At 40.4% G+C, this 72089-nt stretch overlaps 1 protein-coding gene across 6 annotated transcripts; it reads right to left on the bottom strand.

Moving 5' to 3' along the window:
* Positions 1–15501: 15501 nt before the first annotated feature.
* BACH1 (BTB domain and CNC homolog 1) lies at positions 15502–61863 on the bottom strand. 6 transcript variants are annotated; one of them, XM_057545346.1, is made up of 6 exons: positions 61729–61830; positions 41082–41141; positions 37515–37808; positions 32878–34215; positions 30367–30573; positions 15502–19351 (listed from the first exon to the last, which is right to left on the bottom strand). In XM_057545346.1, exons 3-6 carry the CDS (start codon positions 37746–37748, stop codon positions 18896–18898), a joined length of 2235 nt encoding a protein of 744 aa, XP_057401329.1. In that variant the 5' UTR covers positions 37749–37808; positions 41082–41141; positions 61729–61830; the 3' UTR covers positions 15502–18895. The 6 variants fall into 6 exon arrangements, with proteins under 6 accessions (XP_057401329.1, XP_057401327.1, XP_057401330.1 ...); XM_057545344.1 differs by having other exon boundaries at positions 41086–41141; XM_057545347.1 differs by lacking the exon at positions 41082–41141 and having other exon boundaries at positions 15502–18718; positions 19144–19351; positions 61689–61825.
* Positions 61864–72089: the final 10226 nt, after the last annotated feature.

The following is a 72089-nucleotide window of genomic DNA, read 5'->3' as shown; positions in this document are numbered from 1 at the left end:
GGGGGTAGGGTGCAATCTTAACTAGAGGAGCCTCACTGAGAAGGTGACACTGGGTAAGTGTCACCTGGAAAGGTGTTAGAGGTAGCTGCAAGAAGAGCATTCTGGGAAGAGGGACCCCTTGGACCAAGGCCCCATGGAGTGACAGTGTCTGGTGTGATGAGAAAGAAGAGGCCTGTGGAGCTGGGGACACAAAAGAGGAGGAGAGCTGAGAGATGAAGCCAGAGAGGAGGGGAGGGAGACCATCACAGCAGGCCTTGGGGACCACCATCAAGATCTCAGCTTTTAGCTGAGTGAAATATAACTTCCTGACATTTTTACATTTCTGGCTGACCTACCCTTACATTTTTCTCTTTCTGGTTTTTGTTTTTAAAATCATGTTTGATAGTTTTATAGTTGTGGTTGTAGTTATTGTCTCAAGATTCATATATACCCATGAAAGCAAATTGGAATAAATAAGAATGTGTTCACCTTTCACGGACTTCTTTTCATTATTTTCTATTCTATTCATTATTTTTCTATTCACATTATTTTTCTATTCATATTTCATATGCATGGTTATAATCATTCTCGATACATGTGTCTTGCTTTTATGTTTAGTATGTCACAAGCACTTTTCATGTTATTCTATGTTTATTATAAACAGCTTATTAGCTTAGTAAAACTCTTAAAAGAGGATAATATCTACCTTTTGAAGTTATTGTGAAGATTAAGTGAAAAAATCATGAAAAGAGCTGAATGTAGTGTCTGGCACAGAATAAACCCTCAATAAACTTAGCTTTGAGTAGATGTACAGGGATTCACTTTTTTTCCATTTCTAAAGGTTTATTCACTACTATTTACTAGGCTAAATAATGCTTTGATGAACTACTTGGTACATAGAGGAATTTGTAGGATTAGTTTATGGCTAAAGTCTATTAGATCGCAAACTGCTTTCCCAAGCCTTCAGAACTTTGAGAAAATAAATTTCTGTTATGTAAACCACCTACTCTGTGGTCTTTTGTTATGGTAGCCCAAGCTGACTAATACACACTTCTTCCCAATCAGGAATGTGGTACAGTGCTCCATTTATTTAAATTTTCCTTTACAACTCTCAAAAACAGGTTTTCAATTTATTTTGAGTAAGTTCCAGCCATTTCTCACCAGAATTTTATTTCTAGAAATACTTATTTTGCTTTTATCATTATGTATTGGAAATCCTTTTTATCAGGATATTTTCTAGCCAATTATTGGAGATAAATAGAAAACCTTCTCATTTTATATATCTCATATCTAGCCAGACACCTTATTGAACTATTATATGTAATAAGTTCCTGTAAAAGCTAACAAGGAATTGGAGAATAAATTATTTAACAGAAATTATATTAAAAGCACATTGCTCTCTACAGTTCTATGTAGTCAGAAGTAGGCCTCAAATTTTCTCTTACAAGCAAAAAAAATTAAAGGAGGAAACAAAATCCATTCTAAGTTAGTATAACTAGTTGTAGTTAATTCTTCCTACTTCTAAAATCTTCCTTACTACTGAAAAGCAATTTCTCTAATAGAGCTTCAATAAGAGGACACAGCTTTCTCATAAAAGAAACTGTTTTTTTTGTTTGTTTGGTTGGTTGGTTTTTTAGGTGTTCACTGTGGCATTGTTTAAAATAGAGAAAAAACTGGACACGATTTATATATCCATCCACACAACCGCATAATTTAAATACAAAATACAACGTAATATTATGAAGTAGTTGTTTAAATTAGATCTCTCTATGTAATATGTATATATCTTTAAAATATACTGTAGGGACTTCCCCGGTGGCATAGTGGTCAAGAACCCGCCTGCCAATGCAGGGGACACGGGTTCGATCCCTGATCCGGGAAGATCCCACATGCCGCGGAGCAACCAAGCCCGTGCGCCACAACTTCTGAGCCTGCGCTCTAGAGCCCATGAGCCACAACCACTGAGCCCAAGCATCACAACTACTGAAGCCCGCATGCCTAGAGCCCGTGCTCTGCAACAAGAGAAGCCACCACAATGAGAAGCCCGTGCACTGCGATGAAGAGTAGCCCCCGCTCGCCACAACTAGAGAAAAGCCTGCACGCAGCAACGAAGACCCAACGCAGCCAAAAATAAATAAACAAATTAATTAATTAATTAAAAATATATATATATATATACATAATGTAGAATGAAAAAAAGTAACAAGCAGCACAATAAGAAAGAAACTGTTTTTTAAGAGCCCATGACCTAACTCCTTCAAACCAAAGGACTGCAGTATTTCTTCTTGAAGTTTCTAGTTATCTTGGAGTTTCTGGTGAAAAGCTAAATTCAGAATCTTAATTCAAAACAAAGTTATGGTATACGTATACATCACCCAATTTTTCTGTAACAGGAGGTTTTTCTGTAACTTGGGCTCAAAATATTCAACTTACTCAGCTCCTACATAAAGAAATGCCTAGAAATTTTAGCTAATTCCTCTACCAAACCAACTAACCCATATTTCAGTTGCTTTCTCCTGTGATGATGCAGTTAGTAGACATTCCATCAGCTCCCTAAAACTACACCCACACTCCCTCATTCCCCCAAAATGGAAAGCCCAGTCTTACAAACATCGTGGTGGTTTCCTGGAGTCATTCAGCTGTCTTCCTCCTTCCAATGTCATGAGTCTATGGGATGGAGAAGCACATCCATACAGGAGTCTTCCTACAGAGACTTGTCTATGTTTGCAGCAGTTGCAGTGCCTAAAAGTGGACACAAATCCCCTCTCCTGAAAGGATGCAGGAGTTAGTGGATAAGAATACATAGCAATACAGAAGTCAATGGAGAAACACACATAACTCCTTTTCTCCTTATTTTAAACCCAATAACTCACTCTGTATATTCATTAAATTTACTCATCTGCATCCCACATCCCCCCCTAAAAACTATATTAATTTGGATTTTATTTATACTTCCCTAGGAAAGACATACTGATGTTTTTGTTTTGTTATCTATACTTGTAACAGTAAATATATCATAATTTTTTAAGTAATTAATACTAGAACCACCCTTATTTTAAAACCCTATTGAAATAGGAGAGAAATAGGTGAGGGAGATTAAGAGGTGCACACTTCCAGCTACAAAATAAATGTCATGAGTATGAAATGTACAGTGTGGGAAATACAATCAATAATAATGTAATACCTTTGTGTGATGACAGATGGTAACTAGACTTTTCATGGTGATCATTTTGTAGTGTAGGGGAGTATTGAATCACTGCTGTACACCAGGAACTGTGTAGTGTTTTAGGTCAATTATACTTCAAAAACAAACAAACTCGTAGAAAAAGAGATCAGATTTGTGGTTACCAGAGGCAGGGGGCTGGGGGTGGGGGAATTGAATGAAGGTAGTCAAAGGTATACATTTCCAGTTATAAGATAAATAAGTACTAGGTATGTAATGTACATCATGATAAATGTAATTAACACTGCTGTATGTTATATATGAAAGTTGTTAAGAAAGTAAATTCTAAAATTTCTCATCACAAGGAAATTTTTTTCTTTTTATTTTATTTTCTATCTCTATGAGATGATGGATGTTCGCTCGACTTATTGTGGTGATCATCCCATGGTGTATGTGGGTCAGGTCATTATGCTGTGTACCTTAAACTTACACGGTGCTGTATGTCAATTATATCTCAATGAAACTGGAAGGAGAAGGAAGGAAAGAAAGAAAAGAAAGAAAGAAAGAAAGAAAGAAGGAAAGAAAGAAAGAAAGAAAGAAAGAAAGAAAGAAAGAAAGAGAGAGAGAAAAGAAGGAGAAGGAAGGAAGGAAGGAAGGGAGAAGGAAGGAAGGAAGGAAAGAGGGAGGAAGGAAAGAAGGAAGAGAGAAAGAAAGAAAGAAAGAAAGAGAGAGAGAGGAAGGAAGGAAGGAAGGAAAGAAGGAAGGAAGGAAAGGAAAAACTCCTTCACTGAAACAAATGAATGGATAAACAAAATGTAATATATACATACAGTGGAATATTATTCAGTCTTAAAAAAGGAATGAAGTTCTGAGACATGCTACAGCATGGATGAACCTTGAAAACTTTATGCTAAGTGAAATAAGCCAGATACAAAAGGACAATTACATGATTCCACTTATATGAGGTACCTAGAGTAGGTAGTCAAATTCATAGACAGAAAGTAGTCAGATTCATAGACAGAAAGTAGAATGATGGTTACCAGGGCCTGGGAGGAAGGGAGATTGGGGAATTACTGTTTAATGAGAAGATGGTTTTAGTTTGGATGATGAAAAATTCTGGAAATGGATAGTGATAACAGTTATACAACATTGTAAATGTACTTAATGCCACCGAGTTGTACACCTGAAAATGGTTAAAATGGTAAATGTTATGTATATTTTACCACAATAAGAAAAATGAATTTAAAAAGTGAACTCATTGTAATATACAGGGAGTCCCCTATGCTAAGCCCTTTGGCATCCTACCATGATACCACCATCAAGTACATTTTTAGCCAAGTGTTTCTAACTAGACCATAACATCTTGAAAAATGTTGTGAATAAATCTTTAGATGTTATCGAAACACCACTAGGAAGTTTGTACCAATTTACCTCTCAACTGGTAGTGTTCATTTCTTCACTTACTTGTTGACATTCAGCTTTGATTGGCAGTCATTTAAATCTTTGGCTGTAAGACTATAGTTTTATTTCAACTTCCCTTGTTATTAGTTGAGTTGGAAGATGTTTTCACAGGTTTGTTGGCCATGGCAGAACAAGCATTCTCTACACAAGCTGTTTTTGCTTTTCCACCTCTCACTTACCAGGTCACCTAGTCTCCCTAGACTTGGTCATGGTCAGACTCACCCTGAGCACCTCATCACCAGTGGAGATGTTCGGTCCTTATCTGACAGAAGGAGTGCATCTCCTTCCCAACACCACTCTTCCATGTTATTCTTGTCTTTCGATTTTCCTTCTCCTCTGGTGTTCCTTCTTGTCCCCTTGGTAGATTCTTCTTTCTTAAACATCATTATTCCTTTGGGGTCTGTCCAGGACTATCTTCTCTGCTCACTGTACACACTCCACTCACATGGCTTCAAAAGTAGATCATATGTTAATGCATAAATGTAAAGCTTGGGTGCAAATCTTCCTCCTGGGCACAAGTCTTATATATCAAGTACCAAATCGACCTCTCCACACAGAAGCACACGTTGTGTCTCACATGCTGTACATTCATCACAGAAGTCAGCATCTGTTCCTCAAACCTGCTTTGATCTTGTGTTCACCACCTCATTGAATAGCAACGTCTTCTACTCTGTTATTCAAGAAAGAAATCTGGGAATAGTCCATGATTCTTCTGCCCTTTTTTTTACCAATCCTTCTCCCCACCTCAAGTCAGTCACCTTTTTCCTACCTGTTTCATGAATCTGGCTACTGTCTTGTTTTCCCACTAGCACGTCCTTAGTCCAGCCCACCATGATCCCTTGTCTGACTACAGCCATGGTCTTTTATTTAGCTCCCCAATTCCACTCTTTGACTCCACCATCTACTCTCTTCGCTACAGCCAAAGCAAACTTCTTAAAACACAAGACTGATCATATCACATCTTTCAGAAGGTTCCCATTGTCTTTAAGATAAATTCCAAATCCCATAATATACCTAAGGAGGGCTGGACTCTTCTCACCCATCTCCATCTCATGCCACTCCAACAACCTGCAGTCATCATCACCCTGACCACGCACACAGAGCATTCAATCATGCTAGACACACTTCAGGTCTACAAATAAATCAGGCCCTCTCTTATCCCTCAGCTTTTGCAAATGCAATCATCTAGACTCAGGACACTCCTCCCCAACCCTTTTTACCCAACTTCCTGCTCATCTTTCAGACGTCTGTTGGTTGGCTACTTGCAATCCCTCATCAGCTCCTGTACCTGAGGGTAAATCTCAGTTTCTTCCTTTTAAAGCTGCCTCACCACCTGGCAGAAGCCCTCTTGCATAGGATCCCTTTGGAAATGACCCCAGACAAATAGCCCTCCCTTGGATTCCACATCTAGCGGCTAGAACCCTACAACTCTGACCCATACCAAAGCAAATCCCACTTCTTCCCAAATGCAGCCCTCTAGTCTGCCGCCACAGGTGTTCCATCCATCTCCCACCCCAAGGTTATTTTTGCTTTTTGCTTTCATGAGTCAGGTACCAGTCCTTTGCATCCCTCAAACTCCAGGTGACTTATATCAAGGTTTACCTAGGGGGTCCCTCATAGCCCCTCTCACTAAGCTAAAGAGGGTTAGATTCCCAACACAATAATAACATTTTCTAAAGAAATTCTCTATCTTCTCCAACAAATTCCTGTCCGTCTTCTGAACCACCTTTTTAGGCTGGAGGTGGGTGGTCAGCTAAGGATACTTAAACCAGTTCTTGGCCAGCTCCTTTCAGATGCTGCAGAGGAGAAGGAGGAAAACTTTGGCAAGTTGAAAAAACAGAGAGAGGACCTCTCACTGAAAGGTAATGACAAGAGAGGGGAGTGATATGAAAGGTAATCGGTGGGATAGAAAGGATGCAAGACCATGGTAGAGAGTTTTATATTTATATATATATATATATATATATATATATATATATATATATATATATATTTTTTTTTTTTTTTTTTTTTTTTTTTAAAGGGAAACCACTGAAGCATTTTGAGCAGAGGAGAGACATGACCTACTCACATGTCATAAAAGCCACTCTCTTTCCTTTGTGTAGAATGGAATGTAAAGGAACAAGAGGGAAACTAGGAGACCAGTTAGAAGGCATCTCAGTGCTCAGTGGCTCAGTGGAGAGATGGGAATGGCTCAGGTGAGATTGTTGACATCAGGTAAGAAGACCACTCAATCAGATTAAAGCTACGTTTTGTGGGAGAACCAACAGGTATTGCTGGTGGATTGGATATGAGAAATGAAGTAAAAGGAGAAAAGAAGGATGGTTCTAAGGATTTTGCCTCAAGCAAATGGGATAATTTACTGAGGTGGAAATGACTGAAAAGGGAGCAGGATGCCGGTCACAAAAGAGTATGTATTCAAAAGTCTATCTTGGGGGCTTCCCTGGTGGCGCAGTGGTTGAGAGTCTGCCTGCTAATGCAGGGGACACGGGTTCGAGCCCTGGTCTGGGAGGATCCCACGTGCCGCGGAGCAGCTGGGCCCGTGAGCCACAACTACTGAGCCTGCGCGTCTGGAGCCTGTGCTCCGCAACAAGAGAGGTCGCGATAGTGAGAGGCCCGCGCACCGCGATGAAGAGTGGCCCCCGCTTGCCGCAACTAGAGAAAGCCCTCGCACGAACCGAAGACCCAACACAGCCAAAAATAAATAAATAAATAAATAAAGTAGCTATAAAATTAAAAAAAAAAAAAGTCTATCTTGGTTATGTTAAGTTTGAGATGATGATTAGATATCCAAGTGGAGAGGTCAGGAGGGCAGCTGGAGTCTAGCGTCCAGATGTTCTACCATTCCAGTTATCTATTGCTATGTAACCACCCGCAAAACTTCGTGGCATAACTATAATTTTTCTTTATGCTCATGGAATCTGTGAGTCATGGACCAAGATGGTTTGTCTCTATTCCTTGATATCTGAGACCTCAGCTGGGGAGACTCAGACAGCTGGACATGGTTTGAATGACTGGGGATTAGGATCATCTGGAGGCTTCTTTACTCACATATCTGGCACCGAGCCTGGGATGACTTGAGGGCTGGGCTCAGCTGGTACCGTCAATGGGCGTGCCTACACAGGGCCTTTCCATGTGACTTGGGCCTCCAAAAGCAACGGTTCCAAAAAGCAAGTATTCTGGTAAAAGACAAACAAGCAAAAAACCAAAACCAAACAAACAAACAAAAAACAGCCACAAGGCCTTTTGAGACCTAGGTTCAGAAATCTCAGAGAAAGAGTTCTACAGTGTTTTTCTATTGGTGGTGAATGCAGTCACAAGTCCACCCAGATTCAAGAAGAGAGGACATAACATAGATCACACTTTTCAATGGAGGAGTGTCAAAGAATCTGTGGCCATCCCCAGGATACTCTCAGAGTCCCTGCTCAATGGTGGAGACCTTGAAGAACAGGGAAGAACAGATAATTGTAGTGTGAATCTGAGAAACCAGTTTCACGAGAGGGAGATGGAGAGAAAAGTCAGACCACAAGGGCTTCCCTGGTGGCGCAGTGGTTAAGAATCCACCTGCCAATGCAGGGGACACGGGTTCGAGCCCTGGTCTGGGAAGATCCCACATGCCTCGGAGCAACTAAGCCCATGTGCCACAACTACTGAACCTGTGTTCTAGAGCCCGTGTGCCACAACTACTGAAGCCTGCATGCCTAGAGCCCGTGTTCCTCAACAAGAGAAGCCACTGCAATGAGAAGCCCGCACACCGCAAGGAAGAGTAGCCCCCGCTCGCCGCAACTAGAGAAAGCCCACGCGCAGGAAAGACCCAACACAGCCAAAAGTAAATAAATTAAAAAAAAAAAAAAGTCAGACCACAAGACTATAATTAGGGAAGAGAGAAAAACAATCTGCACATTTTACTAGCAAATGCCTCTGTGCAACAGTATATACTGGACCTTGAAATCGAAGCTAAACCTTTCAGTTATATATTGTACATACCTAGTGTATTAAATGGGCCAAATCCCATAATGGTTTGGTTTTTCTTCCATCGCTTCTGATATTCTGTGATGTCTCTATCCTACCCTCTGGTGGTAGCTCGGGCAAATCTCAAAACTTTACCATTGTTTTTGACTAAGAGAATAGTTTTATTTTCAGGTGTTCAAAAACCCAGAACAGAATCTGTTCAAAATATGTACTATATTTTGAAAATCGCATAGTTGCACACAAAAATCCAGCAGTCTGGCTTCTTTTGAAAACCTGAAGATCTGGTAACACCGGACCTGCACTGCAACAAATGGTAGAAGCTGAGTAGCACCTGTCGCTTTTTGGACAAGCTGAGTGCCTCTGGCCCACAGCCCTGCTCGTCCTGTTTGTGAATTGCATTAACCTCACCTGCTTGGTCTCATGGCTCTGGGACCCGCCCCAGGGACTGGTCACGTGGTCTGCTCTTTCACTCCCTGGCTCTGCTTCCTCCTCATTGGCCCCTGATTTAATTTTCTCTTTACTGTTGATCCCTTTCAAGGCAGGCAACCAGATGTCAGCCTTCCCTTGGGAGGGATCTCTGTGGTCGCCTCAGAGATCTTCCACAGCGACATGGGTGAGGCACCTTCCAACTGACATCTGACAGCTACTGCTGCACCCAGACGCCTGCCTTCACCACACAAAGACTTTGTCCCTTGTTATGAAGGCAGGTCCTTACGTGGCTTTAGCCTACCTACCCACTGTGGCACGTACTCGGCACCAACGTGGGCTCCTCTGCTTGTGGTGGCCACAAGCAGCGGGGCAGGCTGTTCTGCTATCTCTCCCCAACCCATTCTCACAGGCAACTCAGCCAGCCTCCCCATCATTAGACCTCTCCACTGGGGAGCAGTTACCTCTCCATTCACACAGACCCCCCTCAAATTCTCAAGAACACAAACCCGGTTCACCCAAGAACCCTTTCCTACTTGCCTCTGAGAGCAGCCAAGGGGGCGGGGGTCACACACGTTTCTGCAGCTCAGACACATCCAGCCGGGAGTGGATGTCAGACTCCCCTTCCACCAGACACCATATCTCTGTGTGAGGTTCTCCTGGCAGCGCCTTCACTTGACTTGTAGGATCAGAAGCTCCCCTTCCACACTCCACAGCACTCTCTACTCTGATGAATTCACTGGAAAGAATCTAGTCTCTCAGTGAACCCTGAGGCTTCTCTTATCCAGGCTGGAGACCAGAGATTGTCTGGCCAAAAGCCTCATTTGGCCTCCACTAGTAAGCCCTGCACAAATGTGTCTATGCTAATATCTCTCTTTAATATGTGGGAGCACTTGTCTCCCACTGTCCTCAGCTATGAGGCTTGAGCTGAAATTCTAAGACAGCAGAGTCCCACGACACTCCTGTTATATATAAAACTGTATTTTCTTTGACTTATCAACATTAGATAGTCTCTTTAGCACTTCGCCATAGAGCTTTCTACAATGATAGAAATGTGCCACGTCTGCACTGTGCAAAACGTCAGCCACCAGCCACATGTGGCTATTGAGAATTTGAAATGTGACTAGTGAGACTGAGAAATTGAATTTTTAATACTACTTAATTTGAATTAATGTAAGTTAAAATAGCCCCTTGTGGCTAGCAGGTTCTGTATTGGAGGGCACCAGTCTACATAATAAGAAGACTAAAACTTATTACATGCTAGCTACGTACTAACTGGCCTTCTGAAAGGAATTATTCCATACATTGTTTCATTGGATTTTTACTATAGCCATACTAGATTGGTATTTTCTCTATTTTTTCTTTATAACTGAAGCCACAAATAATCTTCAATGTATAACCAACTAAAACTCACTTAATGCCCTTCAGTTCTTTTTTCGAATGTCATCTTCTCGGATGACTTTCCGTCGTCACCCTGTGCACATCTGCCACCCCGCTCTTCCTTCTGTGCTTATTTTTCTCAGGCCCCTTTTCATCATCTAATACACTCTGTGCTTTATAATGCTGTTTATTGTCCATTTATCTGGACTAGAATGTAAACTCAGTGAGGACAGAGGCTTTCATCTCTTTCTCTAATGGATCCCTGGAGCCCAGAACAGTGTTCAGTCGTTCCTCCTGGAGCTTACTAGGTTTTTGTCGAATGAATGAATGAGCTGCCTTCTAGACGAGACTGCGCCACGAAATGCCCTCTGTTCTGCGGAGCCCTTGTGTGGCTTTGTAAGTGGAGATGGTCCAAAGCCATCCTCAGAGGCTGAGACTGGAGAGAGCTGAATGGGGGCTCCCCAGGGCAATCAGGAGGGGAAGGAAAGAGAGGGGAGCCAGGGGTGGCATGAGGCTGAGACCCAACATGAGGCTGGGCAGGCTGTGAAAATCCCCCAGTGGCGGGGAAGACCTCAAGACAGAGCTATCTCACAGCGTTCACATTGAAGCCGTCTGTATTGTTGTGAAATAAATATATTTCCCACATTTTCAATAAAGCCTACTCTACCCATACAAGTCTAGTGCTAGAGGTAATTTTTTTATTGAAGTATAGTTGGTGTGCAATATTATATGCTATAGGTGTACAATAGAGTGATTCACAATTTTTAAAGGTTATACTCCATTTACAGTTATAAAATATTGGCTATAGTCCCTGTATTGTACAATATATCCTTGTAGCTTATTTGATACATAATAGTTTGTACCTCTTAATCCCCTAGCCAAGAGGTATTTTATTTGTTTGTTTGCTTACTTACTTTACTTACCTGCTTACTTATTCATTTGGGTGAAATTAAAGGAAGTTATTGAGTTTAATGGCTCCATCAACAATGTGTAAAATGCAGCACAAGAAAAGATAAGCTGAACTATTTGGATGGAAGCAGGTGCCTAAGACAGGGTGACCATGAGGCTCTAAGCCAATTCAACCACAAATACCCACACTCACTCTCCAGAAATCCACCCCTCCTTCCCAATTTAGGGAGAGCAATTAATAAATATGTGTTGAATAGCTGATTAGGACTTCCATAGGGTGTGAATGAGTTGGAGTCAATCTGACTTTGATCTCAAGGGCCAGAAGACGCACAGATAAGGAAACTATGGGAGAAATTAAGCGCAATTTCCTATGGCTGTTCAGTGATGAAGTGTCAAAACCAGGCTTCAAAACTATGTGCCTTAACTCCAGGTCCATAATCTTTCTATTCGTCCCCATTGTCCTCTTTCTGAAAAGGCCTGGATTTGTGCCTGAGTCATTGCCTAAACTTGTGCAATTCCTTTAGTCCTTAAGTGCATACTTCATTTTTTAGCCTATTTAAAGTATGTTTGCAGCTGTCGGCTCTCCCAGACCCTAGTGAACACAAGGCCAGGCTATGAAGTGCTTGGACTAGCCAAATTCTCTTGCTTATCTTAGCAGCTTGATCTCCTTAACTTATATGTGCTCCACTCCTCATTCTTGTAAGTTTCAAACCCCATCCTTGATTCCACATCAAGCTTCCCTCGCAGAGGTCACTCATTTATCTGGTTGGCTGAAACAGGGCTGTCTGAGCAGATACCCAGATTTCTAGGAGGTATGGAAGACTTCTTGGCCGGTTAAATTTTCCACAATTTCCCACAACAGACACCTCAAATATCAGGTGTTGAGCACAGTAGGTGAGGTCTTCTAAAAACACAGATAAAAATCTCTGACAAGCCCAAAACACGGTGTTTAAAAAGTTATTTTTTTTAGAAAAATTTATTTTAAAGGTACTCGTAGTGGTCCTGTTCATTTAAGGTTACCATTTAAATCAAAGCAAGCAAAACAGAGTATACCTATTTCACAGAGGAAAATTCTTTGAAATTAATAGTCCAAAGCAAAAAGACTCTAAGTTTCTGAGATGGATCAAAGAGGTATTACTTTAGGAAGATTAAATTATAGTGGATATTTCCATATCTAATAGTGTTCTGGGTGTTATTCACAGGATTTCCTTGCAAGAGATTAATATCACACCAGAAACCTGCTTAACAAGATGGTATCTAGAAAATTATTTAGGTCTAGTCTCCTGAAAGAAGGAAATTAACTGTTTAGAAAACAGTTGGCTTTCCGGACAGTGAGTAAATGTAAACTAAGCGGGGAGAAGGAAACAGTGTCTTCTGAAGAGACAGTTATTTTTAAATGAAAAAGAAATATGCGATCATCAATTTTTAAAATCTTTTCCATTCTCTTTTCTTTTAAACTTCTAGAACTGTGCAAATAACAGCAGTGAAGGAGAGGAAAAAGAAGTGTTTGGGCGTAAGCACAAGGTAATACTTTGTTTTTATTTTTTAATTTTTTAACATCTTTATTGGAGTATAACTGCTTTACAATGGTGTGTTAGTTTCTGCTGTATAACAGAGTGAATCAGCTATACATATACATATATCCCCATATAATACTTTGTTTTTAAACCTGAACCTATGTTCCCACTAGGGGCGGAGTGGGAGGCTAAGGAGGCTGGGAGGCTGGGAGGCTGGGAGGGTGAGTTCATGACCTTCATCACGGCCTGGTTCTCTTTTGAATACCTTACTGTTTCTCTTCTTGTAAGCTTTCCAAAGCCCAGGCTCACTGCCTCCATGTAATTCCTCTCCACATTTTCCCCTTAACCTCCTACGCTCTGGCTTCTGGAAGATCCTCCCTTAACCTCTTTACTCACTCTGTCCCTGGAGAGGTGGGAGCTGATTGATGAATTTGGGAAAAAATAACTGGCTGTTCTCCACTCTGCATGGCCCTTCTCCCTCTTGGGATACACCTGTAGCACCACTTGTACTCATTCCTGCCGCCATGCTGATAAGAGTAGAAGCAGTATAGGTGGTGTGGTGCTGCTTAGAGGAAAATCTCTCTTCACGGAAACCAGGAGTAGGGAAACATTAATTTCCTCCAACAGGAAACAAACTGGTAACATAAACGTGCCTCATTCTGGAGTTCACATCAGGCTCTCTAAGCTACTCCTTCGACTACTCTTTACTGAGGTTTTATTTTGGTTTTCCACCCACCATTCCTTCATTTTATTTCTCTAATTGCTCATAACCCAGGAAGGGAATATGAAATGCTCCTCTGGAAACTCAGAGGAGCAGGGCAGGGGGTTGGAGGGGGGGCAGTGTTTAGAGATACTGAGAAATCAAAATCAGAAGAACAGAATTTGGTAGTGAGGTATACATGTGATCTGGAACCTCGGGGCCCCATGGTACACAGTGGAAGCCAGGGAATTTTTTCAGTGTTGCCTGGAGGCTTGGACTAGGCCCAGTGGGTTTTCACAGTAGCACAGGTGGCCTGGGCGAGGGGTTTTAAACCAGCCCGTGAGCCTTTTGAATCTGGAGGGTCATTGTGGCTTATGGTATTTTACTCATAAAATGTGACTTTCTGTGGAGTCCCAACTGCCCTCCTTGGGCTTTTGAAAAGGCTGAGTGGGTATCTTTAAGCCACAGGCGCTAAGGCCTCAGCAGAGGTGTGGGTTGCCCCTCACAGGGTCAACGTCATTCCTTCAGGGACTCAGAAGTTGTAATGGCTCCAGGCCAAGAATCTAAAGTGACTCAGTTAATACGGATACACACAATATTATCACAGTACTTGTGCCACCTGGTTTGAAAACGAGCCAACATCCAACCATCAGAGCAGTTATCCCAGGAAAAGTCACATGCCCAGAACACAGAACCCAGTGTACCCAAAGGCCGTGGTAGACACTCAGCGGCCCGCAGAGATTCCTTGCAGCAGTTTTCCCGATTCCAGTCAATGCCCACTTGCCAGAATCTACTGCCTATGAACTTAAATTCAGTTGGCAGAAACACCCTCGCACACACACTCTGGCGGACTGCAAGAGGCCTTGGGAAATGGGTGCAATGTGGCATAAACTAACTTGCAGGCAGCAGGCCTGTGGGTTCCTCTCCAAACAGCAGCAGCACTGCAGCCTTACAAGCAAAAGCCCAGCAGCAGCCAGCCTTCAGCCCAGGCAGGTAGCCTCAAGGCACCACTGCTGAGTTTCCAGGAAAAAGGACCTCACAGCGCTGTTAGGCAGAACTGGGAAGAATATGTGTTGCTTTCCTGCTTTTTTCAAGGCATCTGGGTCCCAGTGCCCTAGAGAGTACTGGTAAGGTTCTAGCTTTTAACTGGTAGTGCCAGGCCAGTGTCACCAACACTGCACTTACTGACCCAAATTCCATTCTGCATGCAGGCCCAAGGAGGGAACGCAGAGGGACCAGCTTTGGATCGACGTGGCTTGTCTTCAGTTGCCTCTGGATCGCTTAAGTCCACGTAAAGGAAAAAATATCCCTGGGAGGCGACTTTCTTAGGTCTGAACATTGCTTTGCAAGGGGCAGCCTCCACATCACTGAGGCTCAGGCCTGAAAATGCTTGTTCACACAGGAGTGCGGCCCTGGAGCCCCTAGAGGGAGCCCTCACTCAATCCGTCCTGGGTGCCAGAAATACCACTGGAAGGGGAAATGTAAATGAAGGCGTTATGCAATGGTTAAGGCTCTCCCCCAGAAACGATCAATGCATAAAGCCAAAATTAAGCCTCCACACAGGATGCAATATCACCCCCAGTTGAGACTCACAATTATTGGATCAGAAGACCCTGATCTGAATGCAGATAGCTCTGGGCAGCTGCTCGAAGCTTGATTACAAGGGCCTGGTTAGAAGTTGAATGTAACATGGTAGAATTGACTCTACAGATAAATTTTTTAAAACTGAGGACTGAAAGAGATACTACCCCTTAAAAAACCCTACAGCTCTAGCCAAAGACTAAAATTAAATCAGAAGCAAGGCTAAAATCTGTGCTTCCTTGAACACCCGACTGCTGGGAACTTTCTTTTCAGGCATGATAATCAACTAATGAAAGACTCTCTCATACAAATGCCAGAGTCATACTGTTTATTGATCAAAAGACCAAAATTAGTAAACTCATATGAGAGATGAAAAAATGGAAATGGAATGTACAACTCTAGTCAATCAGAAGCAATTTTAGAGAATTTTATTGAACTGTCATTTTATTACCAACATCTAACATTTCTAGCTTTGCTACATTTGGATAAGCACATTAGGAAGAAAATGTCAATTAAATACTATGAAAGTTCACTTTTAATGAAACATGATCTTAACAGATATGGATATATTAATTTAGTGGTTTTATTGCATTGTTAGAAAATTATATTATGAAAGATACAAAAAAATCAATAGCCGTTATTATTTCTGTTTATTTTACAATCAGTATGCCATCTTTACCATTACGGCTTTAAAATTTCATTCTGCCCAACAAGTTTCAAAGAATAGTTTATTACATGCCTTAATAAAACAGTTAAAATATTTACAAATTCAAAATAGATGTTTCATAACTGAAAAAAGTTCACCTGAGAATTCATTATAACATTGCCATTTTTTGATTTTTTTCCAAGTTGTTAATGTGGCTGAGTGTCCACATGCAACCTGTATCGTCTACTGCACCAAATATATTTGATTCCTTATTTTAAATTAGTTAAGCATTAAGCTGCAGTAAATTATGTTATAAAATGTACAGACGGAGAACTTAGATTTATATCCATATTTGTTTTGAATTTAACAATTTAATGACAAATTATTTGCTATAGCTGCAGGATTCAAATAATAAAAAAAATTTTAAGGTATGGTTATTTTATCAAGTTAGACCTAACAGCTTTTTAAAAATCATCAAGCAGTGAGAAGGCTAACTCATAAAATAAGGAACAATGATCATGTAAATATGCAATATACAAACTGAAAAACACCTTGCCAAAATTCTGCATGAAGGAAAAGATATACACTGTATACACATAATCCTGTCATTTGTCTTCGGCAGCCTCAAAAAAAAAAAAAAAAGAATCAACTTAAAACAAATTTTCTTAGAAAAACTTCTTTAGAAGTTAATGTTAAAATAGGCATAAATGTGTAATGCTATGCAATATATAAAAACTTCCCCACTTTATGGCCAAAAAACAAAGATAAAAAAATTTTTTATCTATCTGTCCCTCTGGATTACAACTTGAAAATCATATAGGTATGAGGTAGTGTAGTTACTTGTATTACATGCTGGCTATTACAAGTAATGCTATATTTTACGAAACATTACACTTGGCCAATAATCAGAATATCATTAAAATAAACCCTTAATGCTAAACTGTTTATATGTAGAGAGAAATTTAAACCAAGTGCCTTAAAGATCGTATTTAAACGCTGGAGACAACTAGGTTTATCATAAAATAGAAAGTAATCTTTCAAAGCAGTTATTTACAGTAGCAATTAAAGCAAAAGATTGACATTTGCACATACACAAACTGATGTGACAAACAGTTGAGTGTACACTGAGGTAGGAAATCAAGGAGTCCATTGGCTTGTATAAGATTTTGCATTTTGTAAACCAGAAAAGGTTTTATATTATTGTATATTTTGAAGTTAAAATTTAAAATTACAAGTATCAAAGAAATAGCTACATGGGGGTATATATATATATATACACACAAACACGTACACATATCATTCTTTTGTAGTACGGGATACATTACCATTGAATTATCATTCTCCCTGACAAACTGAGTGTACTTATAAAAGCCTCTAGAAAATAAACAAGCCCAACCAGTTTTCTCTTACAACTAAGCTGATAACAGAGATAACACACAAACCAATGAAGATACTAGCAGTATCTTCTCAACGCCACCCGCCCCCATGAAAAAGGGTAACATTTGACAAATTGCTCTGAAATATGAAGTCTGGTCCCCACATCCCCTCACAGCAGAGGCCTACTGGCTTGCGACCCATTCCTACACGGCACATGGCCGTCTCCCACATCAGCTACACAAGCCCTTCACTAGACTCAGGATGCAATCTACAAAAGTCTCCTCTCAGGTGTCTCATCTTGGTGAAATGAAGTACTTTCTAATCCAAACACTAAAAATCACTCTCTGTACCCTTTCAAACTGGATTCTGCAAATGTTTCTGTGACTGTGAATATGAAATTTTGTTTTCGTCATTGAGAGGTCCATAGCTTTCATTTGACTCCCAAACAAGCCTAACAACAGCAGAATGGCTAAGAACCACAGTAAAATGTTATGGGGTAGGGGCTCAGATTATGAAAACACTATTGTAAAACAGGATTGAATAAACACAAAGACTGATTTTAAAATGCCCAAGTCCAAAATGATTTGTGTGCCCTTATATACTAGATTTGGGGAAGAGAACAAGATTAAATCTGGCTTCCAAATTCAAACCCACCATGGAACAAGATCAAGTTTCATCCTATTTCACAAACCTGCACGGCTGTTGCAGATACATTTTTATCTACCATAATGCTTTTTACAAAGAAACCACAGGGCTTCAAAAAATAGGATGGAAAATGAACTGCCACTCCTGATCAATGTAGGCCATCTTCTTACCCCACGATATCTGGTTTCCTTGCATGGGTGACTTATGGTGGGCAGGCCGACAGCCTTGTATCTGGGGAGCTCTCCAAGATTCTAGGGAGGCTAAGACAATGTTCCCAACACGTGAGCTCATGCCACTGTATCCTGAGTCTCATTTCTTCTTCCAAAGTGACAAGAACGTCAGGAAACAGAAAGATCATGATGGACTCAGATGTGGAAGAGACTGAAGAGAAAAAAGAAAAGAGGGAAATGACGCTTATCTACCGCTGACGCAGCCAGAACTCTTTGAGCGTCGACACGGAGGAGGAGCAGAAGCCTCTGCCTTAGCCCGCCGCTTGCCCGCTTCCTAACTATTCAGGACTCACAGTGCAGGCCAGCCAATCCCCGGTTTTACCAGGAGCTGAAGAGCAAAGTGCCAGGATTCAGGCAAGACGATTACATCATGTTTTCACACTGCAGTTCTACACCAATATTCCCAAGGAGCTGACACCCTACTTCTCAGTAGAACTGAACCCTATCAGCATACTTGGGGAGAAATTTTCTTTTAAACCAGTATGTTGTAAGAAGGTCAGATTATTAAACTTTTGCAGGCTACTTCTTGATAGTAAGAACTATCTGCCGACGTTTCAAGGTGTTTAAATGTTGTTTGATATGCTACAGTTTTCATTTTCTTATTCACTTTTAATACTGGGAAGAGTCATTACTAATAGTTATTATTCTTTAAAACATGTGAGTTTTCAAAGCCTTACTACATTTCCACATATGATTTTTCGGTATCCAGGAGACAAGTCATTTCTGCATTTCCTGTGGAAATCAAGGAAAAGTCAAGGGTTGACTTCAGAGGAATTCCCTTAACGGCAAACTACAAGGGGAGAAAAACGATATTGTTAAGAGACAGATGGCTACGGCTATGTCAGGCTTTCAAGACCATGTCAGAACTTCAGTAGAAAATGAGACGGTCTGAAGGAAGTGGAAGCAAGTTTACTCATCAGTAGTACATTTGTCGGTCATCTGCTGACAGAAATCCGAGATGCCACCACTCTGGCGACACTGCTCCCCGGGCCCGGCCTGCTCCGAGGGGGCGCTGGCAGCTGCCCGGGACTCCGGGCCCCAGGCACCACCCGCCTCACCACCCTCGGCACTGGGATAGCGAGGGCTCTGCTCCCCAGCAGGCGGCCCAGCTGCAGGCCCTTCACGCAAACTCAAAATCGATGGTAACGTGAGCTCACCATCAGCAGTACTCTTTCCTTTCTCAGAAATTAAAAAGGAAAGTGGGCAATCGGAGGCCGAGTACTTGGCGAGTATCTGTATTTGTTCTTGACTTAGAGCTGCTTCTTTACAGACTTGCTGGCAAAGTCCAGTTAGGTTCTGCTTTGTCTCGCCCAGAGTGGACAAAATGTGATCCCTTTCCTTCAACAAGCTCTCCTTTTCGTTTTGCTGTGAGGGTGAGAAAGAGAATACAGTGAATTGTGTTTATGAGCTCAATCAACATTCCTAAGGTGAGCAAACATTCATACCCACAGTGTCTTCTCATTATATAAGGTCATGTGGAATTTTTCCTGTCAATTCAATTCAAAAATATATTTAATACCTCAGGTCCATAAGCCCCCATCCCAAACTCTTAGGCCTACATGTATCTTGGGATTCAGAATTTTTCAGATTTTAGAAAGAAAATACAGATGCACACATAATTCCTCCAGCAGGGTCTGAGGTAGCACCCCACTATCAAACGTCTTCACATTTCTAAATAAAACACATGAAAGTATCCATGTGCAAAGTAGGTTAAATAAAGACTCTACCTACCCTGTCAGCTTGTGTCAGTTTTGTGGCCAAAATAGTTTGTGACGAACTTACATGATTTTCAGAGCTTTTTGGATTTGTGGATTGCAAGTAAATGAGCGTGAACTTTTTGGATGGAATGCAACCAAAAAAAAAGTACAAGCACAGTGATCAGAACTCCTGCAAGATTCTAGTCATGACTGACATCAGTTGGGCATTTACTTTGTGCCAGATATTGTGCTAAATGTTTTGAAATATGTAACCTCAGCTACGTAATCCTCACGATGACTCTGTTGATTTCAGTAATATCAAACCCATTTTACAGATGGGATTCAGAGTTTAATATGCCCAGAGTCAGAAAGCTAGTGGGTGAGTTACTAAAGTGTGAAGAAGGGAGAAGGGGAGGGGGACTTGTGTTTGTTAATTATCATTACTACTGGTGCTGTTATTATTTTCATTTAAATGTTTATCCCTACAGGAAAGTCTACCATGGAACCCTGTTCAAGTTTTCCTGGTTCCGGCCTTTCTGTCCGCCATCACTAGCTGCTGCTGACGGTGTGTCTTTTTTCTATCATTGCCCCACCTCATCCTTCCTACTCTACCACTGCATTGCTCCTAATCTAGTATGAGCTAGAAAACCAAATAATCAAGCTGTTTATAGGGTAAGAGTAAATAAATATTGATAGAGGGTCAAAGAGTTCTCTTGTGAAATTTATGACAACTCTCTTGGCCTCCTGCTCATTGGCAGCTTCAAGAGAGCTGAGCTGTTAAATGTTGCCAGTTAACATTTAGACAGGTTATTTCATAGTAATCATCCACAACGGCCAACCTTTAAATAGATGCTTTTCTGGGACAAAAATGGCTAAAAGGCTTGCACAAAAGTACTGTTGCGGTTTTATGTAAAAGTTTTTCTACAAAACTGTGTGTGACTCCAACTATTGGTAGTTAGTTTTTAAATATTTCAAGGCCATCTAATATTTTGAGAAAATCTGCAATGAATACAAAACACTAAATTTTTATATTGCAAGGTATTCTCCAATTTGTTGTGGTTTGAAAAAATAGGTAGACGCCAAGAATAAATAAATATATATATATATATATAAAATAATTAAAAGCAAGATCAATGTTCAGGAAGTACATTTTTTCTTACAGAAGGTTTGTCAGTTGTAGCCTTCTGATAAAACGAGTCTGCTGGTGCCTACAGGGAGAGAACAGTGCCTACCACCTGACCAGAGAAAGAAAGCAATCAGCACCCACTTCTCTTTATGGCCCTTCAGAAGCCAATCCAAATGAGGATGGAAACAAAGCTTCCAGAAGAAAATAAGAAACCTTTTTACTTAGTCATAACAATATCAGCCATTGACTCCTCTATCAAAGTTAAGATAAATCTCTGTTCTAAATAACAACAGACAAAATTTCAACTGTTCGCTGGTTTTTTAAATTAAATATAGTTAAGGAAAATAACGAATATTTGACCTTCCTCCCAGAAATTAGAACTACTACTTGACCTACAGATACTATGAAGATGACAAATATTTTATAACTTCCATATCTTTTGATAAATATCAATACAACCTTAAATATTCTCACTACTACCTCACTAAATAAAGGATGACAGGACTATAAGTATGTCCCATACAAGACGGCTTGCTTCTTTACAACAATTAAAACCAATAGGTACAACCCTGAAACTCTACGATGATTATTTCTAGAAATTAAATGTTCCCTTTCTGTTCCTCTATACTTTAAGCTAACTCCTACATGGGTAAGTTTCCAGACAGTTAGCTGATTTTTCCATTCCACTCTCATTTTAAAACACAAATTTACTTCAATAGCACTCAGTTTAACTAAAGCAATTCAACTTAAGAACTTCATGATATCATTATTAAAGATACTTCCCAAACATACTACCAGTGTCCTGCTACCTATTTCTACAATATACTTTAATTTTCTTATAATGTAACTCTATAACTCATAGTGTGAAGTGCTATGGCTTTAATCACAGATCTATTTTTTAAAAATGAATCCTGGTATTATTCTGCATTTTATGGGAAGAAAACAAATTTACATCCAAATCCACATTTTCAACAGCTAGTGTACAATATTCATTCAATATAAGAAGTTTAAAAAAAATCAAAATATAACTCACCCAGTAAAGATAAGGAGTGGAAGAATTTGGCACCAAAAGAGCCAGGTGACAGTGACAATTTACTTTAGATTAAAGGGTACTCACTGCTAGAAAATGGTGACTAATAGTCCCTTATGATGCAAAACCTCTGAATAGACAGTTCATAGAAATATAAAAATGAGCCTTAAAAATATGAATACAAGTGCTCAGTTTCACTCATAAGAGAGAGAAAAATAAAAGCTACCGTGAGATATCAATTCTCACAATCAGATTGGGAAAAAAACAAAAGCTGACAACAAACTCTCCGCTGAGGTTGTGGGCAGACAGACACACACATTACTGCTGGTGGGAAAGCAAAATGCCATAACCGCTACTGAAGGGAATTCAATAATATCTAACAAAATTACATATGTATTTACTCTTGATCCAACAATCCTACTTCTAGGAATCTATCCTGAAGACACATCTTCTCAAACATTAGAGAAAACAATGTTCAAAGTTCTTAACTATGGCATCCCAAATGTCCACTAATAAGAAACTGGTTTGGATTAACTGTGTGTGCTACAGACAGCCACAACTGAGTACTATGGAGCTATAAAGCAGAATGACAACCACTGTGAACTAAGAAAAATATGTCCTGGAAATCACTTCTTGAGCGAAAACAGAATACAGAATGGTATATATAGAATACTTCTCTGTAGCAGAAAGGGTAATAAAAATACATACAAAACATTAACCTGTTTTTAGAAAAGAAACACAAGGGAAAAAATCTAGAGATTAATGATAATAGTTACCTACAGGAAATAGCTATGAATAGGGTATAGGGAGAAAATGGGATCAAGACTTTGGAGTAGCTTTTTTAAAATATAGTTTTAACTTTTAAACCATACAGATGTTTTACATATTCAAAAATTAAACTTAAAAAATGTGAAGAGTAAATCCTAGAAACAGAAATAGAAACAAATTAATTGTATATCAAATTGCTAACATAAAGAACTACTTTGAATAATTTTTAAATTTTAAACTTCAGTACTATGATATATATTTAAGGGCAAAGAAAAAGCAAAGAAATTTTAAATTTTACTCAATCTCTTTATTATTGATAGTAATATTGACATTATAATTTTATGACATATATTTTAATGTATGTATTTATCAAATAGTAAATATATTAATATAATTGGAAGCCAAGATTTTCCCTATAATGAAAAGAGATAAAATATAAATACAGGGACTGCCCTGGTGGTGCAGTGGTTAAGAATCCGCCTGCCAATGCAGGGGACACAGGTTCGAGCCCTGGTCCGTGAAGATCCCACACGCCGCGGAGCAACTAAGCCCATGTGCCACAACTACTGAGCCTGCGCTCTAGAGCCCGCGAGCCACAACTACTGAGCCTGCGTGCCACAACTACTGAAGCCCGCATGCCTAGAGCCCGTGCTCCACAACAAGAGAAGCCACTGAAATGAGAAGCCCACGCACCGCAACTAGAGAAAGACCTCGTGCGGCAATGAAGACCCAATGCAGCCAAAAATAAATAAATAAATATATTTTTTTAAATATATATATACAGGGGCTTCCCTGGTGGCACAGTGGTTGAGAATCTGCCTGCTAATGCAGGGGACACGGGTTCAAGCCCTGGTCTGGGAAGATCCCACATGCCACGGAGCAACTGGGCCCGTGAGCCACAACTGCTGAGCCTGCGCGTCTGGAGCCTGTGCCCCGCAACGGGAGGGGCCGCGATAGTGAGAGGCCCACGCACCGCGATGAAGAGTGGCCCCCGCTTGCCGCAACTGGAGCAAGCCCTCGCACGAAACGAAGACCCGACACAGCAAAAAATAAATAAATAAAGTAGCTATTTAAAAAAAAAAAAATATATATATATATACACATATAATCGAAGCAAAAAGACAAAAGTTCTAAACTACTAAATTTTGACTAGAAATATCTGCATGAATTCATGATTTCTAACATACTTTTATTTACTGAAGCATAATATACATCCTGAATGCACTCATGATTTTACATACGCGCACACACACACACACACACACATTTCCCAGAAGAAGCAACACTCCAGCAGCAAGCATGCTTTCTACAGTCTAATACCTGCTATAAGAAACCAGGGATTTTTAGAGAAAGGGGTGATTCCCAAATGTTCAAACAAGAGAGGTACAAGGTGAGCCTATGACATGCTGTTCTAAATGGCACAGAAGCACTAATGGGGTCATGTCAAAAGCACACAGCACCTGGCAGAGGAGGCTGGCTCTCCCCGGGAAAGTCTGAAAAAATGTCAACATCAAGAAGATCGATGACTACTATGGGTTCTAAGAAATTAAATTTGAAAAAAATTAATCCATGAGTCCACAGTGATACTAAAGAGGTGTGGTGGGAGGAAGGGAAACAGGAGGGAAGGAAAGTTCTTTTTATAGAGGAATACCAATAAATGTAAGTGGAATGACAGAATTAGAAAAATCATGATTTTGCAACCCCCATTGTAAAGGCCATCAAAGTATGCTTAAAACCAAAGGACACAGGAGTGTTGGGGAACTGGATATTCATAAAGTGCCTAATAAATACTCTACAGGTTACTAAACAATTACAAAGGCAAAAAAAAAAAATTTTGGAAATGATCTGGCAATTCCCATGCACTCAGGTGGGACACCCTGACATTGTGCCTCCCCACGTGACACAGTATGAAGGACACAAGGATGAACGCTTAATCTCAACCTAAGAACTCACACTTCCACAGTTTACGTGAAATACAAGGAGTGAAGGAAAGTGTTAAATAAAACCAAGGGGAAACAATCAGACAAACTTTAAGAGTGGGAAACTTTATGAGAACACTGGCGTAGACTCTTCAAAAAGTTACTGTCATTAAAAAAATAAAGGAGGGGGCGAGAAGGAGTATTTGTTCTAGATGAAGAGACTAAAAAGACAGAACCAAACGCATCATGTGAGGATAGGATCCTAGGTTGAAAAGGAAAAAAAAAGCATATAGATGAAGTATGTTTGGGGAACAATTAGGGTAATCTGAATAGGAACTATATATATTATTTAAGATTTATGAATTTTCTCAGGTGTGACAAAGATATTGGTAAATATATGTGATAAAGATATATAAAAATGTTTATTTCTAGAAGATTCATGTTTAAGCATTTACGGGTAAAATGTCATAATGCGGTAGGTTTCAAATGGTTCAGAAAATAAAAGTAGAGCAATAGAGACAGAAAGATGCTGAGACCAAGATCACCCAACTGCGGTTAGAAAGAGTCCAAAACTGACTAAGAGGGACAGAGAGAGAGAGAAAGACCCATAGACCAACCAAGCGGAGCAGGGGGACACATACCTGGCCAGAGAGACAGAGACTAAGACCCACAGAAACAAGGAGACAGCAAAGGTGGCAAAATGTCAGTAACTGTTGAATCTACCCAGGGAGTATATGGTTGCTGATTGTGCCATTCATTTAACTTTTCTGAAAGCTTGAAATTTTTAGAATGGGGAGGAGGAAAGTGAATCTCAAGAAAAAAATGAAAACACGTGAACCTGGCTCCCTATGACACGACAAGCATTTTACTGACAAGGACTATGTCTCATTGATCTTTGATTTCCTGGTACCCAGTACATTTAATATGGAGTGATCAGCAGATGCTTACAGAAAACACAACTACTACTATTTCTGGAGCCCTGAACACATGCTGGGCAGTACAAAGAGCTTTCCATCCTTGAAGGTATCAGATCCTCGCACCACACCTGAGGGAGGTACTATCCTTACCTCCATGTTATCAATGAGGGAATTCGGTATTGGAGGTGAAGTTATTTCTCCAGGCCACAAAGCTACCAGTGGCCAGGCAGAGTTTCCAGCTGTTTGACTCCAAAGCCTCCAACTGACTTTTGCGTGCCAGTGCAGTAGGTTCTCAAAATTTAATGTGCATAATAAATATTTACCCGGGAAACTTTTATAAAATGCATGTTCCTGGGCCCCTCCCACAGGTCTGGGAGGGAGCTAAGGCAGGTGCATTTTGAGGAGGCACCCCCGGGTAACTCTGATGCCAATGGTAAACAGACCACATTTCAAGACAGGCTGCTAAAGGGCCTCACAGAGTGGCAAGAGGGCAGGTTCCAGAAACCCATGGGAGGGTTTGGAGACAACAGTGCACACGTGACTAGAGCAGCCAGTAAAATGTGACTAGAAAAGGTTTATTTTTAATAAAATAATACAATCTTCACAACAAAATTCAAAACACTAAAGACAGATGAGGTCATTTTACTCCTACACCATCATAATGGACAAGGGCAATGAAACAAAATGGTGTGTGAACACCTCAACCCTGAGTTACAGAGCTTTGTGAATATTGTGATTTCTAATCACTTATAAGTTGATATCAATCAATATTTGATATCTTCTAAGAGAAATTACATTTTGGTAATTTAATTTTTTTTCTTTAAAAAGCAAGTTTCATTTCAAGGTTACCTTTGTTTCAGGACAAAATGGTATCAGAGACACACATTTTCTAACTTCTGAATTAATCTTACAGAAAAGAATAAACATGGACCTTGTAAAGAATCCTATAGAGACAAGAGACTTGTAAGTCAAACACATAACAGAAGTTGAATGATTCCTGAACTTTGTTTCAAGATCTTATATTTATTGGTAAAAAGAAAAGTTATGTTTTTGGTTTATAGATTATGCATATTCAATTCTTATAGTCAAAGCAATACTGAATTAATGCCTAACCTCTAACATATTATCAAATTTAAAATAAACATTAAAAGTCAATGCCATCGATTTATCAACCAAATAAATACACACCTTTCCTTTTCTTCAAAGGTTTTGTTTGACTCTGACAGAACTTCTTGTTGAGAAATACAACTCATTAATTTATTGAATTCGAACTAACGTCTCCCTTTGGCTTTCCCAGCACATAAAGACTATAAAAGCACCCTTTACACATGATAATTATCCTACTGACCCACCCTAAAGACATTTATTTTCGAATCCCTATTCTTATTGTAATCAAGTACTTTTTTTCATGTGCTGATCCATCCACAGTCTATTAGGCTATTACTTTTAGGACCAACTACAAAAAGTTCACAGTCAATAGCCAAAGACCAAAGCTTACAAAAATAGGGGACCCTTCACCTGAATATTAATACCAAATGGGCATACTGTGAATTTATTAATATTTAATTCAATCAATCATTGGCTATATTAAAATGGATGTTTCATTATGAAACATGTAATTTCCCTTAAATAGGTCTGCTAATTCCACCCAGACCATAAAGACTGGGAAACACTGCTTGTCTACTGCTTCCAAAAAGTGACATCCCGATAAAAAAAAAAAAGAAATCTGTCCCACTCCATATTCTTAACTCTCCATACTACTAAACAGGAACGTGTGATGGACGCGTGGGGGTAACTTCTCTCTCTACAAAAGACAACAAGGTCCACAGTATCACCCAAAAACCAGGGTCTAAGTTCTAAGTAAACTTCTTAATGTAATAAGTATCTTAAGCATCAAACTCTTTTACTTCTGGAAAAGGGCCAGCCAGCTTGTAATTCTAATTAGCTAAGAAGTAGCATACTTTCTGCTTATTTTCATCTGAGACAAACATCTGCGGCAGGACCGAAATTTATAACATGCCTCTTATAATTTGCAACTGGAGTTTGCCTGTATAAATCACTAGAACCAAGAGCAGTATGAAGGACGGAGCAGAATTCAAGGAAGCCGAAACACAACGTAAATCATTCAGATTAAAAAAAAAAAAAAATTTACCGTATCTCCCCTGGGGATATTCTAGAAGAGGAAAGAGACCGAGTTCAGCCTGGCGCACATCTAGGTAATGAGACCCCTGTCGGGCTGTCTGCTCTACCTGCCCAGATGTGAGCTCTTGGCAGCCACGTTTTCTGTTTCTGCTGTTTGTCCCTGCTCTCTAGTCACAGAAGAAGACACCCGAACCCGAAACAGGCCAACAGGCTAACTCCTTGAGAATTTAGAACTGACTAGAACTGTAGTCTCTGCCTGGACTGGTCTCTGGAGGAGAGGGAAACTACTCCTGAGCTGCGCTGTGGCCACTCTTCCCGTACACACTTGGTGGCACACACAGCCAGAGAGAAGGTTCTCTGGGTTCTTGGCAATTGTCTACTTTCTTGTTCTACACTATTTACGAGGCCTGGCTCCATTCTTTGGCTTCTAATTGAGACACACGTAAATTCTTACAACAAATTCAGTAATTCGTGTTTCAGATGGTTTCTGTCTCTTGCAACCAAACAGTCCAAATTAATACAATAGGTAAATAGGGTACTAACCACTCTGGTTTCTTATTTCATAAGAACTGCAGGAAAACCAAATATTCCCTTCTATTGGAAATTAACCAAGAGTTATTCCACTGACCATATGAAAGGAACCTTTCTATAATGAGAGAGGCAATATAAAGGTGAGGTCCAAACCCAGAATTTACAGTTTAGGCAGAGACATTAGGAAAGGAGCAATTAAGGGAGAGAAAACTGAAAATTGATAAATAATAGTATAGCAATAAGAAGAAGAAAAAGGTAATATTTATTGAGTGCTTACTATGTCCAGGCACTCTTCTAAGTGCTTAGATGTATTAACTCATTTAATCTTCAAAAATGAATAACCACTCTATAAAGTAAGAATTAGTATTATCCCATCGTAAAGAGGAGAAACCTGAGGGACAGAGAAATTGAACGGCCTGCCCAGAGTTACAAAGTGCCACAGACAGGCACAGAATCCCACACTTTTAACCACTGCATCTCCCACTGCTCTCTGTTGAAGCAAAGGCAGAGGGAGCAGAAAGTCCAAAGAAAGTCGCAAGACCTCTTCATCCTAGATACCTGAAATTCAGTAAAAACATCAACTGTCCAGCAATCCAACGTCTGACTGCAATGAAAAAATATAAATATGACCTATGAGTCATGAAATAGACTAATTCTAAGGGGTAATAGTTACTCTCCAACATATTTGCATAGTACATGTCTAAAATAAAGTTACTGATGAAACAAACTCAATCGATACGAAGGGTTTTTTTGTTTTGTTTTCATTTTTGTTTGTTTTTAGGAGGAAGAAAACCAGATAAATTCTACTGGCAGCTAAAAATCATCACTAGCTGAGGGGGAAGACAGAACTAAAAGAAGCAGGTATAGTAGTACTCCAGTAGTGCAAGTTTATTCAACGTTGATTTCAAATAGCACTATACAACCCAACAGTCTAGAAAGCATCTCTGTATTACAGTACAGAATAAAAACTAAGGCTAAAATGCTGTACTCTGTCTAAAGGCAGGTAAGTGTTTAATCCAAAGCTGGATAATAAGAAAGGACACTAGTGCTTACAGGTATGGACGGATACACACCCTAAGAGTACTGGGTAAATGTTACTGAATTTGTCACTTTTCTTCTTTGGTCTTAACTCTAATCATTCAGCAATATCATATAGGTTTTTTAATATCTCTCATGCCTCTATGTGTAAAACATATGGTTTCTTTTCCATCTTCTTATACAGTTTGCTTCATCTTTTTATACAGTTAAACATCTTCATCTTTTTGCCGAAAGTGTATCACAATACTATATAAATAACAAATTTTTATTTTTCCACTTTTCTGAAGGCATATAAATGCAGTGTCTTTTTTCTAAATTACTGCTGTTTACTTACTATTCATAGCTAGGAACATTCATGTTTAAAGATTTGCTACAATCGCAATTTTAAACTTTTACCACGAATTAACAAAGACCCAAAACCGAACATTCAATGAATGTTTTTACTACTTCTAGGCACTTTTTCCCTGATGTCTCTAACCTTATTTTTAGCTTTAGCTGGCCTGCACTATCAGTTATCTTTTTTCATACAATGTTTCCTTCTATCAACCACTAGGGTGTAGAAAAACATGGGTGGAAATTAATCTACTTTTTGGGTTAATTTGTGTTTTGATGCTGGAATAGAAAATAAGATTCAATAAAGTAAGCATTCTTCTCACTTAGGATCTCATTAGATCTTAAAATTTTCTATTTATACCAGCATGTGAATTCTTTCCCTTAGACAAAAGATCCAAGTTGGCTGGTTTGTTTTGGTATCAACCAAAACAAGTTACTAGTTATTAAAACTAACAACTGGAACATCAGCTTTTATAGACACCAAACACAACACAAAGAGATTAAAGTGCTTTATTAATATCTTTAACCCTTACTCAACCACAAGAATTCGGTAGACAGTAGAATTAGCCTTAATCTATAAATCATTTTTTTAAAAGCACACAGAAATAGTCCTCAACTTACATATGGTTGTATATCATGCTAAATATGTAGACCACTTACTCAAGTAAAATAGTCTATGAAAACACTCATTGTTTTTTATTTCCTAAGCTTTCTGAAAATGTCATATAATTTTCTTAAAATGATAATTGGTAAATTTTAAAATTAATGTATAATTGAGCATTATATCTGACTTAGGAATTGAAATAGCTATTTCCCGTCTGAAAAAAAAAGAAAGAATGAATTGTTGGAATTAGAATAAGAAGAAACTTGCATACTTACCAGCTTCTCAATTTCTGACTCAAGATTCTGTATACAATCAAGTTTTCTCTTGCGACAGCGCTGTGCGGCAATTCTGTTTTTACTTCTTCTCCGAATATCATGGATGCAATCCAGTTGTTCTGGAGTCAACTTGTGCATTTTCAACAAGGATTGAAAATCATTTCGAGAGAGCGAAATTATTCGTTGTGCATTAAATGGCAGTTTTACCTAGAAGGTGAAATAAACGTTAGTAGTTGCTGTATTTTGTAGTTTCTACTTAAAGCTAGGAAGAGAAAGATTGCACCTATGTTTTCCAGAGAACTTCATTTAGACATTAAAAAAAAAAAAAGACCCCTATTTCCAATTTCTATACAGTCCTTTAAAGACTGATCATTTAATTGATATTCCGATTCTATTTTAGAGAGGGTTCAGAAGACAAACAAATTGAGAAGCAAATTTTTTTCAGCAAATCAAACATTATCAACACAAATATTAATGTATTTAAGATGAAAAAACAGAATTTAAATTATTTTACTAGGGCATGTTAATAACCCATAGTGGGCTTCCCTGGTGGCGCAGCGGTTGAGAATCTGCCTGCCAATGCAGGGGACACGGGTTCGAGCCCTGGTCTGGGAAGATCCCACATGCCACGGAGCAACTGGGCCCGTGAGCCACAATTACTGAGCCTGCGCGTCTGGAGCCTGTGCTCCACAGCAAGAGAGGCCGCGATAGTGAGAGGCCCGCGCACCACGATGAGGAAAGGCCCCCGCTTGGCACAACTAGAGAAAGCCCTCGCACAGAAACGAAGACCCAACACAGCAAAATAAATAAATAAATAAATAAATAAATAAATAAATAATTAAGAAGTGTTGTAAGAAACGTTTAAAAAAATAATAATAATAACCCATAGATATCTTTAAGGCTCTTTCTAAAGTATTTTTAATGTATTTTTACCCAAACCAAAAAAAAAAATCTATTTTATTCTTTGATTTATATTACTGTGTAGCACTGATTTAATACTGGTATATTAACACTAGTAATTTCTAAAGCATTTCAGAAAATGTATTTTTCTGTCAGGAAAATGGCAGTTTCACATAACTCATTTCACTTGCCAATGTAGAAATGGTTAGAAAAACCTTATGAATATTTTAAAGTCATTTTCAACATACTTAAATTTGAAAAAAATAAGAAGATAATTTAAAAACATAACAAAACTGTGGGACAGTTTAATTGTATTAATTATCAAAAACACAAATGAAACATTGGTCAGTTTCTGTGGTAACTTAGTCTTTCAAGCTGACAGAAATTAGTTACACAAAATACTCTAAAATTTCTTAAAAGTTTTATTTTTAGCATTCTTTTCACAGTTTCAAACACTGGATTTGTAAATATCATATAAAAATCTATAGATGTAACTCATGCATACATATTACTTCTTAAATTAAACCACCAATCACCTCCTTCCACAGCCAAGGGAAAAAAAAAAACCTCTTTCAAACTATGTCATCCAACAGCTATCAAACCAAAGAACATGATAAAGAACTAACATGCCCTTATTATTACTGGAACTATAGTAATGTTTTACAAAAAAGCATCTATCAAATACAAACATTTGTACACAAAGTATACAGATCAAGCTTAGTATGATTAATACCATACCATCTACACGTAATTCATGGTAAATTATTAAGACATTCTTTAAATTAATAGATGAAATAACTAAGGGAAAATAAGAAAAAAATTCATAGCTCTGAGAAAATAGTGTAAAGAAAACTCTGTGGGGGGAGAAAGACTGCGATTGACATATACACACTACTATATAAAAAATAGATAACTAATAAGAACCTATTGTATAGCACAGGGAACTCTACTCAATACTCTGTAATGACCTATATGGGAAAAGAATCTAAAACAGAGTGGATATATGTATACGTATAACTGATTCACTTTGCTGTACAGAAATTAACACATCATTGTAAATCAACTATACTACAACAAAAATTAATTTAAAAATTATTAACTAGTTCTGTACTCAAATAAAAAAGAGGGGTGATAAAAAAGAAAGAAAGAAAGAAAGAAAACTCTGGATCAGAAGCCACATTCTTACAACCAGTCACTGCTAAGTCATTGCCAAGTGACTAGTCCCACGTCTAGACATCCACGTGGCAATGAGTAAGACTGAATATATGCTGTATTTAACCAAAAGTTATCACATAATGCTATAGAGTCATTTTTCTTTTTCCTCTCGGGACCTGGCATTTGATTTAAACAGTTAAAACAGCCAATGTGTGAATCCATAACCTGGTTAACAAAATAAATACACCTACTTGAAATAAATGAACACAGAAGTCCTTCAAACGTCATCACACACTCCTGGTATTTATCATATGGTTGTATAATTAACTGTGTATGGGTTTCCTCCTCCCTCTCTGAGCCGGCTCACATCCCCAGTGATGCGACAGGAGCTGACACATTAATCCCAATTAACAGTGGTAAAACAATGACTTAACAACACACTCATTTTCCGCTCACCTCACATTCTTGTTCTCTGGCTGAACAGGGTTCACTGTCTCCTTCGGTATCCGTCTCAGAGTCGTCTCCCAAGCTAATCACACAAGCGTAGGGACAAGGTTCCTGTTGGGGCTCTGAAACGTAGTCATCGTTTCCAATTTCCAAATTGCTAGAACAGCCTTCGGTACTCAGAGTACTTATGAAAGGGCAGTTGACAGAACTCAATGTTGTGAAAGTCCTCTGACCCGGTTCTGGGCTGTCACTAATCCTGATACCTAACCAGGGACATTCAGACCGTTTCTGGGAGTAGATCTGTTCTGAGCCATCTTTGGCCACGGCAGGTGATAACTGCATTTGGCAAGGAGAGTCCGTGCTGCAAATGTCACTCCAGAAGCCTTTCGCTAGGTGTTCTGCCACTTCTCGTTCCACGCTACTCAGATCACTCGAGGCGAGGTTACTATCTTCCCTGGGGCCAGAGTCAGATTTCAAATCTTGACTCTCACTGAAAGTTTTCTCTTCTCGAACATCTGAAGCTGACAAAGGCTTTTCTGTTAACACTGTCGTGTTTTGCATACCAGCAAAATTCAAGTCACCATACTGGTCATACGTGTGTAAAAGAGACAGAGAATAGAGCCCATGGGGATCTGTAGAACTGGGGGGAAAAGGAGTCGCTTCTGTTTTTCCTGATGGGCACTGAGAAGCAGGATCTTTCTTCTTGGTTTCTTCATGTTCCATTGCTAATTTTCTTTCTTCACATTTTAAAATCACCTGCAAATCTGCACAGTCCTGGATTCCTCCTAGACACTCGTTTTCGGACGTCTCATTTGGCTGAACAGAAGAAGTGTGAATGTCTTTGACACTGGATTCCACAGTACGGACTCTGTCAGTTCCAAACGCTTTTTGGAATTTTCGGTATTTGGGGCATAAAGATGGCAGAGCCAGAGCAGCACCCTTTTCTAAGCACATGGATTCACATGTTTGACTGGCACTGTCTTGTAGAGGAGGAGATACTTTTGCACTGCCTTGATACCTACGGAGTTTACAGTGAGGAGTCTGAACATTTTTATTTTCCAAAATTTCTTCCACCTCATCAATTTCTAAATCCCTCTGGTCCAAAAGTGAAAATTTAAAATCTGGTTTCTGACAGGGTGATGAGAAGCATTTTTTTCTTGGACATTCTTGCTGGTCTGCAGTGGAGTCCAAAAACTTGTATTTGAGAAACTGAAAGCAGGATTCCTCAATATCAGGTACACCTAAAAATTCCACACACTTGTACACTTCATCCACATTGTCCTTACTTAGTATCAGTTTAGCAGTGTAGGCAAACTGAATTAAAGGTTCAAATCCTTTAACTGTCACCTGTTAATATACAAAACAAAAACAAATGCATCACATGAAAGCTGTCTAGTAGATAAGTACAAGTAGGAGGGTGGCAAGAGAGTAACCTCTCTGCAATATTTACAAAACGGGTATTTTAATTTGGTAAGAAAACATATTCTTCTAGGAAATGTAAAGCTAAGGGAATCTTGAAAAGCATGCTTCTCACATCTTGTTCATTGGGACCACACCCTTCACTTTATAGACTCCACCCTTTATGACCCATGGAGTATGATTTACTCATATGAGGTAAATACATAAACATTACCACAATTTTCCACATAGCTGAAAGAAATCATCTATGGAATAAAGCAACATGGATACAATTTGCAACACATAGTCAAGTGCCAGGTGTCTGTTGCCATCCCAGCCCCATGTGGTCACTATAATCCAAACAACTATAAACTACAACTGCTATAAACTACAAAAGCGAAATTTTCAAGGATGGAAAACAATATATCCAAGGCACTTAAAGTAGTCCTGGTCCACGGTGAATGCACAGTAAATGCTAATTATTATCTTTATTTCATGCCAAAAATTTCTAATAAAATTTTTAAAGACTCAGATTTTAAAAATGATCGAAGTGAAGGTCTAAAACTCGTGCCCAGTACTGTTTTAGCAAAGACTCATGGACTCTAGGTAATAAAACTTTTCAGCAGAAACTTGCACATTTACACTGAACCTGCCTCTGCAAAGTGAGGGGCAAATGAAACCTACTGTAGGGCAGGGAAAGCCTCATTCTGGGCTCAAAATACAAAATTAATTTTAAAACACTGAATTCCTATAAGAGTGATCAATATATAATTTTTTGTGATCTTCTTAAAATACTGCTAAACTGGGAGTACTTAATTAGCTTTTACATGGCTAAAATAAAAAATAGCAACAATACTGGTGAAGATGTGGAGAAATTGGATCACTCATGTGTTGCTGGTGGGAATGTAAAATGGTGCAGCCACTTTGAAAACCAGTTTGGTAGTTTCTTAAAAAACTAAACATGCAACCACCCTACGTCCCAGCAACTGCACTCCTGTTCTTTTGTGTCAGAAAAATGAAAACTCATGTTTGTACAAGTGCTCACAGCAACTTTATTTGTAACAGCCAAAAACTGGAATCGGCCTGATTTCCTTCAATAGGCGTATAGCTAAATAAAAACTGGTACAGCCACCCTATGGAATACAGCAAAAAGGAACACACTACTGATGCATACAAGTGTGATAAATCTCAAAGGAATTATGCTAAGCGGAAAAAGGCCAATCCCAAAAGGCCACATACTATTATGATTCCATTTATGTAACATTTTTGAAATGACAAGACTTTAGAAAAGGACAGATTAGTAGTTGCCAGGGATTAGGAATGGAGCAAGGGGGTAAGGGAGTGCAGACAGAGGGCAGGAAGGAAGTGGGTGTGATTATAAGAGGGCAACACAAGGGGTCCTTGGGTGGGTGCTGAAACTGTTCAGACTGTGGTGGTGGATACATGGACCCACCCAGAAAATTAAACTGTATAGAACTTCATACACACACACAATTTAGTACAAGTAAAACCAGGGAGGTCTGAATAAGATGGGTGAACTGTATTACTGTCAGAATCCTGGTTGTGATATTGTACTATAATTTTGCAAAATGTTACTATTAGAAGAAACTGGACAAAGTGCAACAAGGGATCTCTCTGCATTGTCTTACAGCTACATGTGAATTTATAATTATCTCAATAAATATTTCAATTAAAAAATTTTCAAGTAAGTTAAAATAATCAAAAGAGGCTTTTAAGACAGTTACACAATGACCTTTTCAATCTGCCACTATGATGAAACACTTCAAATATTTGAAAATTTATGATTTACACTCAAATTAGAAGGAACGAATGCATATACACACACATGCATGCATATACCTTCCCTTCCATGCACATGAATCAAATTTTTCTCTACTTGGAAAGTCATAGTAAGTAATTTGAAACTACAGACCATAATAAGGATATCTCCATTATGATACGTGATGCTACTTTTTAAAAAATAATGGCTAACCTATAGTTGGCCCTTCCTGTCGTTGTCTTGGTTATCATATTATTTGCTCTGACCTCTGCCACAGAACTGACCTTTTTATTCCCCAAACTGTAGCTACAATCTCATGTATGTACGCACGGCCAGCGATAAGCTCAACTGCAGACTTAGTGTCATCACAGAGCAGCCCACACACACCTGTCGTACACAGAGAAGTTCTACATACTTTGTCCTAATTCCTTTTAACAACTTCTAATGTGTGCCCCAATGCCGCAAGGCTCAGCATTCTTCTAGCTGTAGTTACTAATGAAATCAAGCAAGCTCTTGTAAGAGTCAGTGTATACCCAGCACTCCTGCCCAGAGAGAGGTCTCTTGGAGGCAGGATGGTAACAAGGACTTAAATATCTAGGTGCGTGAGCTCCACAACAGGCTGGTGGGCGAAAGGTGTGTAAGAACAAGGCTCTATAAGTATGACACAAAATCACCTTTCTTCTACCAACGCATAGCCACAATCTCAAGAAGAAAGGGAGAGAAAGAACACTTCTAGAGTACCTAACAGCCACATGTAGACAAAACGAGGAGGCTGGAATGCATAATCTTCTGGTTTCCTCCAAATTCTAAAATCCTTAGCTAACAGCTGCTTGAAAAACTAATAGACCTGACAACTCTGACTCATAGTGAAAACAATAAAACTAAACATCACAGGCAGGCTGTCACGTGCAACTCACTCCCTACCCATATCCATGAGGGCGGGTCCTAGAGAAATGGATGTTTTAGAGAACCCTAATCCCTGTCAGTTTCCCGTCACAGGAAAAGGTCCGAAGGGAGAGAAGAGCACACGGTATGGCCTCTCCCAGCACGACCTCTCTGAATGTCTGTAATCCACTGGCTGGGTCCTTTCATTAAAAATAACAATGGGTTGGGAACTCCCTGGCAGTCCAGTGGTTAGGACTCTGTGCTCTGCCGAGGGCCTGGGTTCTTTCCCTGGCAGGGGAACTAACATCCCACAAGCAGCACAGCACAGTCAAACAAACAAACAAACAAAATTACAGGGGGTCAAGTTATTCAACTGCTCAACAAACATTCACGCACATCCAAAGTTAATCGTTTTACGTGTAAAACGGCATCATCTCTATGAAGAAAGTTAAAGCCATGTGCTGTGGCACAAGCCGGGAACTGCTCCTCGGCCTGAGGACGGGGGAGACTGGGTCTTCTTTTAACTTTATAAACCAGGAGAGATTTAATTAAGTTAAACTGCAATCAGGACGACCTCTCCTACCTCTTCGGGCAGAGTGATGCGCAGCTCGGCGTCGGCCTGGCCCGCGAGCCTGGAGCGGAAGTAGGCGCTGCAGGCGGCCAGCAGGGCGCGGTGGGCGCGGAAGGGCCGGCCCTCCACCAGCACCGTCACGTCGCACAGCACGTCCTTCCGGCGCTGCTCGTCCAGGCTGCGCAGCACGTGGCCGCTGTGCACCGACGACTCGTAGGCGAACACCGCGTTCTCACCCAGCGACATTCTGCGTCACAGGTGGCGTCGGGAGGGTCCGAGAGAGCATGCTTCTGACGGTCATTAATCCTGCCAAGACACAGGCCAGGTGTCACTCACACAAAACCTTGGTAAAGAGGTTTGTTAAAGTGACACTAGCAAATAACGATTAAAATACTCATCACTAAAACCCAACTGAAAACAACAGCCTCTCGAGAGCCTGGAAGCATTTATTCACTTTACCTCATTTAAAATGGGTTCTTGATAAGCAGTTTTTCTAACTAATTTTAGGAAAAATGTTCTTAGGGTGAGGGAGGGAAGGCCTTTTTGAAGCAAGGATTTCAGGGCTCTCTGAAAATGAGACATCTTGTACGGAGAAAACAGCTCCGAAGAGCACACAGGGCGGCCGAGAAATTTCTGGGTGGCATCCCAATCCTGCTGCTTTAAGACGTTAATGGGCGTGTGTACAGAGCACCTGAGGTCACACTGTGGGCTGGGACTGAACAGGGGAGGAAGCACATGGCACTCCCCGTTCTCCATGCCCCATTCCCCAACATCTGACAGCAGGTAGGAGGGCTTGGTGCTTCAGAACAAGGGGCACGTCCTACGAAAGGCCAAGTCCCTCCAACATGAAGAAGAAAAGGACTTCCCTTGATTGAAAGCCTCAAATCTGTCAGGCCAGATCTTAGTAATGAGTCTTTTCCACATAACAAGCCTTACTTGACACGACAAAATGTAGGCAACAGATAGGACTACTCCACCGTTAAGAACATGGTTTACCACACACAGAAACTCTTGGTTTTCTCAAAATGCTAAAACATAAGAGAAAGTTATCAAAAACGTATATTTTAAAAAATACATAATAACATACAGTAGCCTCCAAACTTTTTTTGATCCATACATACTACTGGCAAAAAAAAAAAAGGGCAGCCCCAATATATGTATGTTTGTCCATATATTTCAGACGTGTACCATTCTTATATATTACATATGTTATAAAACACACAGAGGCTGAACGTAAGAGGTTGAAAGAGAAGCTGTAATATTTTCTTCCGGCCCCCAATGGCCAGCAGAGAGCACCCCGAGGTGTGTGTACACACCCCACCACAGTGGAGGCTGAAAAGCTCCTCACGGGTCATCCCTGTGTCGTTCACTTTTGCTCTTCTGACACCTTATTCACTGCCTGAAACGTGAAGGTCCACAAATGTTCAGTGACTGAATAAATGTTACTGTTTTCAGTTGCTATACTCCAAACAGAAATGAAAGGAGAAGTAAGAACTACTAAAGTTCATACAGACCAGGCCCAAATCATGGGTGAATTCCACCTCAAAGACAGGGTGTCTTAGTAACAAACACATGAAGTGCGTCCATGCATTCCACTTATGTGTTTATTTTTAAGGTGCTCATTATAGCTGAAATGTTAGGTTCCTCAGAAGTAGTCAACTACAGTAAAATCTCTCACTATGTGGTTAAACTCTACCGAAGGTCAAGGAATCACAACCTATCATTTACTGATTCAGCATACCACATGAAATCATAGCAACTCCAAAATCATGTCCTAGGACTAACTCGACTTTTGGGTTGTGCCCATAGGAAAGGGTAGTAAATTCCCTTTAGCAATGGGTCTTAATATTTCATCTATCAACACAAGGAATTAGTGTTAGGAGTAGGGGGGAGGAACCATCATTCAAAGAAATTATGTATCTTGTGTGTGTGGTACCACACAGACCACTGCCCTCCACTTTATCTGAAACTGTATACCCTCCCCAGACAAGCCCGATTCAACAGCTGACCACATGCCTTGCTATGTCTCTGCACAAGTCTCCAGCCTCCTTATTTTTTCCTATCCTCTGCCTTGCAAACCCTTAAAACTATACAAATCTTACCCTCCTACTCTGTTGGTGGTAATGTAAATTGGTGAAGCCACTATGGAAAACAGTGGGGAAATTACTCAGAAAATTAAGAATAGAAGTACCATATAATCCAACCATTCCACTTCTGGGTATTTATCCAAAAAATATGAAAACACTAATTGGAAAACATATACACACCCCCATGTTCAATGCAGCATTATTTACAATAGCCAACATACGGAAACAACATAAATGTCCATCAATGGATGAATGGATAAAGATGTGGTATATATATACAATGGAATACTACTCGGCCATAAAAAATGAAATCTTGCCATTTGCAACAATACAAATGAACCTTGAGGGTATAATGTTAAGTGTAAATAGTCAGATGGAGAAAGATAAATACTGTATGATCCCACTCATATATGGAGTCTAAAAGAAAACATAACAAACAAAAACAAAATAAAATTTGTATATACAGAGAATAGACTGCTGGTTACCAGAAGGGAACAGGGTTAGGGGTGAGCAAAATAGATGAAGTGGTCAGCTGTATGGCTGGTGATGGATGGTAACTAGAGATTTGGTGGTAAGCACTTTGTAATGTACATAGATGTGGAATTATAATGGTAAACACCTCAAGGTTATATAATGTTTATATACCAATTTTACCTCAATTAAAAAAAACTATATTGAAAGACACTGAGGAGCACCTAAATAAATGGAGAGATGTGTTCACATAAAACAGAGACCAATGCCTATACCTTCACTCTAGAGCTGCAGTTAGCCCACATGTGTTTGTGTGGCCCACTGCCACCAATTTGCTCACTACTCGCCTCAAATTCAAGAGAGAATTTACTCTTGGCTCAACCCCCCTGTTGAGCCGTTTTGTGTGACGGGTTACCTCTTAAGTTCATGGTCAGCTTGCAGATTTGGGCCATATGCCAACACCAAGTTCCATCAGCTGCAGCTGAGAATCAGGCAGTAAAAGCCACCCGGGACGACCCCTCTAAGAAGGGTCAGTCTCCCTTAAAGCGGACTGATCTTGCTCCCACCAGAAACCTGGGACTCATCGCTGACACCTCCCACACTAGACCCCAGTGTCCAATCTCTTACCGAGACCTGGTGCCTCGACCTCTTACAGCTGAGACCCATTTGTCTCCGTCTACACCGCCACAACTCCAGTCCAAGCCATCACACTGGCTCTTGCCTAGACAAACGCTGTTTATCCTCTTGCAATGTCTTACAAGCTCACACATGTACAAATATAGTTACATAAAATGAAAAGTGGCACAAAGTTTCATATATCAATATTTTATCCTTACTAGTGCAAAGTAGTCTAATTTCTACTCTGTTCTATTAAAAAAAAATTCCAGTTGTGATCCACTCAAATTTCAAGAACCAATAATGGACCATGACCTCATACACTGAAAACACAAGCCCACTGGCTAACAGAACAGGGTCTAGAATCATATGCTGTCTGGGTTCAAATCCCAGCTCTGCCACTTACTTACTATATGGCCTTGGACAACCTGCTTAACCTTGCTGGGTTGGGTCTTGTTTTCCTCACCTGTAAAACAAGGATAACAGCAGCACTTCACTGGGTTGTTGTGAGGTTTACATGAAGAAAATGAGGGTAAAGGGTTGAACACAGTGTCTGGTCCAAAGCAAACAAATCATAAATATTAGCTATTAATTATGATGATAATACAAATAACAAAAGCCTCAGCCCCCTCAAGCCCCTCTTGATCCTCTCCAATTTATTCCCCTATATCAATGTCTCCCTTGCTGAAAACCCCACGTCTTCCAAATTTCTTATGATCAATTCTAAATCCTTAGCATGTCCTCCAGACCTGCCTGGTCGGGTTTTCTATTAATCCAGCCTTGCCTCAAAGCCTTTGTCTCCCTCTCTCGCTATTCTCCAGCCTGACCTTCCTTCCTTCTCACCCAAAGGCATCAAGCTCCTTCTGACCCCAGGACCTCTGCACATGCTCTCCCCACTCCCTGGACTTCTACTCTTCAGCTGGCTAACTCCTCACCTTTAGGTCTCAGCGTAAATGTCAAAACCTTGCCTGACTTGTTCTCTACCACAACTCAAGCATATAACAGAGTACCTGGCCCAATGCAGGTACTTGCTTCTGAACAAATGACTTGGCATTTTTAGTATAAACCCAGAACCCCAATCATCTACATCTTCTTCCAAACACAGCGCAGTCAGCTATTCCAATACATAAGGGAATAATGCCGCTGAGCCAAGTACTCAGAGAAGATTCCTTGGATAGGTTTTCCAGAGTCAGGAGGAGCAAAAGGGAGGCCCAGCTCTGGGAGCAACTGGCCAAAGGAGAGCAAAGGTTGGCAACTATAAATACAGCCAATACAACTACCCAAACTTGGCTTCATTAGCATGGAGCACTACAAAAAGTTGTTCTGAAAGTCCATTTTCCTAATTCTGAAAGCCATCAAGTGGCCAATAATCCAATTTTACCAAATAACAATAACTAAGTAATGACTAAACCAGGTAAGAATGACACACATCCTTCTAACGTCTGTCACCTTCTATCATTTTTCAAACCTAAACAGTAAGATATAATACCCCCCCAGAGCCTGCCAGACCTAAAATTCTGTTAATTTCTTAACACCAAATTCAGATTCCTGTTCCACGTGAATTTTTCTATATTCTTGGAAATAGAAACTATTGTTACAGTTCACAATAAGGTTCACTGACCTGAGCAAATTGCTGATTCATTCAGTAATGCTGATAAAGGATGAACAGGCATTTTAAAGCTTCCTGCATCTCAATTTGGAAATAACTTCTACTCTCTGCTCAATATACACAATATAAATTTAAGTTTTAATAGTTACTTCTTAATGTTTTTGCTTTCAAAAGCATTTTTTAAAAGAAACAAGATGATGTTGCTTTATCACATTTCAATAACTTTAAAGATAATGTACTTAAAAAAAACTTTTAAAATCCTGAGGTGAATATTGGATCATGGAGCCAGATCCACAATACTTCACAACAGAAATTCAGAATGAAGATGAAGTTCCACGTGTACAGAAGAGCTGGACACAGGGCACAGGGAGTAACCTAACACCAAGGATTCATATAAAAAAGACTATCATCCGAACATCCTTCATCTTCACTGAACAATGACAAACGTTCTTTCTACAAGTGCCTACCTGTGCCACGTAATAAACTAGGTGCCGTAAAAACACAAACAAAAGACAGTCCCTACGTTCAAGGAGAACACAACCCGGAGATGTTCAAAATGAAAATGGTACTTTGGGGTGAAAGAGATGACAATGATCTCTATAAACAACTTCCACAGGAATGCGGGCATTCCTGAAGGTATTTGCAGTAAGCCTTCAAACAAAAACTACTTTCTGGTTAATTCTCATTTAACCATAATATTCAATTACTAAGAACGACTATTTTCAAAATAGTTGTTAGCCAAGGGGGTGCGTGTGTATGGCTGGGCATGAGAGACTGGTGACCCTGGACGTCAGAAATGGCACAACAGGCAAATGTCTTGGCCTTTATATAAAGGCAGTGCCCTTCATCTGCAGCCTGGGTGAGCTCCTCCCAACTCTCCTTCTCCTTCTTTCTTGTGGCCATTTGGAATTTCTGCCTTTTTCTCCTTACTGCTTCTGCCTGCCACCACCCATCATCCTGTCAATTACTTTTGCCTCACTCAATTTCAGGGCAGGGTCTTTGGAAGACAGGCAAATTCTTCCTACCACGCCACCCTTCTTGGTTCCCTCTTTAGCTTCAAAATCTGCTAAGCCGGTACCTGTTACAATATACCCAAGATACCAACAGTTTAAGTGTTCTTAAATTAGGTGAGTCTTATCTTCTATTTTTCAAGAGGATGGCAAAGACCAAACAGTATCGTGTGTTTGCACCTTCAGTCCTTTATCTTTTCTTTAAAGGCCTTTAAAAAACATTTTTTTTATTTTAATTTAAGGTGGAGATGCTCATAGGAAAGAATCTTTTTAAAGATAAGGGATCTCCTTGTTATCATCCCCAAGTTTGAAAGAACCTTAACATCAAAAATTCTATGGGAGCTGAAATCACAGACAATAACTTAAATCTGCATTCTTCCAATGTTCTAAGACCTGACTTAACAGCCAGAAAGAGCCAGTAGGAATAAATCAGAACCAAGATTTGCTATTTTCTTTAATCATCTGCAGATCCTAAATATCACGCTTGTTTAAACACTGTATCCGATAATCACATTTTCTAAATCCACTTCTCTCAGCCTTATGAAGAAAAATCTTAAATATGACTGGATAAAGTACATGGATGCATATACCAAAAAAAGCTAAAGGAAAACAGAAAACATAAGTTTGAATTAAGGTAAGTAGCACAGGTGCTTATAGCAGCACCAAAAACAATGACATTGTGTTTTAAGGACTTCTACGGTGACATATGGGAAAACAACCTGACAATCTATGTTAAAATTATGTAACAAAAGATGCTATAGCTTTTTAAAAATGGAGGTGGTGGGGTGAGGGAATCACTACAATTTTTGCAGCTCATGGTTATTACAACAAATGTGAGGTTCCATAGAGAGAAAGTTGGATTTTTTTCCATTTACTTTTCCTATTATTGAGAATTATATATTTAATCATGGATCTTGTTATACTTACTTGGTCTAATTCCATATGTGAAATTAAGCTAAAATTATACTTAGAAGGGAGAAGTCTGAATGGTTACAGAAGTTTACAGTTGTTTATGGACTCACCTGGTAACAGATCAGAAACAAAAGGTTTTTTTCCTTCCCAAATCAACAAATTCAAATTTGTTAAATTCTGGGTAAAAGTTTAAAATAGCTTGGAAGGGAATAAAGGCAGAAAAAAGGAACACAGGAAATCCAAGTACCAGAACTAAAACAAGAGTAACAGATTCTTCTGTTATACCTTCTTACTACAAAAAATTTAAGAAACAATGAAGTCTTTTATTTGTTTAACAGATCCGGCAGCTATGTGATCCTTAATAGGACTGTTACACCTCAATGGAATACCACTGTGTTGAAAACATGAACTAGCAACTAGAATTGGCTTATCCCGGTACAGCTTATTTACTGAATTATATATTTTCTAACATGCACTTGTCAGTCACTATTTTATTTATCAACTTAGAGGTATGATTTTCCTTGAATGAACTGCACTGTTTAAAGCAGAGCATTTAATGAGTTTTGACACTTGTATATGTGAACGAAACCACCACCACAATCGAGATAAATTTCCATCACTTCTCAAAATTCCACATGCCTCTTTGAGGTCTCTCCCTCCCTGTTCCCCTGGCTCCAGGTAACCAATGATTTGCTTTATGTCACTGTCGACCAGCGTGCATTTTCTATGATTTTTATATAAATGGAATCACACATTATGTACTTTGGCTTCAGGTTTCTTTCACTCGGCTTAATGACGATCAGGTTGTGGACATTAGATGTTTGGGTTTTTTATTGCTGAATACTATTCCATTATATGTATGTACCACCATTTGTTTATCCATTTAATGGTAAATGGACTTTTTATTGGAAGAAAGATGGACAACTACATTGTTTCCAGTTTGGGATTATTGTAATAAAGCTTCAGTGAACATCTGCATGGACATTACTTCATTTCTCTTGGGTAACTAAATACCTAGAAGTGGAGAAGCCGAGTGATATGGTGGGTTTCTGTTTAACTTCTTAGAAACTGCTAAACACTTTTCCAAAGTAACTGTATCATTTTCATTGCTACCAGCAGTGTATGACCACTCCAGCTCCTCCACATTCTCACCAACCTTGGTATTGCCAGTCTTTTTAATCTCAGCTATCCTAATAAATATACAGTGGTACAGAGCTGTGGTTTTAGTTTGCATTTCTTGATGGCTAATGATGTTCGGCATCCCTATAAATGCTTACTGGCCATTTGTGTATCTTCTTTTGTGAAATGTCTGTTCAATTCTTCTGCCCATTTTTAACTGGGCTGTCTTCTTCTCGAGTTGTAAGAGCCAGTGTAATTTTGATTAGAACTGCAGTGAATCTACACAGCAATTTTAGGAGAACCAACATCTAACAAACTGAGTCTTCTGATGCATGAACATGGCATATCTCCCCATTTACTTAGGTCTTCTTTAATTTCTCTCAGCATTATTCTGATGTTTTTTAGTAAAGAGGGCTTGCATATCTTTTGTTAGATTTATTCCTAAGTATTTTACGGTATTTTGTAGATACTATAAATAGATTTGTTTGTTAAACTTCATTTTCTGGTTTTCTGCTGCTACTATGTAAACATAAAATTGGTTTTTTAAATATTAACCTTAAATTCTCTGCAACCTTACTTAATTCTTATTAGTTCTGACAGTTTCTTTGTAGATTCCTTAGGATTTCTATGTACACAATCATGTCATCTGCAAATAGAGACAGTTTTACTTCTTTCCCATCTTTACACTTACTTCTTTTTTCCCCTTATTGCAACGACTGAATAGTGAGAGTGGTGAGAAAGGGCATCCTTGCCTTCCTGTAAGGAAAGTGTTCAATGTTTCACCATGAAATATGATGTTAACTGTAGGTTTTCTAAGCTGAGCAACTGATGGGCAGAAAGGGGGGTGTACTAGTTACTATCCCAGTTAACTTAGAACTCCTATAAGAAACTCAAAGGGGAAAAAAAAAAGCAGAGTGAAAACTTCCAACAATTCCCCTGAAGAGTAAAATTCCCCAACTCACTCAGCACCCTCATTCCCACACCACTTTCAAAGTATTCACCCCAGACATCTATAAGATCCCACAATAAGGGGCTAGAGATAAGAAGGACAGAGATTAATCATCAGAGAGCACACCTAAGACTGACTCTTTCAGAACCTCACAAACATGGCAGCTGGCTGCTCTAGAGAGCACCAGAGGTGGACAGCGCAGAATATTATTTTATAGCTTGATGGCAACCCTGCCAGTTGGGCAAATTACTTTACATCTCTCTGACAATTCCCTTTTTCGGGGGGGGTGGGGAGGAGTAAGGGACAAGAATAGTACTTTTTGTTGGGAGGATCAAATGAAAGAATATACATAATGTCCTTAAGACAGTGCCTGACACATACAAGTGCTCTGTAATTGTTAACTATTATTTGAATTTGATGTTAGAAATGTTTCTGGAAACACAAAAGATCCCAAATAGCCAAAGCAATCTTGAGAAAGAAAAACAGAGCTACAGGAATCAGGCTCCCTGACTTCAGACTATACTACAAAGCTACAGTAATCAATACAGTATGGTACTGGCACAAAAACAGAAATATAGATCAATGGAACAGGACAGAAACCCAGAAACAAACCCACGCACCTATGGTCAATTAATCTATGACAAAGGAGAAAAAAATATACAATGGAGAAAAGACAGCCTCTTCAATAAGTGGTGCTGGGAAAATTGGACAGCTATATGTAAAAGAATGAAATTACAACATTCTCTTACACCACACACAAAAATAAACTCAAAATGGATTCAAGACTTAAGTGTAAGAACAGATACTATAAAACTAGAGGAAAACACAGGCAGAACAGTCTTAGATATATACTGCAGCAATATCTTTTTGGATCCATCTCCTAGAGTAATGGAAATAAAAACAAAAACAAACAAACAGAACCTAATAAAACTTAAAAGCTTTTGCACAGCAAAGGAAACCATAAATAAAACAAAACAAAATGACAACCTACAGAATGGGAGAAAATATTTGCAAATAATGCAACCAACAAGGGATTAATCTCCAAAACATACAAATAGTTCATACAGCTCAATATCAAAAACACAAATAACCCAATCAAAGAATGGACAGAAGATCTAAACAGACATTTCTCCAAAGACACACAGATGGCCAAAAGGCACATGAAAAGATGCTCAACATCGCTAATAATTAGGGAAATGCAAATCAGAATTATAACGAGGTATCACCTCACACCGGTCAGAATGGCCATCATCAAAAACTCTACAAATAATAAATGCTGGAGGGAGTGTAGAGAAAATGGAACCTTCCTTCACTGTTGGTGAGAATGTAAATTGGTACAGCCACTATGGAGAACAGTATGGAGGTTCCTTAAAAAACTAAAAATAGAGCTACCATATGACCCTGCAATCCCACTCCTGGGCATATATCCAGAGAAAACCACAATTTGAAAAGATAAATACACCCCAATGCTCACGGCAGCACTATTCACAATAGCCAAGACATGAAAGCAACCTAAATGTCCACTGACAGAGGAATGGATAAAGAAGATGTGATACATACATACACACACACACACACACACACACACACACACACACACCATGGAGTATTATTCAGCCATAAAAAAAGAATGAAATAATGCCATTTGCAGCAACAAGGATGAACCTAGAGATTATCATACTAAGTGAAGTAAGCCAGAGAAAGGCAAACATTATATGATATCACTTATATGTGGAATCTAAAAAAAAGAAAAGATACAAATTAATTTATATACAAAACAGAAAGAGACCCACAGACATAGAAAACAAACTTATGGTTACCAAAGGGGAAAGTTGGGTGGGAGACATAGAAAACAAACTTATGGTTACCAAAGGGGAAAGTTGGGTGGGGGAGAGGGATAAATTAGGAGTTTGGGATTAATAGTGTGTAGATACACACTATTACATATAAAACAGATAACCGACAAGGACCTACTGTATAGCACAGGGAACTATACTCAATATTCTCTAATAACCTATACGGAAAAAGAATCTGAAAAGGAATAGATACATAGATATAGATGTATAACTGAATCACTGTGCTGTACACCTAAAACTAACACAACATTGTAAATCAACTATACTTCAATTTAAAAAAACAAAATGTTTTTGAGTGGCACAGGGTGACAGTGAAACCACAAAGAAAAAAGTGTAATAGCATGTTACTTAGCTTTCCAGTGCCCAATATGGACACAGATATAATAACATGAACACTGTTAACTGGTTTTCAACTTTCAGAACAAATAATGGAAGACTTAATTATGGTTATTAAATGAAATGTAATTATTAACCTTAGTAAAATAAAAGTGGCCAGCTGAGAGATGGAATCAGACAGAACTGAAAGGAAAGGTAGTATTTCTATATAACTTATAATGTACAGAGTCAAAAGATACTGCCTTAGATTGAGACCAAATTTTAAAAAGGGGGGGGGGGGCCTCCCTGGTGGCGCAGTGGTTGAGAATCTGCCTGCCAATGCAGAGGACACGGGTTCGAGCCCTGGTCTGGGAGGATCCCACATACCGCGGAGCAGCTGGGCCCGTGAGCCACAACTACTGAGCTTGCGCGTCTGGAGCCTGTGCTCTGCAACAAGAGAGGCCGTGACAGTGAGAGGCCCGCGCACCGCGATGAAGAGTGGCCCCCGCTCGCAGCAACTAGAGAAAGCCCTCACACAGAAACGAAGACCCAACACAGCCAAAAATAAATAAATAAATAAATAAATTTATTAAAAAAAAAAAAAAAGGTGGAGGGGGGATTGTAGAGGTGACTAAGAACAGAAATAGAATGATTATAAATACAGCTGATGGGATGGCAGAAGCAAACAAATTCAACATCTATGGTAACAGAAAGTAAACAGATAACATCTTAGGTTCATAAATAAAAGGAGGTACAAACATCTTAGAGACACAGAGGTCTGTGTCTCTAAAAAATTAAATAGCAGAAATGGGTAAAGATGAATATTATCTTTGAAGCAGAATTAGGTGTGTAACAGATGAAGTTGCTTTATGATAAATTTATTGTTTTTAAATCAAAAATATGTAATACTTTGTAAAAACATAAACTTAAAAGATGCTTAAATAGACAGTAGACAAAAAATAGTCAAACTCAGTTAAGTCTAAACTGTTGATAACTTGGCTGTAAGTCTTAATGCAACTTTTCAAAGATTCTTCAAATAGAAAAGGAATTTGATAAAGAGAAAAATCAATCTTTAACCAAAATCTTAGATTATTTTAACAAAACTAGGCGATAGGAAGGGTAGAAAAATATAGTAAGATTTCTTCTTGTTTGGGAACAATGTTATACATACTATTTAACATTTCATATTGACAAAGATATCAATTCAAATAGAATCTTTAAAAATGTAAGGGTATCTTTTAGGGAAACAAGCTGTTAAAACTTCCAAACTGGAGCACTGGTTCTCCGACTTACAGAATCTAATGAAATCGACTGTATTTCCACCAAGAAAACCACTCACATAATAAAATTTTGCAGCTACTTTTGATAGAACTGATGACAAACCATGAGCTGATTTTTTTTAAATTAATTTTTATTGGAGTATAGTTGCTGTACAATGTTGTGTTACTTTCTGCTGTACAGCAAAGTGAATCAGCTATATATATATACATATATCCCCTCTTTCTTGGATTTCCTTCCCATTTAGGTCACCGCAGAGCACTGAGTAGAGTTCCCTGTGCTATACAGTAGGTTCTCATTAGTTAGTTATTTTATACATAGTTTCTATAGTGTATATATGTCAATCCCAATCCCTTCCATCCCCCTTTTCCCCCCAGGAGCTGATTCTTTAAGGAAACCAATAAAATTGACAAACTTCTGCAAAGTCTCACCAAGCAAAATATGAGAAAAAAATGAATACACTACATTCCCACTGGCATACAAAAATACTGTAATGGCTCTTTTCTTAAAATAAAATTTCTTGACCCTCCCCACATCCTTCTAACTACAGTAAAGTTCACTGCTCTTCTTTATAGTAGAACTCCCCCAAAAAGCCGTTTATATTCACACCGTCTCCACTTCCCTCTCTCCCAATTTCATTTGAGCCCGCTAAAATCAGACCTTTTCCCCTCAACTCCATGGGAATTACTTTGTGAGGATCAGCGGCCTTCACATTGCCAAATGGCAAATTTTGAGTCTTCTTAGACAGCATCTCAGCAACATTCAACAGGTTGATCATTCCCTCCCTGAAATCCTTTCTTCACTTGGCTTCTGATTCACCACCTCACTAGCAGCCCCTTGTCAATTCGGTGGATCCTCCTTCTCCTCCAAACCTCTAAATGCTGGAGAGCCAGGGCTTGGTGCTCAGATCTCTCCTCCTCTTTGTAACATTCCCTACGAGAACTCATCCAGACTCACAGCGTGGACACGATCACTCATGGACTTACTGTACACTCTCATATTTATATTTGGTCTAATCTCGACTATTCTCTTGAACTTCGTACTCATGTATCCAACTGCATACTCAAATTACTACTTGTATGTCTAACAGACATCTCACATTTAACATGTCCAGAAACCTTGGTTCCTCCACCTCTAGTTAGGGTATGTATCAAAATATTAACAATGGTTACATCCAGGTAATTTTTGTTTGCTTGTTTCTGCATTCAAATTCTTAACCATAAACATATTACTTTATAATCAGAAAAATGTTCAAAGAGACAACAAACCATAAACAAAAACATATGCCTTCGGAAAAAATGCAATTCACATTTCTTTCCGCTGTCTTGAAGGCTCCCAAAGGATGTCAATTACTTTTTTCCCCCTTGATAATAGATTATTTCCTCCACTCATCAGGATATTGGTTTGTCACTATCTAGAAAATTCATGGGCAACTCTAAAACACAGCAGCCTCCACTGGTATCTTCACAGTAAACACAAAAGAATAAATTAAATTTTATAGAAATTTAAAATAAAAAGATGCTTTGATGTGGAAAAAGAGAACCCTGTTACAGGAAAATAAGGAGAAAAAACCCATCAAGTCAGGTCTAGCTCTGTGAACACGGGCAAATGTGTACCCTTGAGACTTAAGGAGGGAGCCCCTGCCCTACTTATGTCACAAAGCCCTTTGAAAAGGATAAAGTGCTAAACACCAAATATACAGAATTATGAAATGCAAAAGAAAATCAATTTTAGGTATTTTAAAACAACCAGCAGCATGATATTGGAAAGAACGGGAAGTACTGGGATATAATTAAGGTTCTGCAGACATTACCAACGGTGTGATCTATAAGATACCTGACCTCACCCTTTAGGTTCCGCATAAGGAAAACAACATCAACACTTACTCTAAGGATTGAATGGTTGGGCGCATTTAATAGCACAGCGCCTGGCATGAGATCATTAACATTTTATTATTATTATTGCCATGTTTATCCAAAAGATGACCAAAAGAATACTGCATTTTCAAAGGTTCTACAAACCCAAGAGTTAAACTACAAAATACAGAGATTCCTGAACCTTTAAGAATGAAATGTCAATAAGCCTAATAAAGATCTCAACAAGATAAAAAGAAAATATTAAAATTATACAAGTCTGCTCAAGAAAATTGATAATTTCACAGACCCAAAGAATTCCCAACTGAAAGAGCACATTCACCCAATACAACCCACTTCCACACTTCGGTTACAGATGAGGAAACTGAAGCCCTTAGAGGGTCAGTCACTTAGAGGTTAAAAAGTTCTTCTGCCCCAGGTCCAAATATTACATTTCAATTCATATGACATGGCCTGAAGAGCAAGGTTGTTTTGAGGGTGGGGATAAAAGTGAGGAGGATAAAAAAAACAAGACTAGAGGGAAATGTCTCAAGTATCCTGTGTGTGTGATGAGAACAATGTTAGACAAACAAATTAAAAGGGCATTTATGGAATAGAAATTTTTCCTTATTATTCAATATTTAGTTTATTAATTTCTGATTAACACTTCTTGGATTACATAATCTATCGTTAAAAAGAATCTGACACCAAACTATGCTGAACTTAAATCAAAGTTTGTAGTTATACCCAACTACATATGGAAAATTAAACGAAGGACACAGTGCTGGACATATTTCACCAAAAGTCACTTTCCATTTGGAATAATAAGTGTTCATGTCCCACATTCATAATGAAATATTCATATGTTATTTTGTTTTCAAACTGTAAAAATTATAACCGTGATTCACATTATTTACTTCTGATTGCCTAGAGGAAGTGAAAGCCCTAAAACTAGATCTAGGTCAGAATGACCCTCTGGAGGTCTAAGACTTGACAAATATAGCATGCAAAGTAATTGAAAAAACAAGCAAACCACCAAAAAGGTGCCCTTCAAATTCCCAACCATTCCTTAAACACCTTCTCACCCCAACTCATAATAAATTTGAGTCAAAAAAAAGGATTAAGAGGAAAAAATGTTAAGTAACAATGTTAATTAAATAAAGCAGCAGTTACAGTAGAGCAATTAGAATATGAATCACAGATATGAAACTTTTTAATTTTGGTAGAGGTACTAAATTGAAATGCTTTATTTAAAGATAACCTAATCCACTAATCCCTGGTAGGCACTATAGTGCTAGGTATCTCAATATACATAGCTAAAACTAAATTTTTAAAATCTATTTCTTGTTATTGATGTTAACTTGGAAGTCAAAATTACGGAAGTCAAAATTACCATCTCTAAAATGGAGATTAACGAGCTGTAGACTTTCCACCTGAGCCCTCAGATAGCTACTTTCCAATATACAGTCACAAGATTTAGTCAAATAAGTAATAATTTGAGGCCTGTAAAAAAAAAAAAAGCTGAAATATTTCTCAGTTCAAATATCATTCGAGGAACAACTGAGTAGGTAAATACTACTGTTTTTTTTTACCAGAGATGAAAATTATTTTGGCAGTATTGTCTTTCTAAATTCTATCCAAAAAAGTAACACCATTTCAGAAGCCTACCCTAACCATCTATCATAGCTATTCATTATTCTCAAATAGAAAAAAAACTATTAGTAATTATTTTCTATTTTATGAATTTACAGCACTAAGTATTTATGTATTTACATTATTTGTTTGCCTTTCCCATCCATACAAAGCACCAAAATTTAGGATTGAGAAGAAGGAACAAGAATTAAACACAAGTCCTTTGAACATATCAAAGTGCAGTAAACAGTTTAGGAGTGCTACACGAACACTGTATAAAATTAACGTGGAATTATTCTTGAAGTCTGAAAGGAATGGCAAATAAACTAACCACAGGACAGTTTTCCCTCCTAGACGAAGAATGAGTGTGTAAAGAGGGAGTGATGTTCCCGTTAGTATCCCAGATTCAAGAATGTGGGTTCCAAAGAATGCTGGCCTATCCAGGCAATGAATCAACCATTCCATTCAAACCAGACTAGCCTCACCACTCACTGAGAGCCACAGACATCACAGATGGGCATGCCCTACAGAGTAAGAGAGAGAGAGTGGTCCTCTTGGTATAGACACAATCGGAAGCTACAAGATATTATTATATATTCTTCTTTCCCTGAAAGTATTAGGAGAATAACAGAGAACCTCAGAACTATTTAGAGCAGCGCTCCCCAACCTTTTTGGCACCAGGGACTGGTCTCATGGAAGACAATTTTTCCACGGATGTCAGGGGGGATGGTTCAGGCAATAATGCGAGCGATGGGGAGCAGCCGATGAAGCTTTGCTCACTCGCCCACTGCTCACCTCCTGCTGTGCAGCCCAGTTCCTAACAGGGCCCAGTACCAGTCTGCGGCCCGGGGGTTGGGGACCCCTGGTTTACAGTACTGAAAGAAATGTATTCCTACTACATGTAATTTTTTGGATAGAATGGGCAAATTTTCAATTTTAAAATCATTTTAAAATAAAACATTTATTTGATCTGACTGTAAAAATAATACTTGATCATAGTAGGATATATAAGAGGAAAAAAGTCACCAAAAACTCCAAATCCGAAAACAACCACATTTTCTTTTTCTACTCAGAAGTATGTGTCTGTGTGTAGCGTTGATACAAGTAGCAGGCAAGGATGACACTGTTGGCCATCCAGTTCCATTTGCCCCCTCATTTTCTAACCACATCCTGATTGTGCCCACAAATCTACTCTCTACCTGAGGCCATGAGTTTCGGGGGTAGCAAACCCTAGTCCCAACCCAAGATGAATCGCAATCCATTTAAGCCAATCACAGTGGTCCGACTTCTCTTGACATTGACTGATTTAGGCATAAACTTATGCAATGCTGGCCCCAAAAAGGAGAGGCTGGGGTGGTATTTACTATGAGGTCTTTGGGAAAGGCTTTTATCACTAATAAAGAGATATCACAGAAAAACAAAAAAAAAAGTCTTCTTCCAAGAAACTCAGTTATATTTACTGGTACACTTGAACTTGTGCCAGTCATCTTGCAACCATAAGAGGAACTAGCCACGGATAAAAGAAAGACATATCCTGCATTTTCAACCTTTTCCCACTGACCTTATTTTTAAATACATACAGACGCAGACACACAACCTTCCTGACCCAACCTCCCCCAACTAAAATCTCTCTTCTCTACTCTTCATTGCTATGCTTCTCAAAAGAGCGGTCAAAACAAGCTGCCTCCTCCACTAAATTATGCATTCATCACTGACATTCCTAAGGCTTTCTTAATTTCCCAAAGCTTAAGCTTCTTCTCGTACCCTATGGTTTCAAGCCACATCTTACATGTTGCTATTTTAGCAATTACCACATGCTACAGAAATGGTCTGCCTGTCAGACTGTAACCTCTGAAAAATTCTGTATTGCCAACATCTAGAAAAGTTCCTGGCATATCAAGGCACAAATATTTGTTTCATTAACCAAATGTAAACCCAATACCTAACACGTAGGCATACCATGAACGTTGAAATGAGTTTAGCAACCCTACTATCTACACACACCAGAATATGTGTTTGAGTGTAAACTGGGGAGAAGAACAGCATGCACAGGAAGATAAGAGACCAAAGTGCCTTGAAACTTAAAAACACAATTATTCTTTACTCCCCAGGGATCAGAGAGCTGGTCAAAGTTAACTCAGTAGGAGAGAAGAGGATGTTTCCACACTGGTGTATGAGAAGCCATGGCAGGGAGGCGTGCGAGTACCTGAGCAGCTCTGCCACTGGTGAGCACTGCTGCCAACCTGCTCTCCAGAGGAAAAGGTGTCCCAGACCTCCTGGGGTCTGGAACAGGCAACAAACCAGGCCAGTGACAACAGACATGCGCTTAAAGGCAAAACACATTTTTTTAAAAACCCAGAGAAATATATCTAGAGCTTGAACAGTACTTGCAACAGTCCAAGAGACAACGAAGCAGGCGAAGCTGGTCGTAGCTACAGACTCGTCCCTAACCAGCATTTCCTTTGCTATCTCTGGATGACAACTGGGAATGAAGGAATGAAGCAAAGATCCCTACTCAGCTGGGCAAAATTCTTTTCTACTTCAAAAGTCTCTTACTAATGTGGGAAAACTGATTAAAAGGGCAATGTCTTTTTTCTTACTTCCCCTTCTAATTTTAGTAGTAAATCCTATCTAGAGGAGCCCTGCTGGGGACACTCCTCAGAAAAACAGAGTAAATAAAGAGACATTAGGTACTTTAAAAATGTAAAGTGTCTTGGGCCAAGATTTGACAACCACTTTACATTTTATAAAATAACAGTTCAGTGCAAAATACACATTAATGAAATTACTGATCTTACCAAAACCCACTTACTCCAAATTGACAAACTAATAATTACAACCTAATAAGTTCATTGAAAGACTAATAAATCTTTTATAGCCACCTATTTTATAGCAAACTCTCTGATGGATAAGTACATCTCCTCACTGATTTAACTGACTTCCAAAAGACGTTGGCACATTTTAGAGAAGGAATAAGGCATTAAGGATATGAAGATACCAGGAAGTAGGGTCTTCCCATTTCTTCAATAAGACCCTAAGAGTTCATCTCCTTAGGCCAAAAACATCTCCCCTGGGAATCCTAGAGGCTGACCAGTCAGTAAAAAGAAGAGATTAATGACAGGGGAAAAAAAAAAGGCAGAAGAGGGAGGTAAGACATTCCCCATACCACGTTTAGTCTATAACCTTAGAGGTGGGATATTGACAAGGTCCAGGCTACAAAGGAACTGAAAAAATGACCCCACTATATAAAACACTTTTTAATGTAATTCCACTTTAATGGGGGATGGGGAAGTGGAGTACAGCTAACCACTATGACTCTGATTCAATCTAAGAAATGACAAATTAAAAAAGTGAAAATGACTTTACCAGATAGAAGCTAGGAACAGTTATTTTCTTACAAAAATATCCTTTGATTACTAACTTTCCTAAGGCATTAAGAAAATGACTCAAATTTATTTTTAAAAGAATATGATTTGCACACAGCTTCACCTGCACTGATGTAACATTTTCTAAACGGTGCCAGTACTGAGAAAGGAGCCAGCAGCCTGCCAACTCCACTGCATGCCCACAGTGCTCCTAGGACAGTCATTAACAACCAAGATCCTGGCAACCACTATTTCTTTGTTCCTTATATTTGCTTGGGGACAATTTTTATGATCCTATTAATATTCTCTAAACTGTCCCTGATCCTAAATAAAACAAAGGATCTGTTCCAGAGGAGTGATCATATTAAAGGAAAGTATTAGATGTATAAGAGGTTTAGCATCTAGACAACCCAAATTATATTTTGCTCGATCCAATTCTAAGTCAATTACAAGGAAAAAGAAGTCAGAAGACAAATTTTCTTTCTATCTCAGGAGATGAACTAAATGATTTAAATCCAGGTGCTTCCTCAATCCTCACACCAATGATGGAAACAGAAAGTAGAATTCTAAATGATCAAGGGTTTCAATTCAGTACATATTTAAAATAACTTACGAGGTACAACATATACTGTTTTCTCCTTCATTCTTTTAAAAATCCCCAAGTTTCAAAACCACAGAACCAAAAAGAATCCATGTTATACTACTAGTGCAGCGACTGACAGTTTACTGAACAAACAGCCAAAGTACGTTCACTGTTCCATGGAGATAAACAGAAGACATGCATCTTCATTAAGAAACTTACACCCTAGTCAAAAGGATGGTCAAAATGTTTGACACAACCTTTCTGAATTACTAACTGGTGCAAGAAGCCACATGATAAACATATCTACTGTTTATCATGGATAATTTTTCTATATTAGCACAAACATGTCATTTAAAGAAAATACAATACTTAGAAATAACTGGCAGGTAAATTTACATTCCAAATGTTCACTACAAGTCAGGAATGAGAATCAAAAAATGAGTTCTGTCCTGATGTTAATAAGCAGGAAGGGGGTAGACAGGTTACTAACCCTGCTGGACCACAGTGTCCTCAATTATAACATGAAGAATAGATGAGATGCAGGATGGCAGATGTTATTTCTTCAAAAGCCAATTCCAATTAACTGGTGAAATCTGCCTCTAGAGCATTTTGCTGAGACTGTTAGATTCCTTTACTAAAAAGCCATGTCCTATGTTACTTGCCCTCAGAAGTGGGGTGTTTGTTTGAGATGCTGCTACTGATTTGTCAGAATGTTCACTTGAGTTGTTTTCCCAGTAGCAGCCACGTGCTGCACACCCACGCTTCTCCTCACTCTCTCCTCTGATCAGTCCTGAAATGCAGCTCAGGGAGGCTGCAAAATGTGGCTGTGTAACCAAGCACTTCCCTGATTCTGAAGAACAGACAATAACAACTAATGCGTACTGATGTTTAATACGGAGCCAGCACTGTTCTAACGGCTTAACACGTATTAGTGCACTTCGCAACAACCCCTATGATATAGATTCTATTATCATCATCCCATTTTACAGATGAGAAAAAGAGGCACAACTAAGTGAAGTAACTTGTCTAAGGCTTCACAGCAGGTAAGTAACAAAGCAAGAACTTGACCTTCAGCAGTCTGGCTCCAGATGGCCCACTTTTAACGACTTTGTTTACTGCTTCTCTGTCAACTGTACAGTGATCAAATCTACAACTTCAGTTTTCTTAATGCTATGCACTAAGCCAGAAGCCCAGGTTTCATGGTGGTGTAAGTCTATATTTTATCTGCAGTCTTGAAATGTTTACTCTCTCCAAGGGGCCTGGATTCTGGCAAATAGTGCTCAAATTACCCATACCTTGAGCTCTGGCATATTACCTGGTTTGGTATATTTTTTAAAATCAAAATAGTTTCCTAAGTCACCCATTCAGCCACACAAAATACACCCTCCATTTAGTAGAACCCTCAGGAAATGTGAGTTTAGGGTTAAAGCAATTCTCCCATTAACAGAACATTAGTCAGAAAATTGGGAGGACGAGCTGATTCTTAAAACCTAAGTCTTGGAGAGGATCAGCACCGTGAAGAGCAGTAACGGGGGGAATGCCACTTCCCAAGTGATTTGCTGGGTATGCACTCTTATTAATCCTTGTGAAAGGGCCCCCTTGTAAACTTGGCCCCCAAAAATGCAGACTTCAAGGAGTAACAGTGATCTTTCAAAGAATTTGTTATATACAAATTATACTCCAATGTGCAGATTATCTTCTGGTGGTCCCATTATACCCTTTTTACCTATTACTACACTTCAAATCATACCCATGAAACAAACCGACCCTCTGGCTTGTCTCCAAATTCAAAATACATGGTATTATATGTAATAGGCAACAATGTATCTTTTGTTATTTCCATTCTCCACATCAACAATGTAATAAGAAATTTACACTCAAGCTTCTAATCTTTAAAATACAGCATAAAAGAATAGAACTACATGTGAAATAAAAATTAAAATGAATTAAGAACATCTGAAAGAATGACAGCTTTTAAGAGGAAATCACAAGTTTTAAATAAAGTACCCCAGTTGTTGAAAGAGTGTTACTGGCAGTGGTTAACAAACTCTTTATGTTCCCCAACAGAAAAGGGGGAGGCACAAACCCAAGTTATATAACATGCATGTACTACTGTTACTCTGTATCTTGAAGATGAATGTCTTTCTTATTTTATATAAAAGTGAGTTTTCAAAAAATCAAGGGTTTATTATTTTCTTCCAAATGAATCATCTTGCACCTTAGAAACCCTAATCCTCAAAAAATTCATGATTTTTAATCTCTTCTAGTCCCAAACGTAAAGCACCTTTTTCTACTACAAAATGTTTTAATGAGCTACCATCAAAAAGAATCAGTCATTCTTCTGACCACAGATAAGGGTCAGATCCTCCCCCACTCCACACTTCCCTTCCCTAAACTCTGTTAGCAATAGGGACTATATGCTTGGGTCCTGTGCTCATTTTTAAAGCAAGAAGTAATGATCCGAGATGGAAAGACACCAGCGCCATCACTAAGACAATGAGACATATATCCATATGGTTTGCCTTTCACCCGACAGTGCTTTCAAGACTCGATCCAAAGAGACCTGTTAATTCCACCCACATTCTCCTTCCCCTCCTCTCTGCCACCAGAAACTACTAGTGTATGTATGAAAAGCCAGGGGCCATGAAAACCACGAGGAAGGCTCGTGGAGGAAGCCTCCTTCTGTGTTCTCCTAAAGAAATCTTTATGAAGAACAAATTAAGTTCACTTTCTGAAATGTCTAAACCACAGAACAACAAAACCACAAAAGGGAAACAAAAAACTAAGTACAATAAGAAGAGTGAATACTTTTGTTACAATACTATTAAGAGGTGACTCCTAGCTGCAAATTTCTTCCTCAGTTTTAGCTCTCTCCAGCACAAACTTCTCAGGCAGTAGGTCACGAGGCTGCTCTGTGTTTACCCACCACCTCAGCGCTCCTCGGCCACTTCCTAAGAGCGTTGGCACCTCACCCGCTGATTACCTGTATCAACACAGACAGCCCCAGCTTCAGGCCTCTGAAGCAACCCCTCTTGAGTGCTCCTTGGCCTTTTACAGTGGAGGCATGTGATGAGAGTATCTGCACCAGCTGTTCCTAATTACCTCTCAGGCTGGGGCGAATGACTCAGCAGCCCAACTTTTTTTAAGGAGTCATCTACCTTGTTAGCCAACCAATATATTGAACAATGGTAAACCACTTGACAGAGCCACAGGTTAAACAACAATAATGCACGATGCCATGCCATCACTTAAACCAAGGCCATCCTACTCCCAGCTGACTCACCAAGTGTTCTTTTTCCCCAGGCTTCTTTAATCCGAAGGCTGAAGTGGCAAGCGCCTTCAAGCCCAGCCCAGCCCTTGCACCACTACCCAAGACCAGGAAGAAGCAGCCGGCCTCTTCCCATTTCTCTGCTTGACCATGTGAAGCGCTCAAGCGCTCTGGCACTAACACGTCCGGTGTTTCCACCCTCTATCTTTCGGAACTGCTTGAAATGCAAACCCTGCTGGATATAAGCAGTGTTAAACTACATGAACAAAGACCTAGTCGCGGCACCCTCCAGACCCAGTACTGATAGAATTCTCCCGAAAGATAGGCATCCCTACAAAACAGCCTTTGTTCCTTCAAGCGTGACACTGGAGTCTGTTTTTCCCACACACGTTCTTTCACAATCACTACTACGCTATACCTTGAATCAGCCCAAATTCAACGCAGAAGGCTCACTGCACAAAAACCTTCTGTACCATTCTACTCAGTGACATAAAACTGCCGTGCAAGAACGAGAAAACCATGGCACTCGCGTTTCATTAGATGAGCACAAAGCTGGTGTCTCTACGATCAACACCCACTCTCACCCGACTGTGGGAGTCTTTAATTACAACGCGCGGGCAAAACTCCAACAAAGGGAGCCCTGGGATCTCCGGGCCCCCAAACCAATCTTCGCTAAACCCAGCCCCGCAGGGTGGTATTTTTGCTCCAGCCACGAACTCGGCCTTTCTTACGTGATTACACGCGCGACCTAAACCCAGGCTGGGCAGACGGGAGGCAAACAACTCGCCGGACGCGGCGGCTGCCGACGGTGGTGGGAGGGGGCGGAGGGACAATACGGAGCCGGGCCGGCCGCGCGGGCGGTGCTGATGTGTCACAGCCCCGGCGGGCCGCGCGCCGGCTGGGGGTTGGGGGGGTGCCGGGCTCGGACCCAGGTGCCCAAGAGGCGGGGAAGGGGGAGCGGGCGCCCAGGCCCCAGCACATCCCGGCCCCCCGCCCGCCGGCCGGGGGTAAAGTACAGCGCGGGCCCGTAAACAACGGCGCCGGCCGCGCGCGGGGCCACGGGGCGCCGACCCGTCGCCCCTTCCGGCGGACGCGGCCACTTCCAGGAACGGGAGCCGCAGCCGCCCCCCGCGGGCCCCGCTTAATGCCCCCCGCCCAGAAAGCAGCCGCCCCGGTCTCCCTCACCACCTCCCCAGGACCTGCCCGCGGACCGCCCCTCACAGGCCGGCGGCCCAGACCGCGCGCGCGACGCCGCCGCGCTTACCCTGCCGGGGAAGGGCGCCCGGGACAGGCGAGCCACTCACCAGAGCCGAGGCGCGACGCAGCCCGACTGACGGCAGCGAGCGAGCCTGGCGGGCCGCGCGGGTAGCTATCAGGTGACTCACTCCCTCTCCGTGGCCGGCCGCCCCCTCCCCTCTCCTTCCTTTCCCTTTCCTCCCTCGCCTCCCCTCCCTTCCCCTCTCGTTCCCACCCCTTCCCTCCGCCGCCGCGGCCACCGCCCCCTCCTGGCGCCCAAGCCCCGCCCCCTCGCGAGGTCCCGCCCCGTAGGCCTGCCTCGCGAGACCCCGCCCTTCCCCGCTCAGTAGCGCCTAAACTCCGCCCTCACTAAAGGCCCTGCCCCGCCAGCCTGGAAGCCTCGGTACGCGGATCCCTGCGGCTGCCTGCGTGTAGGCAGAAGCCCACACGAGGGGATGCAGGGAGGCGTCGCGCGAGCCCTGGGCAGGGCAGGCCTCGAGGAGGCGGCGGCGGGGTCCCGCAACCTCCGTGGGCAGCGCCCCTTTGCGAGCACAGCCCGCAGCCTGAACGAAAAAGCCACCCGAGGACCACCTCCTCCTTTCCTGCTGAAAGCAGAAAGGAAAAGCCTGACGGCCTGCTCGCTCTAAGTGTTGCCGGGATACCCGGAATCGAGTGCCAGCGGACACCAGCAGGGAGGACGAACGCCGGCCACGTCCCTCCCCAGACCAGACCCCCTCAGGAGTAGCTTCTGGCAGCCCCTGCAGCAGAGCTTCTTCTCTGCCTTCTCCTGGGGGTGGCGGGAAGCCCAGGTTCGCAAGGTTTTTGAGCTTCCTGATAGGGATGCATCAAGTGCCTCCAGGATTTTGTAGAAAGCCTCTGGTAGCCCTACTTTTGTCTGACAGTGAAAACAGTGGCGTCGGCTAACAGGTGTTCCCTTTACGTGGTGGCCGCCAGGAAACTTGGAACCAGGTTGAGCGCCCAGTGGTGTCAGCCGGCTCATCTCAAGCCCAGGTCAGGCTTTCATCTTCTGCTGCTTATTCCGGTGTTCATCCAATTGTTGGTGTTAAAATTAAGTTCTCAAGCCATTTAGCATCTCTGGAGTTCAAAGCACTGACTGTGCGAAAAGATGTGCACCTGACAAAGCCTACACTTATCAATCTAAAGGGAGACCCGAGCACTCTGGCACTGTGCCAGCCGACCTGATTGGAGTTGGGATCTTGTGAAGGGGTTTTGCCGTTGGCTTTTGAGTTCAGGTCGAAAGACAGAAAGAAGTCGATGGCTGGACAGCATCAGCACCAGGATGTGTGGGCTCATTCTTGCACACAGGAAGACAGCCCTGGACCTCTCAGGGCAAAAAAAGACTGCCAAGTTAATGAAGTCAGGTATTATCACTACCATGACTGCGTTTGTATTCACAGGCGGTGAGACTTAGGGACATTTGAGTTACATCCAAAATACACGAGAAAATGATGAGTGAAATTGTGTGGGAGTCCAAGGGGTAAAGTGATTCGCTGTGACCTAGAATTTGGGCAGTAGGTAACATTTGCATTGGATCTTAACTGGGAAGAATGGGGCCCTGCAGTCCAGGGAGGGAAGAGCATATGCAATAGTCCAGACGTTGGAGGCAGATGGCATTTCAGGCTACCTGAGTTCATGGTGGGGTAAAAATATTTAGTTAGAAAGGAGGAAAGAACAGTTGGAAATAGACATGAAAGGACTGGGGTTCTTACATACACCTGAGCATTTTTGAGGCTTCACTCACCTTCCACCCAAAGCCAGTGGAATTCTAGTCTTCCTTCCTCCCACGCCTTTGCAGTTTCTTCGAGAGGAAGAACAGACCCTCCTCTTTGCGAGGAACTCTTCCTTCTGTACTCTCGATAAATGGCAGTGAAAGTTTCTAGCATATGCTCTGATATGTTAAATTATTTGAAAAGTCTTACAAAGGTATATCAAGGTGTTGAGAATATCAAGGCTGTTAGGAGTTACTCTCAAACTTTAGTGTTCATAAGAATCTCTGGATAGCCAGGACATGGAAGCAACCCAAATGTCCATCAACAGAGGAATGGATAAAGAAGATGTAGTACATATACACAGTGGAATATTACTCAGCCATAAAAAGGAACAAAACAGTGCAATTTGCAGAGAAGTGGATAGACCTAGAGACTGTCATACAGAGTGAAGTAAGTCAGAAAGAAAACAAATATATAATATCGCTTATATGTGGAATCTAGAAAAATGGTACAGACGAACTTATTTGCAAAGCAGAAATACAGACATAGATGTAGAGAACAAGCTTATGAATACCAAGGGGGGAAGGGGGGATGAATTGGGAGATTGGGATTGATATATATACACTACTATGTATGAAATAAATAACTAATGAGAACCTACTGTATAACACAGGGAACTCTACTCAATGCTCTGTGGTGACCTAAATGGGAAGGAAATCTAAAAAAAGAGGTGATATATGTATATGTATAACTGATTCACTTTGCTGTACAACAGAAACTAACACAACATTGTAAAGCAACTATACTCCAGTAAAAATTAAAAAAAAAAAAAGAATCTCTGGGGTACTTGTTAAAAATGTAGATTCCTGGGCTCTGCCCCCAAAGATTCTGGTTTCATAAGTCTGAATGTGACCCAAGGATCTGCATTATTTTTAATAGTGATGCAAATGGTCTTCAAACCTCACTTGAGAAGTACTGAGTTAAAGCTTATGGTGTATATTAGGTGCAGGGCAAAAAAAAAAAAACTAGAGAATGATACAAAACCAAGTCAGAATGGGAAGGGCCTCATGCACTGTGCCTACAGTTTGAACTTTATCCCATGGGCTGAAGGGAGTGTGTAGAGGTATTTAAGTCATGTGATTGTTTTTAGAAGCTATTTCTAGAGAACCTCATTCACTCCATTTCCATTGCCTTAGCTCCTTCTGTCTCTAAATATTCATTCACTAATTAAATCAACGATATTTGGAGGTTGAACAAATTGTTTTAAATTGTAAACGATTACCAAGATAAAACAAGAATAGGTCACCACAAGTTGAAAAACTGCCAGTTCACACTTCTTCCCTCAAAAATGATTATGAATTAAAGCCCTACCACCCCTACCCCTAGGTTGAAAGATTTTTGTAAAAAATGAACATATTTCATTAGAAGACAAGCTTCCTTGAGCAGGATGGGCAAACACACGCTAGTGTTTACCTGCTATCTGAAATGAAAGGTAAGGTGAAAGGAATGTAGCCTCTGACTTGGGATATTCACAGCATCTAAGATTTAAAAAAGGCAGAAATTATAAAATAAGCTACAAGGATATATTGTACAACACAGGGAATATAGCCAATATTTTATAATAACAATAAATGGAGTATAACCTTTAAAAATTCTGAGTCACTATATTGTACACCTGTCACATATAATATTGTACATCAGCTATACTTCAATTTTGTTTAAAGGCAGTAAAAGAGAAAGAAAGAACAAAATATTGGAGCAGAAGAACTTAACGTGACAGGGGCCAAATTGGTGAAAGAGGTGCTACTTGAATACCAGATTTAATGACAACCAAAGTGGCACAGTGTAGGGTCCAAGTAGGGAAAAATTCTTGTGCCTCCAAAAAGCAACTGGAGTAACTCTTTTGTCACTCTCCCCATCGAGAAGGGGAATCTGTTGTCCGTCCACTCGAAGCGGGGTTGGCCCTGTAACTGCATAGCCAAGAGAACACTGCGGAAGTGACGCTCTGTTAGTTCTGGGTCTAGTCTTTGGATTGGCATCTCCCACTTCCTCCTTCTTGGGACCCTCCGTCACAGACAAGTCACCATGCTGTGACAAGCCCAGCATGGGACCTGTGTAGCCTCTGCAGGCAACAGCCCTAGCAGGACAACCAGCCAATAGTTGGCATTAAATGTGTCATGTGAGCGAGCCACCTTGTTTGTTCTGTTCTAGTCAAGTTTATACGTGACTCCAGCCCCAGCCAAAAGAAAAAAAAAAAATCTCCGAACGGAGCCCAGTCAACTCATAGAATTATAAGATAATAAAATGATTGCTGTTTTAAACCACTAAGTCTTGGGGCGGTTTGGTTAAAGAAAATATCTGATGATGGAGTAGAGCATGAAAATGTAGTTAAATTTTGTGAGAAGACCCACAAGGCCGATGGTCAAGGCTTAGAGGAAAGTTCAGATAAATAAAACAGGAAATATGTAGAAGAGACCGGTTAATTTTAAACTGTGTTAAGCTCCTTGATCTGAGATGACACTTGAGATTTTCCTCAATTACAAATTAATTGTGCCCCCAATTTCTCTCACTCTGCTGTATATATTTACCTAATGAAGTAGAGAAATTGTTATTCTCTCAGAAGCTAATGCTAAAAATCATACTCAAGAAATATATATATGTATATATACATACACACATATAAATGCTTATGGGTAGAAGGTGAGACCCTGAGGATTCTGAATGTCGCCTGACTGCTCTGCACAACTGGGGAGATGAGAGAGAGTTGGAAGCAGCAGACTGCACAGAGTCTAATGTAACCAGTCCCTCAAGCCCAAAGTAAAGTCACTAAATGTTGGGTGCACGTGCCCTTCCTGTGGAGCCTGATATTTGTGCTTGGTGCTGAGTCAGAAACAGCAAGCAGAGCCTTCAGGCACAGTCACATGTCTGCAAAGGGCAGAAAGATCCAGCCTGATAACTTTGTTACCTGTATTTGTTGAGGTGTACACCCAGAATTATACCTGCAGCTCTTGGTCTTTTATTTTCAAAATTCATGCAGGTGTTAAATTCTACTTCATAATATATTTGTCTTAATAAAATTGTTCTCAAAAAAAATTGTTTTTAAGTAAAACTGACACAACTAGCAGAGGTGCCGTATTTTAACTCATAGTTTCTTTCACCTCTGACACGCACTGTTTCATTCACCTAGAGCAGTGGGTCTCCACAGAGGCCGGTTTTGCCCCCCAGGAGATATTGGTATTGATATGGGACAGGGGCGACAGGTGGGGGTGGGGAATGCTACTGGTATCTAGTGGGTAGAGGCCAGAGATGCTCCTAAACAACCTACAATGCACCGGGGAGTCCCCATGGATAAACTGCACTGTGAATATAGACTCCTTATTCTCCATTCATAACAAAGAATTCTCAGGCCCAACGCATCAATAATGTCAAGGTTGAAAAACCCTCAGTGAGATGTACTCATGCTCCAATATGAGAAGGAATAAAGGGAAATAAATAAGTGGAAGGAAAATACAATGAAACCAGGGAAGAAGCTAAACGTGCATATCACAAAACAGATATCCTTGACAAAGATGACCTCCAGAATTCTCTGCCGTCTCCTAGCAGCCAGGTAAAAAGGGAAACCTGTTAAGTCAATAATGAGCTACCTAGGGGTTGGATAGGAGTGATCACCGTGGGAGGAAGAAGTACTGAACTCTGAGAGAAGACGAAAAAAAGGGGCACGGGCTATGACCCCCATCACAACAACACATTTCCTGGACTGGGGTGCCAGATGTAGGAAGTGCTTTGGAACTAGAGTAGAATGAGTAACCTCTGAGGTTTAAAAGTTATCAAATAAGATAGACCTATGGGGTCAGAGGAGAGATACGCATACTGCCATAAAGAGATAGAACCATCACTTGGGGGTGCTGGATTTTCTCCAGTGGACACTCCTGATTCCCTGTACAGTCTTCCCCACCCTGCTCTGTGCCCTGGGAAGCTGTTCTCCAGGCGCAGCATCCAGAGGGTCCCCTGCTTCCTCACTTCTGGTCGTACTTGGATAACCGGAGGTGTCAGCAGGAACGCAGCTGTCTCCCATCCCAGGCGGTAGGTTGGCTCTAGCTATGTTCCTCTAACAAAGGCCCAGCGGCTCTCAGGCAACCTCTACGTAGAGCTACAGCCGAAGCAACATCTTTCTAGGGGTGGTGATAACCCCCCACCTTGGTTAGCCCCAGGGTGCGTCGCTGTCCCTTGGCAGGTTAGATGCCCAGTCCTATCTGTTTCCTGCCACTTCTGGGACTTATTCACCAGGTCAAGACTTGGGGATAACCAGAGTGAATATATTAACACATACAAGGAAAGAATGTGACTGTCAAGAAGAGGCGTTCATCAAAATCTGAAGCCAACAAGAGGGGAGCCAGAGGTGCAAACACAGGCAACACACCCCTGGCACTGGGATGTGAGGGTGAGGGTAGGTCAGCCAAGGACACAGTACAGGTAGCCCCTGCTTTTCAAAAGTTCATTTTACACCACTTTGATTTTACAGAATATCTACATTAGTACTTATTTTTGTTAACTAAAAGAAATCTAAAGAGGATTTTTATTTTTACAAAAAAGGGGAAAAATGAAAATAGCATTCAGCTTCTGTTTGGCAGTGAGCCTTTATAGAGGCAGTGCACATCCTGAATGTCAAGAGTGGCGCCACCCAGCTCCTTCCCTGGGAACTACACTCAGCCTCTCAGCATTAAGCCACCATAGCTTGGGACTATGTCTGAGCATCTGTGTTTCATCTCAGTTTATTTTGTGCATTCATTAGCAAGATGTGTCCTAAAGTAATTACTTCTTCACTTTATGCCATTTCAGCTTACAAAAGGTTGCATAGAAACACTCAACTTTCTCAGAAAGTGAGGAAACCTGTATTTTATTCCCAGGCAGGACGTGGGGAGAATGGAAGCTGAGGGCTACCCGTGTCTTGGTTCCATTAGATTAGGCACCTAGGTCACCCCATTTACATCGCTCTTTGATTTCTTTCTAATGATTTGCATATACATCTGCCTACAGGGAGAGATCATCTGATTAGTGAGTATCAACATTTGGTACATTTGCTGGCAATACTCTCTTCATAAACTAATAAATCATCTTTCCGGTTTTCTTCCTGCCTCTGTAGCTTTGGGTGAGTGTGTATCTGAAAGACAGATCACCACTGATATGTCCACAGTTCAGGTTTCTGATCTGCAAGTACAGAATCGTACTGAGTGTGACAAGGTAAAGCCCCAGCTGACCTGGTCTAGGTGGTACCTCCTTCACAGGAACTCTCTTGGTATTCATCACTAGTAACCTTTAGATCAGGGGCACTTTATTCCCCCATTTACTTCCCTTTCTCTAAATCCCTTTTAGGCAGACACTGCTAGTTGTCTACTCAATATCCATTCCCCCTTCCTCCTTTCTATTATGATTGAATGTGTGCTTAAAAACACTTGAAAACACCTCCCCAGACTCCCTTAGTCATGTGACCTAGTTCTGGCCAACCAGATATAGGTATATATGCACTCAATGGAACTTCCAAGAAAGCTTTTACTTTCCTGATAACAAAAGACCAAATCAGCCAGTATGCAATTCTGCCCTCTCTGCCTTGTATGATTGAGGTGGGGCTCTTTTCTCTCATCCTTGAGTATGAGAACCACACTCTAAGGATAGCAGGCCAGGAAGCTAGAAAAAAGCTCAGGTCCTTGACAGCTTCCTTGAGCAGCTGACAAGCCCTGGCTGTGGGGTTCACGCCTCTAATCATACAGGAGAAAGAAAACCCTATTCAGTTAAGGCTTGCAGAGTTGGGTGTCTATTACATGAAGCCAAATGCAGCCTTAAGTGATAAGTTTTCTTAATTTCAAGGCTTTGCCAAGTCCCCCATATCATTCTGTTTAAATGCACGAACTGAGAACCCTGAAGTCATGCATCCTAGGTTATGTGGGAATAAATGAGTTGTTATGATCATAGGCAAACTATGCATATGACCCCGGAAGCTAGCACAAATAGCAGTATAATCATGTTGAGAGTATTAGAAGGACAAAGAATTGATATTATTATGAAATTACAAAGAATATGATATGTTATTGACTTCTGGATTGCCATATCCTCTTAGATATAACTAGGTCACAAATAAGAAAACAGAGATGCAGTTAAGTCAGTAAAAATACTCTGATAAAATTCCAGGAAATCGCTCTTTTGAAACATGGGACAGCTGCCAAAGGGGGGAAAAAGGGAAGTTAAAATCTTTCAAAACAATTTCATGGATTTTAGCTCTGCAGAAACATTGGAAAGCATAAGAAATTGTATGGAATTATTCTGACAATTTAAACTCTTCCTCTTTTATTATGCATTTTATAACTGGATGACCAAAGTCTGCATCATAGTTAGATTACACGAATTGAAAGAGACATATCCATTTACAGCAGCCAAAATAAAGAAGTCCAAGCACCGCAAGCAGCATGAGAGGTAGAGACTTGGGCGCTCCATGATCGTGATGACTTGTGGCAGGAATATGGGAGGATGGGGGTGACAGCTGCTTCTTCTAGACACTAAGGAATGCAGCTGGACCTGGATCCAAAGCAGGCTCTCCATATCGACCAGGCCCAGAGGACAACGCCCAGCTGGAGGACCAAGCGGAGGGCAGAAGGCTGGCCACCCTGTGCCTTTGGATTGGAGAATTTCACGCATTTATATGTAAGCCATATGGCTGAGACGGTCTTGGTGCTCCAGCCAGGTATCAGGCCTGAACCTCTGAGGTGGGAGAGCCGAGTTCAGGACATTATACCAACAGAGACCTCCCAACCCCACGTAATATCAATCGGCGAGAGCTCTCCCAGAGATCTTTGTCTCAACGCAAAGACCCAGCTCCACTCAACAACCAGCAAGGGCTTCCCTGGTGACACAGTGGTTAGGAGTCTGCTTGCCAATGCAGGGGACACGGGTTCGAGCCCTGGTCTGGGAAGATTCCACATGCCACGGAGCGACTAAGCCTGTGAGCCACAACTACTGAGCCTGTGCATCTGGAGCCTGTGCTCCGCAATGGGAGAGGCCGCAATGGTGAGAGACCTGTGCACCATGATGAAGAGTGACCCCCGCTCACTGCAACTGGAGAAAGCCCTCGCACAGAAACAAAGACCCAACAGAGCCAAAAATAAATATTAAAAAAAAAAAAAATGGTCCACATCAAAAAAATCTCTAAAAAAAAAAACAAAAAACAACCAGCAAGCTCCAGTGCTGGACACCCCATGCCAAACAACTAGCAAAACAGGAACACAACCCCACCCATTAGAAGAGAGGCTGCCTAAAATCATAATAAGTTCACAGACACCCCAAAACACACCACCAGACGCTGTCCTGCCCACCAGAAAGACAAGGTCCAGCCTTATCCACCAGAACACAGGCACCAGTCCCCTCCACCAAGAACCCTACACAACGCACTGAAACAACCTTACCCACTGGGGGCAGACACCAAAAACAATGGGAACTATGAAACTGCAGCCTGTGAAAAGGAGACTCAAAGCACAGTAAATTAAGCAAAATGAGAAGACAGAGAAATACACAGCCGATGAAGGAGCAAGGTAAAAACCCACCAGACCAAACAAATGAAGAGGAAATAGACAGTCTACCTGAAAAAGAATTCAGAGTAATGATAGTAAAGATGATCCAAAATCTTGGAAGTAGAATGGAGAAAATACAAGAAACGTTGAACAAGGACCTATAAAAACTAAAGAGCAAACAAACAATGATGAACAACACAATCAATGAAATTAAAAATTCTCTAGGGCTTCCCTGGTGGCGCAGTGGTTGAGAGTCTGCCTGCCGGTGCAGGGGACACAGGTTCAAGCCCTGGTCTGGGAGGATCCCACGTGCCGTGGAGCGACTGGGCCCATGAGCCACAATTACTGAGCCTGCGCGTCTGGAGCCTGTGCTCTGCAACAAGAGAGGCTGCAATGATGAGAGGCCCGCACACCGCGATGAAGAGTGGCCCCTGCTTGCCGTGGCTGGAGAAAGCCCTCGCACAGAAACGAAGACCCAACGCAGCCATAAATAAATAAATAAATAATTTAAAAAAATAATAATAATAATAATAATGTACCAATATTGATTCATTAATTGTAACAAATGTACCACTAATACAAGATGTTAATAACAGGAGAAACTAGGGGAAAGGAAGCATATGGAAACTCTCGGTAATTTCTGCTAAAAAAAAAAAAAAATTCTATAGAAGGAATCAATAGCAGAATAACTGAGGCAGCAGAACGGATAAGTGACCTGGAAGATAAAAGAGTAGAAATAATTACCTCAAAGCAGAATAAAGAAAAAAGCATGAAAAGAATTGAGGACAGTCTCAGAGACCTCTGGGACATTAAACATACCAACATTCGAATTATAGGGGTGCCAGAAGAAGAAGAGAAAAAGAAAGGGTCTGAGAAAATATTTGAAGAGATTATAGTTGAAAACTGCCCTAATATGGGAAAGGAAATAGTCAATGAAGTCCAGGAAAGGCAGAGAGTCCCATACAGGATAAATGCAAGGAGAAACATGCCAAGACACATATTAATCAAACTATCAAAAATTAAATACAAAGAAAAAATATTAAAAGCAGCAAGGGAAAAACAACAAATAACATACAAGGGAATCCCCATAGGTTAACAGCTGATCTTTCAGCAGAAACTCTGCAAGCCAGAATGGAGTGG

This window comes from Balaenoptera acutorostrata, chromosome 4 (genome assembly GCF_949987535.1).
Source record: "Balaenoptera acutorostrata chromosome 4, mBalAcu1.1, whole genome shotgun sequence".
Classification (NCBI taxonomy): Eukaryota; Metazoa; Chordata; class Mammalia; order Artiodactyla; family Balaenopteridae; genus Balaenoptera; species Balaenoptera acutorostrata.
The sequence above is the reverse complement of the archived record's forward strand: the minus strand, read 5'-3'. Positions and strand labels throughout refer to the sequence as shown.

What these genes read in the sequence shown, in the direction of transcription:
- BACH1 (XM_057545343.1), bottom strand. Translation starts at nt 37,748, where the DNA reads ATGTCGCTGGGTGAGAACGCGGTGTTCGCCTACGAGTCGTCGGTGCAC. An exon ending in GCATCACTCTGCCCGAAGAG is followed by an intron (nt 34,216 to 37,514) that starts GTAGGAGAGGTC and finishes GTATATTAACAG; the next exon opens with GTGACAGTTAAAGGATTTGA. An exon ending in AGTCAGAAATTGAGAAGCTG is followed by an intron (nt 19,352 to 30,366) that starts GTAAGTATGCAA and finishes TCACCCTCACAG; the next exon opens with CAAAACGAAAAGGAGAGCTT.